This window comes from Paramisgurnus dabryanus, chromosome 16 (assembly GCF_030506205.2).
Source record: "Paramisgurnus dabryanus chromosome 16, PD_genome_1.1, whole genome shotgun sequence".
NCBI classification, from domain to species: Eukaryota; Metazoa; Chordata; class Actinopteri; order Cypriniformes; family Cobitidae; genus Paramisgurnus; species Paramisgurnus dabryanus.
The window spans coordinates 32,634,631-32,706,719 of NC_133352.1; the positions used below are offsets into that span (position 1 = coordinate 32,634,631).

Here is a 72,089-nt window from a genome sequence, read left to right on the forward strand (position 1 = left end):
ATGACTGTAAGATGTTGTGTGAACAGAACAGACCCTGCATTGTGTGTTTGTGTGTATTGAATAATATGAAATACACATTTCTGTAACACTTTACAATAAGGTTGTATTTGTTCACATTAGTAAATGCATTATATAACATGAACAAACAAAACAATATAGTTTTCAGCATTTAATAATTCTTGTTCATGTTAAAAAGAGACATTGTCTATTAGTAAAGGGTTTGCGATAAATGAAAGTAAAACTGAAAGTGGGAAAAGAGGAGTGACACAGACAATGGAGAGAGAGAGAGAGAGAGAGAGAGAGAGAGAGAGAGAGACACGAAGTGCGGAAGAACTAAAGACTGAGAGACAGATTCATATCGTACTCATTCATCATCTGAATCAAGGTAAGTTTATAGGCACCATCTCTAACCCTTCTTATTATCTGATTGTGTAGTTTATAGGTTTGAAAATATTTAGGAAAGTAAATATAGCTATGATAAGTTTTTTCTGAACTCTATTCATCTAAACCATAATCGTAATAAAAGGTCTTAAAATAACTTCAGTTTACAAAACACACATCCTCTATTACACAATACAGTGGTGAAAGATAGTTTTGATTTATTGATATGATTGTTGTGAATTATCTTTGTGTGATGTCTTACAGTATATATATTTATGATCAATCCAGACATACTCTGTGGCCACCTTTATATAGTCTTCAACAGCTATTGGTTTAAATTAATCTGAAAAATTATAATGAACCACCCATATGTGGTGATACAACATTTGGGGTTGGAAATAACCCAGGTTATTTTAAACCCAGCTGTTGGGTTTGTCCCTATTTTACGCAATCAAGGGCTGAAAACGACCAAAATTATTTTTAAAGTGCAAATTCAGTAAAGTAACAAGTGACGTAAAGCTAACACGCACATACACACCTGCAGAAGTTTTTCTTATCCGTTTGTGGTTGTATTGTTTAACTCAGCTGTCATTCCAGTGAACAAATATTTATCCCAATGCAAAAAAATATTTAAATGCTTACTGAACATACAGTGATAATAATATATCAGTGAGTGACGTTAATTATTGTCAAACTTGCATTTCTTGTAAACCCAGTGATGTGACGTAATTTGCAGACACTGAAAACATTCTCTGGCACGAAACAAGGGAACTACTTCAAAACTGAAACCATGTGGTTTCATTAGCTTTATGAATGCATGGTAAAAACTTATATTTACATTTATGCATTCGGCAGATGCATTCAGTCTAGAATGTTTTTTCTCAATATATGCATGTTCCCTGTTAGATTTGTGACCTTTGCATTGCTAATTGCATTCAGCTATACAATATATATCTACGGTCATTGTTTGGGGTAATGCATTACAAGTAACATGCAATGCATTGCGTAATAATATTACTTTTCTGAAGTAACGAGTAAAGTAACGCATTACTTTATAAATGCACACATTAATATTTGAGTTACTTTTTAGTTTTAAATATATATATATAAAATGTACTGAATTAAACTGAACAAAGTCAAATACAATTACACACGCTATGCGTGCCCACCCAAGCGGGAATAGTTTGAGTCAGAAACAGAGATGGCAGGCCAGAGCTTGACATTTTTGCGATGGAAAATGCAATTTCTGAATGCAAAACTTCTCAGTCATAAAAACACCGCAATTCCTGAAAGAGATCAAGCCTGAGCCAAGTAAGAAAAAGTAACTTAAAAGTATAACGCAAGCATTACTTTCCATGAAAAGTAACCAAGTAACACAATTAGTTACTTTTTGGGGGAGCAACTTAGTATTGTAATGCATTACTTTAAAAAGTAACTTTCCCCAATACTGTATACGGTGTGATGTTTGGTTGTATGCAATGGCATATAGACTCCAGTACATATATAGGCCAACAATGATCAGACAATGTTATGGTAAAATTTGATAAAAAGTCATGAGCCATCCACAATACTAGAGAAATAACTTCTCTCTGTTATAAGTGTATAACTGAATGTTTAGACTCAACGCTCTAAGTGAATTTAAAGTTATAAAAAAATGTGCATCCTTCCTGTCTTAACTATGAATGTAATGTGTTTAGATGTTGACAGTGGTGGGTGAAGATGCTTTGGTCCCCAGACCGAGGAGTAGACTGCCTGTGCTGTGTGCCTTCGCTCTCGCGGCTCTAGCGTTGGTTTTTGCTCTTTTGCTTGACACTGAGCAATTCAATGAGAGAGCAAGATTGATAGTTTTATGCGTTGGCTTTGAAACAACTCTTTATGGCATGTGCTTGTTTGCAGAAGAGTGGATCAACCATTCAAAGCAACGGTTAGAAACCAACCTTACGTTTTCTTTTTATATATAAAATAATGCATTTCTTTTTTAATATATAATGTACCATATATTGGTATTTAAATGTTAAACTTTCCTGCTCTTTTACAGGTATCATGGTAAAATAAGTCGGATCTTTCAGGCATGCTTAAATACGCATGTCATTCTGGGAGTGGCTCTTATCATCCTGCAGCTAAAGTTGGGTGGAGGTTCATTGTCTTATGAACAGCTGAGCACCGTATGCCTTACATGTGCCGTTTACCTGCTCTCTAAAAGCATGGGGATTCTGGTAAGATTTATCTGGGCTTTGTGCCAGCAGATCACCGTCATTGTCAAACAACAGGTGTTCATTTCACTGTAAAAATATTTGGCTTTTTTAAGGTACTTTCAAATGAGCTTTACAAGTCATTTTAAGTTACCTTTTTTTATTAATTTCAACCTATCAAAATGAGTTCAATTTCAGCTTAGTGACTTGTAAAACCAGTTTAATTGTACTTATTACTTCAAAGATTTAATGAAGGATAATATGCTTACAGTGTATGACAAAGGAATGTAATAGAGCTCTATCTTACAAAAATATCAAATATGTGACCCTGGAGCACAAAACCATAACTTTTTCTCAAACAAATAAATAAGCTTTCCATTGGTTTGTTTAAAAACTATACATTTCAAAATGTAAGGTGAAAATGTAAGTTATAATAAAAAGGAGGCCATGGCATGAAAATCTGACCTTTTCCATGTTTAAGTGCTATGATTGGGTCCCCAGTGCTTCTATCAACTTAGAAAATGTGAAAAAGAATAACCCAGTAACTTAGTTTTTATAAACCATTCTCTACAAGCACATGAAAAAAATTGGTCGTTAAAATTTGGCTCTCCTTATGATGTCATAAGGAGCCCTTATTATAATAATACCGCCCCTTAATCTGCCCTATCCAATCACAGCACTGCCAATTAGTGCAGAGAAAAAGAGAGAGAGAAAATAATTCACAGCACAATTGAGTTTCGATTTCAACAAACCACCATCATTGTGATCAATGTTTGCTCTTCATCCGCTCATTTGCATTTTAAAGGACACACCCAAAATGGCACATTTTTGCTCACACCTACAAAGTGGCAATTTTAACATGTTATAATAAATTATTTATATGGTATTTTGAGCTAAAACTTCACATATGTGCTCTGGGGACACCAAAGCACCAAAAATGTATTTGACATCTTTAAAAAGTGTTGTGACGTGGCCCCTTGAATTTTGTTTAGGCGTTACCAAGTTAAATCAACTTTTTACTTTTTACAGTGTAGTACAATATTCAGACTTATACAACTCCAAATGAAGTCCTTCAGGCAACACATATGTACACATTTTTACAGTCGTATGCAAAAGTTTGCGCACCCCCGACATGATTTTTTTTAATAAATATTTGTGTGTTTGGATCAGCATTTTCATTTTGGTCTATCAAATAACTGAAGGACACAGTAATAATACAGTAGTGAAATGAGGTTTATTGGATAATAAATGCCATCCCAGTCCCCAGACCTGAATATAATTGAACATCTGTGGAGGCTCTACTAAATATTGATATAATTTTTCTGTTGGGGTGCCCAAATTTATGCACCTGTCTAATTTTGTTTTGATGCATATTGCACATTTTCTGTGAATCCAATACAGGGCCGGCGCCACGAGGGGGCGTGAGGGGGCGTCGCCCCCTCACTGGCACTATCCCGCCCCCTCAGATCACCATTAATGTTGAATGGGATTTTAATGATAAAATGCGCTATTTAAAAATCACGTTTGCCTTGTGTATTGTCTTCCTAAAGGGAATTTTAAAGTCTAATTATTTAACAAAACAAAAAAACAAGTGTGCATGTATTCTACCGTGACACACGCCCACTCATGTATAGCCTATAGGCTTGTTCGAATTCATCAGGCGAAGACGTCAAAATACCGCGAGAGCGAGACGAAACGACACTTAGTATGATTTCTCGAATCGTTCTCGCGGTACTTTGACGTCATGTGGTTGTTGGTTCTTGCAGCCGCGCCTGAAGTTGAACAAGTTTGTGTTGACGGCTTGAGGCACGCCGACAATGAACCCGCGTTCAGAGTCTTAGAGGGAAATCAAGATGTCGAAGTGGGAAATTATATAAAAATTTACAGACAGGAGTGTGAGAGTGACCTGGGCCTGCCCTGTAGCAATGGATATATGGAAAATAGCATTGGAAGTTCTACAAACCGGACTCCGGATTGTCACACATCAATTAATGCCGTGGCGTGGATGAATTATCGGAGCATTTCAGGTGCAAAGATCCAAATATTCGGCTGTCATTAAGTCAATTCGGGCACCATGAACTTCAGCCAGACTGTAACGTTACATAGTTTTGAAAAGTTCAGATGTTCATGTTCTTCAGCATCCTTGCAAGTCAACGTACAACCAACAGCCTATTATTGTTCTGCATTTAACGTTAAAGGTAAGCCTGTACGATCTCTCTCTCTCACACACCTGTTTATCAGGAGTAAATAGATAAAAAACAGACATTGTTAAATTTATAATTAACGAATTTGAATAAGCCTATCCTACAGCATAGCTGTATATGTAAACGAGTTATTGCCATTTTGCTATTGTGGTTCTCTAGCTGCTTAATCGCTAGCTTGGTGCATTACTTGTGGCAGTTAAAATAACTACGTTATATGATCAAATTGAACCAAAATGTTGATAAAATGTTGCGTTTGGACCGTTTTTGGGCTGAAAACCATCAACTCTATTTGCCAACACTGCCCCCCACCATTACGTAAAATTTATTTCTACCTCTGGGTCTGAACTTCTAATGAGTAGTGTTGTGCTAATATGTGACGTTAGGTATGCGTTTTTTTGTTGTTGTTGTATCGTTCAGAGCTCTTTACGTTGCTCACAGCTGTAGTTTTTGTGGTTGTATTACAGAGATGTTTGTTTATAACACTTTAAAACTTAATGTACCAAACCTATGTATTTTCTAGCTGGGGGAATTATATGCATTCATGTGATCGCCCCCTCTGGTATTTTAGACGCCCCCTCATCAGCGCTCGGCTGGCGCCGGCACTGATCCAATAAACCTCATTTCACTACTAAAATATTACCAGTCCTTCAGTTATTTGAAAGATCAAAATGAAGTTGCTGATCCAAACACCCAAATATTTATAAACAAAAACATGGAAATTGTGAGGGGTGCCCGAACATTTGCATACGATTGTACATTTTCATTTTTTATGGGACATTTACAAAATATCTTCATGGAACATAATCTTTCATATAATAAAAATGCAGCTTGGTTAAAACAACTTGGTTTGGCAAGTCAAAGTTGACATAAATTAATTGAAACAATTTCAATTTGTTTTATAAGCTCAGTTAAAGTAACATAAAATATATATATATATATATATATGTTGATTAGACAAAAATGCTTAACTTTTTAAAGTGTAGGGTATTTAATAATTTTTAGCATTTAAAAAAAATCGATAATTTTGACCCATACAATGTATTTTTTGCTATTGCTACACCGTAAAAAAAATGCAGATTTTTTTGTCAAAACAACATAATTTATGCTACTTTAACTTAAAAACTTAGTTATTTATAAGTTATGTCAACTCGTGCACAAGTCAAAACTTAAAATATTAGATTTAATTGATAAAACCAAGTTGTTTTAACTTCATTCTGCATTTTTTTCACAATGCACAAATATACCCATGCTACTTAAGACTTGTTTTTTGGTCCAGGGTCACATATTAGGAATAGGAAAAGTCATATCTGGTAGCACACACCAAGTACTTGCTTCATAGGTCACAAAGTTACTGTGCAAAATGGTCAGCAATAACAGGTTTTTTTAGTTGATATCAATTTGGTAATTGTATTTACATCAAACACAAGCTGTCCCGATGCTTTAACCCCTTTTATTTTTAAACCACTTTCCAAAAGTCCATTGTACAAGGCAGCAAACCACTTAACTTAACCAACTTCCGTGGCTCTCTGGAATACTGAATTCTGAGAATCTGTATTAACAGAACAATTTTAGGGAAATACGTAATGGGTAATCCCCATGTCTTTATATATTATATTTATCTGTTCTGCCAGGGCCCTACTCCTGTGGAGATTTCAGAAATCTGTGAAGTAAGGAAAATGAATGTGGCACATGGCTTGGCCTGGTCTTTCTATACAGGCTACCTGAAATTTGTGCTTCCAGGTACATTTGCATTCATAAGCCATTACTCATCATGACCACACTCCTTTACACTTTACATTACGTACTGTGAACCGATGCAATATTTACTCTCGAACCTCTCAAATAAATGCAGCCACACATTTAAAGGCCTCAGGATCTGTAGATAAAAAGGTTGGAAAATACCCTGAAAACCCACCCAGCTAAAGTCATTTTTTGTGATTTACAATTTTACAATCATCATACATAATGTAAAGAGCATTCTGTCCAAATATAACCTTAATCTCTTTAATACTGACTAAGTAAAATCAAGTCAAAGATTAAAAATAAAAAAATGAAATCAATGATCGAGTCAAACTTGGATGCTCCTGGATTTCTGAGGAGCCAGAAAAGCAAGAGCTATTACTCATGACCACCAGAGGGCAGCACAGGCACATTATTTACCCTCAATCACCTAAATGCAAATTAAAATGTGAAACAGGCCTTCTGGGATGCTGGATGCATGAATCAAGCTGCTGGATTTGTTATTGTTATTATTGCTAAAAGTCTATTTTTGAAAGTCTATAAGAATTCAGAAAAGTATCTGTGTCAGAAAACCTGTTAGGTTACCATAATTGAGTTAATTACTAAAAACATCTTGTTGTCACGCGTAACCTGTAGATTAGCAAGTTTCTGTGTCACTGTGTCTGAGTTTATTGTGAGCGATTAACATCTCTTTCCTTATCTTTTCTAACTTGCAGATCTAGAAAACAAGGTCACGGAGTACACCACAAGGAAGGAACTGAGTTCTCCTCGCCTCCATATTCTTCTACCCCTCAACGCTGCAGCCCCAAACAAACCAGAAGACGACGACAATCATGTGGTCTTCCACGAGAACCTTCCAGAACTGGAGCTAAATAGAGCAGGAGTGCGACAACGAAGCTACAAGAACAGCATCTATAAAATCACCGGCGAGAACAATGAGGTGAGTCGTTTTACCAAATAAGTGATTTTAGTTGTTTTTTTTTTGTCAAAGCAATTGATAATAAAGGGATAGTTCACCCAAGAATGAAAATTCTGTCATCATTTGCTCATCCTAAAGTTAATTAAACATTTATACATTTCTTTGGTTACAAACATTGCACAAAACTTTGTTCTTTGTAATTAGCAGAAGCTTTATAAGCACCACTAACTTGTTTTTCCTACTATGGAAGTCAGTGGTGATCCTTTATTCTGCTTGCTTACAAATATTTTCCTTTATGTTCAGCAGAACAAAGAAATTTCTACAGCTCCGTAACAGCTTGAGGGTGAGCAAATGCTGACAGAATTTTCATTTTTAGGTGAACTATCCCTTTAAGGGGAGTGACATTTTTATTTTGACATGGATTAAAATGGACAAAAACATTCAAAAGGCCATTCTTAAGTTTAAAAACCTATCCGCTGGTCCATCCTTCCACAAAAAAACAGTTTACTATCCAGTCACCACTTGCTTACTGTTTTCTATCCTCTGTGTGAGACTTTAAAGGGGACATATCACAAGACTTTTTAAGATGTCAAATAAATCTTCAAAATATGTGAACTTTTAGCTCAAAATACCAAATAGATCATTTATTATAGCATGTTAAAATTGCCACTTTGTAGGTTTGAGCAAAAATGTGCTGTTTTTGGGTGTGTCCCTTGTCAATTTAATTTAATGACAACACAGCCAGGCTTTCAAATAAATTAGTTGATTTGATTTCTACACTAAATGACAGTGCCGTGGTTGGATATTGCAAATTAAGGAGCGATAATGTTATAATAAGATCCCCTTCTGACATCACAAGGGGGGCCAGATTTTAATAAGCTATTTTTTCACATGCTTGCAGAGAATGGTTTACCAAAACTAAGTTACTGGGTTGATCTTTATCACATTTTATATGTTCATACAAGCACTTGGGACCCAATTATAGCACTTAAACATTGAAAAAGTCAGATTTTCATGATATGTCCCCTTTAATTTCTCATAGGGGTGGTTTCCCGTACAGGGATTAGGTTTAGCCAGGACTAGGCCTTAGTTTAATTATGAAATATAACTAGTTTTAACAAACATGCCTTACTAAAAACATTACTTGTGTGCATTTTGAGGCAAAACAAAAGGCACTGATGTATTTTAAGATATGTCAGTGCAAATAATTTTCTGTTTGGACAGCCCTTACATTTATTTCAGTCTAGGACTAGTCTAATCCCTGTCTGGGAAACCACCCCATAGAGTATAGTGCAAAAGTCAGGAGTTGCTAAAGACAAGGGTTGCTACCAGATTTATATTAGTTACAAAAATAACCAAACACTAAAACAACTCAAAATCTAAATATTTTTAGCTTGAATATACTTAAAAAAAATGTTGCCCTAAAACATTAAGTAACTAAAACATGTGTACATTTAACTTAATCTAGTATTTCCAACTTAATTCAGCAAGTTCAGCAAGTTCATTTATATTATTTTTGGTGTTATACATTTTTTAACACAAAATGTATGACTTAAATAAACTTGATTCTCCACAGAAACACACATAAACCTAAATTTTCCTAAATTACCATTGTTTTTAAGGGGGGACAGTGTGCACAGCTTACATAAATTTGTGCATACACAGACATCAAACAAAATATTATAGAGCTTTCAGTCTTTCCATGGCACTTACATTTCTAGCAATCTGAACACCCCTGCTTTCATGCAAAAACCTCCAAAATAAAAGTGTTGACTAACTTTCATATCAAATACTATTCAATCGGAATAATGATTATTGTCATCATATTTACATCTGAAACGGCATGTTTTGTTTAATGACTTGTTTAATTGTGTCATTAATGCATTTTGAACAACAACTGCATTATCCTATAACATTAATGTCATTAAACCCATAAAGTATATAAACAACGAACATTACATAAGCTATAGCCACGTGATTGAGTTTAATGTTTAATAATGATTTTTTAAAAAATCGGATTTTGCATTAAATTTTACCTCATATGTGAGCGTGTGTGATTTCGCGCCCCCTTGAACTCTGGCGAACTTTGGCGTTGTACCAAGAAGATTAATCTAGAAATCTACTAATATAACGATGAGACTGTCACATTTTAAACCATACATTTTTTACACAGGGATGTTAACTGCACATTACGGTACTGGGGTTTGGAAAGTGAGCGTTTCTTACACGTTTTAATTCGTCGGATAGCGAAATGTAACAGCCAGCAACAGCAAAGAGCTCGTGACGTCGCTCTGCGACTGCGCTGAATGCAGCGCCTGCCGCCAGAATAAAGTAATGTTACACGATCAAAATGGCAAAAAAATCTCTGAGAAGTAACAAAAATGCAGCACAGAATAAATAATATTTTGCATATTAAACAGATTAATGGACACTTTTGATTTTGCCTCAGATGTTCAGTATAGTGTACTATCTATTCAACTTTAAATGTGCACTGCAGTTGAAATGAAATCAGTGTCTTACCTTCTTTTTTGTGTTTTCATACCAAGACATATTACTGTGTTTTGGAATACGCCACACCACTGCAGACACTGTATCAGATGTCCCAGGACAGAAACGCAGGGTTCGGAGAAAGAGAACGAAAAGAACAAGTCTTGCTTTTCTACAGAACCCTCAGCCAAATTCTGGAAAATTCTCTTGAGTGCCGGAATCGATTCCGTCTCGTACTGATCGACGGTGAGATTTACTCTTATCATTAAATTCATTACTGAAGAAGAAAGTCATTTAAAATCTCCATAAACTGACTCAACAAGCAGGTTGCTAAAAGCAGGTGATATTAGGTGGAGGGGTATTCAATTTCTAGAGGGCATTTGATTGGACAATCAAGTGAGTGCAGTATGCGTCATCAGTCCCATTAAAGTCTGTAAAGCATGAATCTGTGTTAGTTGGGATCATTTATTTTTTACAGTCACCCATGGAAGAAGCAGGAAAATTAAGTAATTTTAAATACTGATGGATATTTTTATAAGTCATGGATATTTAAAGCGAATACATTTCAACAGTGAATGGTCATATCAGTGACCAGAAATTATGTTCTTGATTTTTTAAAATGTCTTCATTACTATAATGTTTATTGAGTGTAGGGCTACATAACGATTAATCACAAACTAATCAATTGCAGAATAAAAGTTTTTGTTTACATCATATACTGTATGTGTACATATTCATTATACACAGTACACACATATATATGATGTAAACAAAAAATTTTATTCTGCAAACGAATCTGGTTAATATTCCGTATTTATATACACTGTAAAAATTCCTTGTTGCACGTACATTTTTTAAGTTGAATTAACTTGAATTTACAATTCATTTAAACTTTCTTGACTAAGGGGTTGCTATAAATAAAAAAATTGAAGTTGAATTATTTCAACTTAATTTTTATAATTTATAGCAGCAACTCACTTATGAAGAAAGTTTAAATGAGTTGTAATTTCAAGTTGATTTAACTTAAAAATTTACATGCACCAAGGAATTTTTACAGTGTAAAAGTTCCTCTTAAAAATTCAAGCCATCCTATTCAGTGTGCCCATTACTCTTTTTTACATCTGTTTCACAGATGAGCATACAGGTGAGCCACATTACCTCTCCAGAGAGATCATTAAGCACCTGAATCAACAGAAAGGAGAGATACACATGAATCCAGTCCAAGAGCATGAGCATCTGGGCCATCCACTTCCAGAAGAGGGTGCCGTGGCTGATTTTAATCGTAATTTGGATGGTGCCTTTTCAGAAGATCAGATGAACAGCTTACCAACCCTCATGTTCAGCCTCCCTGGTCCATTGAGATCAGGTCCAGTAGAAACTACTGATGATTACGGACAACATGGCACAAGAAGATAGACTCTTGGCAACTTAGGAATTATGGGAAATAAAAGCAAAATATGCACTTATTTTATATGATTTCTTCTTTTCATGGGCTCAGTCCTGAGTTTATGCAATGTTAGTATTAAAGGTGTCAAAGAATGCATACAATATGTTATAGAGGGATCTGATTTATTAAGTGCAAAATGATCCAGAGATGGTTTTACATGTCCATTTTTCCTTAAAATTGGCTGTTCTTGCCTTATTTGGAAGGGTCATGAATAATAATGCTGATTTTTACAGCAAGGCTCCTGAGTCTCATGTGTCTAAAGAATCAGTGAATGTTTCCTGATAGGTTTTCCTGTGAAAGATCTTTCCTTATTCTTTATACAGTATTTATCAATAAGACAATTTGTTGTTTCCAAGGAACAAACTTTTCTTGTTTTAACTGCATTATTTTCCATCCCTGTGGCAAAACATTTACACGGAGAAGGAGAAAGACGAGTTAAAACAAGTTTTGGTGACCAACACACGAATCATTTGTAAAAATGAGATACAAGATTCTACTTGAATCACACAAAATATTTGTCCTACAAGTACTATAGTTTATCAACTTTAAAGTTTTCTAATTTGGTTAATTTGTAGTAATTGTATATAGTTGTAGATAGACAGTTTACCCCTAAAAGTTATTCATAGGTTGAGTAACAATCTAGTAAGTTTCCTGATCTGATGCAATTTAATAAGCGGGTTGACAAATTGTTTTTACACTTAGTAGTTATTTTCCTTAAGCCTGCTTATTACTTAAAATTTGTACATGAAAGAATAATTGTGTGAAAATGTATTTAGGGTTAAAACAAGTTTCCAAACTAAAGAACAAACAAACATTTAATTTTAATATCTCTAAATATGTTACGTGTCACAGTTTCAGATTGTTAAGATCAGTTACTCATTCATCCAAACAGCTGACCGAGAAAAGATGTCTGTCAGGTTTCACTTTGACATTGATGGATGACCATCACGAGTTTAAATCTCTTCACTTATCACAAAGTGCAACATACGCAGAACTAAAATATTTCCTGTATTTCTAAAAATAAAATGACTTTAGGTCACATGAATATATTTTTGAAAGCTAATAGAAAGAAAGTTTAAGCAAAGATGCAAAATCACATTTAAAAAAACAAAGACGGAGCACTGATCAAATCTAATCACATTCTTACTAATGCTAAAGATATCAAGATTATATTTTCATTAAATGTTATTTACCATATACATGATGATTTTATGTAAAAAAAAACACAGTAATTCACCAAAAAATAACTTTAGCTGGTCTCATTTATTGCAAGAAACATTCTGAGGTATTTGCTTTTAAGTTACTCAAACATTGACCCACAATGTTAACTCTGCTTCCTTTTTTGGTCACTCATGAATATTGCGGTTAATTTATTTCCTACTTATTTACATAGTTTGTAACTTCTCAAAAGTTCTTCTAGAAAACTCTTTACCAGTTCCTCAGTCTCACGAGATAATTCTTCTGAAAGTGGTGCACTGTGACATCACAGCTCTGCCCAGAGGTGGTGTGGTTTGTATTATAGAGAACAAAGGTGAGATCACAGCAAAAAGTCCCACAACGTGACTCAGAGCCACAAAAACACCAAGAAGTTGATGATTTATGTTGTAAGCGTCAGTAAGGGCAAACGTGTGTTCAATCACGTCCTGTTATAGCAACCTCCCCACCAAAAAACACACTAAAATAACTCATATAAATGAAGGTTTTACATTTAAAAATTATACCAAGCAGGTAAAAAGGTGTGAAATTTTTTTTTTATTATAAATTGTAATTAATTTACTAAACCAATGACATTTAAAATCCTCACAATATGACACTAATAGTGAACTAGAAAAGCCTGAATTTGTTATGGTTTATTCTGCTTTTACAGTAAGAGGATGTTTCATTGTCAGAGTTGTTAAACCGGGTTTTACTTACAGTACACATTGTTAGTCTTTGTGGTCATGTGAGTCTCACCTGCGTATAATCGTTACTCATCTGAATCACTTTTACAAGCCCCTTTTCAAACAATATATCCTTGTTCTGTCTGTGTATGATGCCATAAAATGTCTTTGAATTGACAACATTTTCAGCCCTTTGTATATAAGATATTTACATTGATAATTGATATATTGTCACATGGTAACGCCAGTGGTTTGTGACATCTAAATCAGAGTTGATTATATAAAAAAATTAAGGCAGCAAAGATCTTTTATAAAGTGCATACATTAATCATTTTTTTATTATTATTATTATAAATATTTTAGGTTTTATGAGCTCATATTGACTGAGAAATGCAATAGGCAAATTATTTTTTTTGTCACACTGCAGAACAATTTAGATAAAAAAACTGCAGTATACTTCAGTATTTACTACATCTTTTTGCACTTACATTTTTAAGTTATTTCAACTATCTTGAAAAGTGATGAGTTGCTGTAACTTATTAAATCAAGTTAAATTTGCAATAGGTATGTCAACTTTATTTTATAAGTTACATTAACTCATCACTAGTCAATACAGTTAAGTGCAAAATATATTTTTACAGTAGTATATTTTTTATGAAGCCCACTTGCTGAATACTATAGTAATCTGAACTAACTAAATTGATTAACTGTAGTTAGTAAATACTGTACTTTAATAATACTTTTAGTATTGGTAAGTACAAAACTATACGGCATAAGAGTTTTACTATGGTAATATTTTTTATGTGGGATTTTAACAGCAAACTACTACAAGGTTTAGGTGAAAATTTTAAAATATAACAAATGACCAATTTTATTTTAATATATATTGTATGGTATTATACTCAGTGTTTAGTCAACGCAATAGCTATGTTAGGTTGCACGCACTACTGAACCGGTTTGATCTAACCAGACTGATCTAACCTCAGTAGGGTTTGCGTAATATGACAAAGAAGCCCAACCCACAAACTGATGCAACCCATCGTTCATATGAAGTAGCCTACTGTATAAATACAGAGAGAAGTGAAAGAGAAGATACTCATTTCATTCTCTGACATTCATGGAAGGATCAATGAAAGTGTTTGTGTTTGTGAAAGAGGAGCTCGAGTTCGCGGGGAATCACTCGATCAAATGGTTTATACACAAGCTTTGCTCTTCGCTAACGGGATGTCCCGAAAAACCGAGCAGCAAAACCTAGCAAAGAGTTTAAGGTTTCGGAACTTTGGATCACATAACGATCCCTGCGGAAGGCTCATGAAAGCAGAAAGCTTGTCAAGTGAGTACCTGTATTCATCTTAAATGATCTAGACATAGAGGAGCAGGGGCAAGTTGTCACACGGGTAAAGTGCTGTACTATACTATTTTAACATTAAGGTAGACAGATTCTTCAGAAGGTGTTTAAAAATTTTTTTTGTCATTATATAGTGTTGTATATTTTATAGTTTTGTTAAACCTAAAATGCGCTCATTAGTATTTTATTTATTAATGCGTTCAATTAGTATACAGAAATGTTCCACATAAAGCTATAGTAACGTTAGGCCTATACATTAGCATATTTTATAAGTAAAATTCCTAGATATTAGTGTTTTTAACCTTACCATTCAACTGAATACTAAAGTATAAATTAACAAAGTATTTAGTATACTATAGTAAGTATACTATAGTGTACTATATAGTGTATACTACAACAATTGTATGTGGGTTCCCAAGTGCAGTGCCTAAGACAAAATAAAAAATATATATAAATTAAAGTATTTACTAGTAATTTCTATAATATACTATACAGTGTAATAGTCTACTAAAGTATACTAAAGCATTTGTATGTGGGTTCCAAAGTATACTACAGTGCCTAATATAAAAGAATACAAAAATATAAATTAACAAAGTATTTATTAGTAATTTCTATAATATACTATAGTGTACTATATAGTGTATACTACAACATTTGTATCTGGGTTCCCAAGTATACTACATTGCCTATTACAAAAGAATACAAAAATATAAATTAACAAAGTATTTATTAGTAATTTCTATAATAAACTAGTGTACTATATAGTGTATACTACAACATTTGTATGTGGGTTCCCAAGTATACTACATTGCCTATTACAAAAGAACACTAAAATATAAATTAAAGTATTTACTAGTAATTTCTATAATATACTATACAGTGTAATAGTCTACTAAAGTATACTAAAGCATTTGTATGTGGGTTCCAAAGTATACTACAGTGCCTAATATAAAAGAATACAAAAATATAAATTAACAAAGTATTTATTAGTAATTTCTATAATATACTATAGTGTACTATATAGTGTATACTACAACATTTGTATCTGGGTTCCCAAGTATACTACAGTGCCTATTACAAAAGAATACTAAAATATAAATTAAAGTATTTACTAGTAATTTCTATAATAAACTAGTGTACTATATAGTGTATACTACAGCATTTGCATGTGGGTTCCCAAGCACACTACATTGCCTAATACAAAAGAATACTAAAATATAAATTAAAGTTTTTACTAGTAATTTCTATAATATACTACAGTGTAATAGTCTACTAAAGTATACTAAAGCATTTGTATGTGGGTTCCAAAGTATACTACAGTGCCTAATATAAAAGAACACAAAAATATAAATTAACAAAGTATTTATTAGTAATTTCTATAATATACTATAGTGTACTATATAGTGTATACTACAACATTTGTATGTGGGTTCCCAAGTATACTACAGTGCCTAAGACAAAATAATACTAAAATATAAATTAAAGTATTTATTAGTATTTCTATAATATACTATAGTTTACTATAAAGTGTAGACTACAACATTTGTATGTGGGTTCCCAAGTATACTACAGTGCTTTTTGCTTCTTGGGTTTTGACAATACACCAAAAAAACATGGTTACTATACTTTTACCACAATGAACCCATGGTTAATTTTTTTCAGTATGTCAGTTCAGATCAGGTGATAACACGTGAGGCACATGACAATCATGTAAGGCATAAGTCACAGCAAAACAGCTGATGCTCTTGTGAACTTCCCTTAAAGTCATCTGACTTTGCGTTTATTTGCTCACAGGTCTTGGATCTCAGTGCAGTTTGGTGGAGGAAGAAAGCGACGAGGCTTGTCTTCAGCTCGATCTGTCCAAACGTATTGAAAAGTGCCTTTCTGATGCCAAAAAGTCAAGTCTGCGCTGCCAGGAGCTGCGTCTGCCCAGGTGCATGACCGAGCGTGTGGCTGGAGACATCCTGCGCGCATCTGAGGATGAGCCGTGCGGGATACGGGGGGCTTTAATCCATGTGTTCCTGGATAACAAGGGCGAACTACAAAAACTGGGCACCGTGACGGCTGATGAGTGTCTCACCCCCACCTTTGAGCTGTCACTCATCTTACAGGCCGATAAGGACGGATGGCCGCCGCTGAAAATCCTATTCGGTTCTGGGAAAAACGTGCTCAGTCTGAGACGGGAATATCGGCTGATTAAAAGGAAACTCTACTCATCTGCCACTCCTATTGTACTTGAATTTTATTAAGACTGATAGGATGTAATTATAGGGATAAAGGAAACGATAAGGTCCAAACTTTCCTTAAACTATAGGAAAACTTTTGCACTTTCATTTATATTGTTACATTATGCACTGAATGTCTTAAGAGTGTATAACTGTCATATTATTGGAATATTATTCATTAAGTATTGTATTGGTTAATATAATTTAAATGCCTACATTCACTGATCTGTTAAGCTATAAAATGTTAATGACTTAAGTTATTCTACTGTAGTTTTGCAGACAAGTCTTAAATCAAGTACTACACTAAAATGCATGTTTCAGCGATCTTATCTGAAAACACTTATAAAATATATTAGTGCCATTGTCCAAATCCTGACTTAATCTAAGCCTTGTCTGTGAAATTGGGCCATAAAGTGTTAAACTCTGTATAAGACACTACATTGTCACCTGCTGATATTGATGTTACTGTGACATAAGATTTCAAACATTACTTTAAATGGTGTGCGTTTTGTATGTCTATGGTATTGTTTGCACATTTTGTTCAGGGATATAGAAAGGTTTATATATGAATCATTCTGGTTGTTTACATTGATGGTATTGATCATTGTTAGTGTTTTCTTGGAAATTAAAAATGATAGACAAGCTGGTATTGTCTTCCAGAAAACCAAAACTACTAAATCATTTTTGAAAGTGGAATTTGAAAGTAACACAATAAACAGTTAAAAAAAGGAATACATTGGCACTATGTTTTGTTTTCTTTGCAGACTGTCATGTTTTATTAAAACATTTCACAACACATTATACAAAAACACTGTACACAAAGCCCCTGTACAAAACTATATGTTCTTCCTAAACACACAGTTGCCTAATTTTCACTTGTAGCTTTGGAAACAAAAACTAAATATAATACAGAGGCCCTTTAAAGTCTAATCCAAAATTCAGTATTAATATTTTCCAGACAGAAAACGAAAGAGGTGCATTTTAACATCACCTCTATAGATAACAGTTTTCATTTCTATTGCTTTTACCTGTGTTTATTAGCTACTAACACATCACAAAGTGTTTTAATAAGGCGACAAAAAACTTTGTCTTAAACAATGGCTTGTGAAAGATTGACATTCTGATTTCTAACCATCCTGTGGTCATGATGGTAATACATTCCACATAAACATTAAATTGAACAATGCGATAATATCTCCTCCAAGCTGAAATGAATGTCTCGGACCGGTCCTGTTTTTCAGGTCTATGCATGGACTAGAAATAACGTTTTTTGTGAACGTCAAGGTTTGACCCGGGGGTCAAGCCCTTAAATTGCCTTTCGTGTAGAAGGAAATCCCTTACATCTGATGTCTGGTTATATAGACTGGATGTTTAAATACAGCTGCATTTGCTGAATCGAGCTTAACTTAGCCAGAACGTCTTAAAGAAACAGGACACCCGTTTTACTTTCTGTGATAGCTGAAGTGAAATTCTAGATCACTTTTTCATCTTCATATCTGCCTCAATGGCACTGCGACGCCCTCTGGTGCCTCCGTCCTGAAAGAGCAGAAGAGCAGGAAAGAGAAAACATCAAAGCGCAGTTTCATCTACTGCCCTAACACACCAGACCGTCAGTACTGAAAACTAACTGGCTATTACCTGAAACAGGAGCTTAGTTATGTGCTTGATATTACGAGCTAAACGATTCATTATAGGAAGATAGTAACATTACAAGTGTTACAAAAAAATGCTCAAACAGTTCTCGTAAAAGAACTCGTAAAACATATTTTACGAGTTGGCTTATTCATATGAATTCATATGAAGTTAATCGCGCAAAATTGTACGATTCTCATGAAAAAACAACAACGAAACCCAACCCCAAACCCCGCACCATCCCCAACGTCACAGGGGTAAGGGCATATCATACAAAAACTAACGAATGTGGTTGTATGAATTAATATAAATTAGCCAACTTATAAAATATGTACTATTATTAGTATTAGCATTGTCCATGTCTATGTCTATGACTCAAACTACTGATCCACTCGTTCAAGTGTGCTGTTGTGGTTGCATGTTTGTAAAGTAGGAAACGGAGCGATATTAAACCAGTTTTTAGTCTGTCTTTGGAAAACTCCAATTTTATGGAGAAAATACTTAAGGCTATGGTGTTCGATGATGAATTTGAACACGGTTTGTATTGAAGCATATTAAAAACACCACATATAAACAACAATAAATACATGATTTTTACATCAGGGGGACTTTAACGTTAAGTGTCATTGGTTCAAATCAATTCACAAATTCTGCCATACGAACCTGAATGTGTTTATAATCAAACCAATGCTGGAGTCATGGAGCAATCAGTTCTGACCAATCAGAGTGTTTGAGTGTAATTGTGTGTGTGTGTATTAGATAAGAGAGGAGGGGGAAACATCTTCAGCCTGGATACTTACAAAAAGAGAGAGAAGAAAAGCAGGAGATGCCATGGAGAGGCTGTCCTGTAGGACAAACAGCAAAGTGAGAAAAAGAGAGACCTACACATAAGTTTGCTAAATAAAAACCTATCCTATGAAAACTGACAGGCAGAGAGAGCAAGAAAGAGAGAGAGAGAGACGTGTACAGCTGAACACACTGTATAGGTGTTATTAACAAAACAACACAGCAGAGCAGACAGATACAATAATTGAACCAAATTATTTCTGATCATGAGATGAAAACATTAGATTAGGTTTGGGTGATATGAGAAAAAAAGTTAATACTGGAATTTTTCAAGGTGTAATGAAAGTCTCAGGATGTACCGGTGAAGTTTCAAAATCCAAATACCTTATATATAATTTCTTATATCACATTGAAAATTCCCCTGTTTGGTTGTGCAGGAACATGTTTTTGTGTTTGTCTCTTTAACTCTTTCCCCACCAGCTTACTTTACTAAATGTGTTTGTTAGCATGTGGTTGCACCAATTTGGCTAAATATACTATTGTCTCAGACTGTATTCGCACGAATCAGATCTATTTTTAAACACAAGCGCTCACTCTCTGTTGGTAAGGGACTAAGGAGCTGTAGCTTATTTGCATTTAAAAGGTACACACATAAAAACACAGCTTTTTGGGACCCAAATAGGGGCATTTTGGACATGCTATAGGAAATTATCTGTTGGGTATTTGAGCTGAAACTTAGACACATTCTAGGCACACCTGAGACTTAAGATTTTATATATATATATATATTGTGAAAAAGGCATATTTTTAAATAACCATGAAAAATGCCCAACCCAACATCAGATCATTGCTATACTACAAAAAAAACATTAGCTTTTCTAAATACAGATACACACAGATGAGAGAGAGGTGTTAGAACAAAGAGAAGCAACAAAGAGTAAAGATGGGATTGTGGGATGGACCGAGTTATAGGCGGATGAGGGAATGAAGTGTTTATGTTTGTGTCTTTTAAGCGACTGCCGTACTCCAGCATGAATTCAAATGGTAAGTATGGTGATGAAAATACCATCCAGTCATTTGAATGATCAGAGTCAAGATGGTATGAAAAAAATCACTTCTCACCACTGAACAAAAGCATGCAAACACAAAGCAAAACAATGGGACGACATGACTATGGCTTAACTTTGGTCTGGTGTGCGTTTCAAAAATCACACAGATACAAGAACCCATTACTTTCTTACACCGGTTAATATGCACACGATAATAACACTTCTGACCAGTTTCCCAGTAAGATTTATAACCACTGCACCATTCCAAAAAACATCACAATATTCTGTGCATGTAAAGACATTTGTGGCCCTGTCTGTGAATCTAGATCATCAAAGTTTAACTGAAATCATTGCTTTCAATCCTTGACAGTCAATATTAAAGATATAGACATTATTTTCACATAAATGTATTATCACAAAATATTATTTATTTTCTGGGTTTCACAGGCAGGGTCACATTTATAGCTACACAGTTTTACAGAAAATGTAACGAGTGCAAACCCGTGTTAAAATCATTGAGTGTTTGTGCGTCTCACCTGCGACACCCTGGATGTTCACCTCTCAGTGTGTGGTTTTTGTGTGTGTACATCACTGACCTTCTCATTTGTGTCTTGTTTGGAGTTGTTCCTTTTTCTTCTTGCTGGTGACTCTTGCTCTAAATGAGGGTCTTTGTGTGCAGGACTCAGGGTCTATATACGAGACTGTGTGTTAGTACGCTAACCCTACTGTCAGGGACTTTAGAGGTCACTTTGAATATGTGTGTGTTATCTGGTTTTGAGTTTTCTTTCTGTAGTGTTGGTATGTGTTTTGAAGGGCCGGTATGTACCCGTCTGTGCCACATTTCACCCAAAAACCAAAATAATAATAAAAAAATTATGAAGAAAATTTAACATGACACCCCTCATTTTCATTGCTATAATGGGAAAAATTCTTAAAGGGATAGTTCACCCAAAATTTAAAATTCTGTCATCATTTACTGTATACATTTCTTTGTTCTGATAAACACAAAGGCAGATATTTGTAATGTTTGTAACCGAACAGAACAGATCATCATTGGCCCTGTCCCAAATGGCTCACTTCATGGACTTTTGGTCTCGTGGCCTTAAATTGCGTGTGCTCACTTAGTCTACGAGTTTGTAGTGTGTCCCATCTGTCATTTTTACGCTTTGAAGTGTGCTCATCAGCGCCTCCTTTGCCCCCTTGATGTGGTCTTCAGCGAAACCCGCACTGCACTACTTTACCAACCCAGAAGTCCTTGCGAAAGAGCAATCAGACCAATCAGACGACGGAAGGGAGGAGTTCACACTGACGGGCAACTTCTCTACCTATTTCCTGTGTGACGCTAGAGTCTGTCCCAAAATACGATTCCGGTGCACCCACGTGGACTCGCATCAAGGGTCCCTAAAGTCTAGACTACATGATGTCATCAAAGTGTGGACTCTGAGGAGGACAACAAGTCCGGAGTGTGCCATTTGGGACAGGGCCATAGTGTTCTTTCTTCCTACTATAGAAGTCAATGGGGCTTTTGTTAAAAATGTTACATTCCTCAAACACAGATACATTCCTTATCTTCCTTTGTGTTTATCAGAACAAAGAAATGTATACAAGTTTGTAACAACATGATTTATATTTATGTGTTATAGTCATAAACTATCGTGTTCACAGAGGATAATATTATTAGCTGTATTAAAGATAATTTTCCCATTGCGGTAGTGAGAATTTGGGGAAATCTGTTTTTTGATCCCAGGGTGAAATAAGACACAGACTTTTCTCTGACAGCAGCAGATACTAAAATCAGTTCTGGATTAGCATTTCTGAGTTTATAACCGCACACGGCAACGTTTTTTTTTACGGACAGTGAAACTTTTTCCTGCGTCGCAGCAGTTTTGGATTTTAAATAAAACTTAATTCTGGGCCCTAGTGCTGAAACAACAATTTCAGTGCTACCCCGAAGCAGAAAAATCAATTTGTGAAGATTACCTTTGTGTATTACAACAATATGCAGTTCTTGGTGGCAAATCCACTTTGTGTGTATTGACGGCCATTAAGTCTGTAGCCAAAATTCATGATGACACCCTGGTTATGTTTGCTGATGCACAACCAGGCCACGTTCAGTGACTGCTTATTTTCTTCTGGTGTCAATCATTTTTACTTTGACTGTCCTATTACCAGAATTTTTTTTGATGGTTTTCTTACTTTCCAGTTCCCAAATGGATCCGACTCTGGGTTCTCGTTTCCTAAGCTGTTTCTCTTTCCTCTACACATCACTCTAGATGACTTTGTGGCTGCGTTTTGGTCAATCAGATCACAAGTTGGTCGATGCTAAATACAGGTGTAAACTCAGTGTGAAACGTTTTAAGCTCGTCCACTTTCGACCACATTCAATGGTAGTCAAAAACGCATTCGATCGGATTGCTTTTGTGGTGTAGACGCTCGTGGTCGAATATGTCGCGTACTCTGTGTCTACTGATCTAATGTGATGTACTGAGCACAATGTTTTTACGTCGGTCCTGACTTCTAGCCCAAACCCACAGTGTTCAGCATGGTCTTTAGGCAATCATTAATCGATAAAACTCTTTCACTTTTGTTTCATTTGCGTGTGAAAGTTGTGAGACTTATTTTAACAATTGCTCTGAAATATCCAAGAAAGCCCTTAAATATACAAAATATAAGCAGCATGTTTACTAACAACATAAGCAACGGTACTCTGACTAGGGGCGTAATGATAAATCGTGCAATTTGCTTGCTTTGCTTCTCAATGATTTATGGTGAATTAGCCGCTACATCCAAAAACCAGAGGGCGCTCTCGTGCATGAAACTCTACACACGCATCTCCAGGAAATTATATTGCAGTTCTTCAAAACTTTTCAGGTAATTTTATGATAATAAATAAAAAAAATAATAATAATATGTTTGACGAGTGTCGCTTTTTCAAATACATGTTATAAACGACTCAAACTCATAGTGATTTTAGATTGATAAGGACTTCCTCCTGATCAAAGAGCCGTAGCACATAAGGTACATAATATCACCTTTGCAATTGAAAGTTGATATCGGATGGGTATATTAGTATGTGTCGCGGTTTATCGTTACACCACTAATATTAGTGCGCGTCAACTTAAACCCGTAATTTCTCCCACTTGTGTTTTAATAACTCGTCCATAGACTATCCAGTATCCCAAGTATTCAGAAGACTGATTAAAACACCTGGTCTCTCTCGTCTACTTGTGATTCGATCGACCAAAACCTTAAAGGATTACTTCATTTCATAAAAAACAATCCTGATCATACACACTCCCTTGTCATCAAAGATGTTTGTCTTTCTTTGTTCATTCAATAAGAAATTAAATTTTTTGAGGAAAACATTAAAGGATTTTTCTCCATAGTGAACTTTAGTGGACGTCAACAATTTCAATGCAGTATAAAATTGCAGCTTTAACCGAGGCATAAGGGTCTTATCTAGCTAAACAATCATCCACAATCTCTCGCTCTGCACTAGCCATGTGACTTGCTAGCACGACCTTATGTATTACGCAATCACATCGAAAGGTCATGCATTACATATGTGAAACGCACACTTGCGGACCATTTTAAACAATAAACGACACAAATCAAAATCACAAAGACATTAAATAGTATCAATCCACATTCAACAACATCTGAACGCTCCTCTTTCTCCTCACTTGTAAACACTGGAGTGGTAGTTTTGCATACGTCATGCGTGACCTTTTGATGTGATTACATAATACGCAAGGTCATGCTGGTGGATCACCAAAAAAAAGAGGTGGTGGTTTAAAAGTGTATTTTTGTTTATTTTTTGGCAATGATGATCATTTCGTTAGATAAGACCCTTATGCCTCGGCTGGGATTAGGGACACAAAACGATTAATCGTGATTAATCTTTTGCAGAATAAAAGCTTTTGTTTACATCACATATGTGTTTGTAGATTTATATATAATTTAAATTATATATAAATATTTAATATATAAATACATATTTTGTCTTACAATTACAATTATACATGCATGTGTGCATATTTATATATACATAATTATTATACACAGTTCATACACATATATAACTTTAACTTATATACTTTTAACTTACATATAAATGTTTTTCTGCTACAGATTAATCGCAATTAATCGTTATGCATCCCTATTTGGGATCGTTTATAGCCCTTTGAAGATGCATTGAAACTGTAAACTGTTGAGGTCCACTAAAGTCCACTTAATGGTGAAAAATCCTGAAATGAACGTAATTTCATCTCAACTGAAAGAAGATAGAAATAAACATTTTGGATGACATGGGGGTGAATAAATGATCACAATATTTTTATGAAAGTGAATATTCCTTTAATCCAATCAAAACCCAAATCTTAATTCCAGGAGCCTTTCATGTCTTTGTATGAAAGCTGTTGAGGCTCTTGATTCCTGATAGAAATCTAAGCCCACATCCTAATGTTTCTAGATCCTATATCTTTCTTTAAACCTACATATTCCCTTCAATCAACTTACAAAGGGTCTTCTGAAGCCTTCCATTTTTTAACTTGTTCGCAGACACGTCTGTGCTTTTGGCGGCGTGAATGTATTGTGTATTATGATATTCATGAACCCCCAAACCTGCTCACCAGGATCTCTGGTCCACTCGATAGCGCCGGGTATATGTGGGTGTGTGACTGTACGTGTAAATCTCTAACCTTCTCGTTCGGGTCTTGTTTGCGGTTAGCCTCTCTTCCACGCAGACTCTTGGTGCCGATGCCCGATTCAGACGTCTGCATGATCAACTGCGTGGCTAAGAACTGCTGGATCTGTTCCAGGACATCTCTCTGCATTTCCAGGGCCATGTGGTACACGTCGTGATCCGAGCTGTTGTACATCACGGCGTTCTGAAACATCAGCATGATGTCGCGCTGAAACTCCGCCGTCGTACGGATCTGTCCCGACTCGATGTTCTTTTTGATAGCTGACAGATCCATAGGTCTGTGGGAGATTTCAGGATGAGAAGAAACATTATGAAACAGAAACACAGAATTATTAAATCTCATCTCTGAGGCAGTCTCAGTCGGGTACCTATGTACGATGCTGTGGTAACCGGGCGCGATGTCATCCGAGACCGGCTGCAGAAATACACTCGCATACCTGCGTGCATACACATAAAGATTAAAACACAAACACATGCTAAGGTATATAACCCCAGTATGAATAGCACGCTCACCTGTGATTGGCCGCTGCACGCCACACCAGCATAATGGCCTTCTTCCAGATCTTCTGAGCTTGCAGGGCTTCTTGATCTTCACTGCACATGGAACTGAGATTGAAGAGAGAATGAAAGACTTTATGAACTGGCTTGATAAGACCAAAATATACACACAAAAACTGCATTCATAAAACATCTTTAATCCAATCATAAGTGGTCACATGAGGTGCACTCACAACTGCGATGATGCAGGGCTGCTGGCTGTAGAGTCTGCTGTAGTGTATCGCTGAGAGTGACTACCATATCCATCCTCACTTTCACTGGCTGGAGGGTCCACTTCGGAGAGATACGGCCCATCTCCATCCCCATCTCCACAATCCTTCATCTCCATCCCTTCATCCACATCCACTTCACTGCCTCCATCCTCTTCCTTCACCTCCTACAGCATGTCAGAAAACAGAGCAAGCCATCAATCATAGAGAATCTACAGATGATGATTCATTTACATAACGTGTTTCACAGTGTGGGGGTTGAGACCGTTTGCGTTTAATGAGTTCATGGCGAGACAACACAACAGTACCAGGTACAGATGCGTAATACAGTGATGATTCAAAAGGAGCTATGAAATGTTCAGAGCTCTGCAAATTGATCATGAGATATCTGTTAAGGATTGTTTTTGAGAATAGCGTATGCTCATGCAAAATTACCGTAAATACAACTTGTAAAGTGTTCATGCTCTCATTGAACTTGTAATTACAAACTGTAAACTCTGAATTTTCATGGAGCTACCACTTGTACCACCTGACCAATACAATGTCACGTGGGAACACTTGCTGCTTTCCACTGCAGATTTGAGCAAAACTTTTGCGGTATTTTCTAAAAAAAAATACTATTGCAAAATGATGGCGTTTCCATTAATGGATGATATGCAACTGAAACATATTTTTTTATTCCAAACATCACGTCGACTGATGTTGGTAGGTTTACTTACATCACATCCACTGCATTACTTTTAACTGAAGAATACGTAAGAGTAGAGATGCGCGATAATTCGCAATGCGAAATCATTCGCATCTCGTCAGTAAAGCCGGTTCCTTGATTAGTAGTAAATCACCATCACCTGCTATTCAGATAAAGCGGCATTTACTACACAGAGCCGTAGTTCACTGACAAGCTGGGCCATATCGCACACATATCGCAGGTGATAGGTCTCCAATAAAAAAATGCGTAATTGCACCGATTGTCAGTGATCTACGGCTTTGTGTAGTAAAGGCCACTCCATCTGAAAGCAGGTGATGGCGATTTAATACTAATCGCAGAACTGGCTTCACTGACGAGATGCGCAATGACAATCACATGCGAAATATTATCCCTACGAAAGAGTATTATCCAAACATTAATGCCAAGGAAAGCCCCTTATACTTAGGGAGCAGCAAAGTAGTTAGGTGTTTCTGGGAGGTTTAAGGTACATACCGCGTCATCTTCAAATAATAATTGTGACCTACTTGCATCAGGTGACCTAAAAATGTGAATAAACTGTTTCCATCGCAATTTTGAGAAATACTACTTTTCCAAATTGCCTAAAAAAAACACCTCACGCGAGCGTATAAACATTTCTGCAATATATGGGCGTTTTTAAGAAATTGGCGTGTTTTTATTGGCCATATTTTCAATTTGCAATGTCAATTTGCGCAATTTGGCGAGTAATGGAAATGCAGCTACTGAAAATAATGCAACACGAGTAAAATATAATTATTTAGTAATATTTTTATTTAATAATTCTTAAAATTAACTGTTGTAAATTTAGACTAACGTGTTACCTAATAGGGTTGTGCGATATTGAAAAATAATGCTATATGCAGTAGCATGGTGCATCAGGCACTATCCGATACAATGTTGCGATTTATTTCAGGGTGCTTTCAATTGTATTAAAATGTATTAAAATAATTATATAACCAACATATGTTTCCTATTTCAAGGGAAGAAAGCATCACAAACAACTGGTGAAAGTGAACCGCCATGATTTACTGTTGCATAAAACAAATTAGACATTTAAACAATGCAAACAAATAAAAATAAATAAAATATCAAGCACGCTTATCCCAACTAACATCCATGTGCCAGATACTATATTATCCGATGTATTGAAATTAAATCTCATTTATTGCAACTCATTATGGGATGCATATCGCGATATTCACAATTACCATATTTCCCGCCGCCTTTTGTATATTGCGCAGCCCTATTACCTAACATGTTATAAACGCTACACAGATACATTTTGCAGAGTGAAATAGATCACTCAAAGTCTCAAGACGTCAATAAAATGCGAAATGTCCATCATTTTTAGGTCGCTTTTAAAATAAGCGCCAATTAAACGTCAAAGGTTGTAGTATAGAAATTGTAGCAAGCAAAACATGGCGACGTCACAAATGCAGCATAGTTTATATAATAACGATAGCTCTACAGTTGCATTTGTGCTTTTGACTGATGCTTTCATGCAAACTTAGCGTCTTCAAGCTAGTCAAAAAATCAAATCAAACCCTTGATATTGGCATTGCTAATGTTGTGCTAATCCAACGGTGTTTCAAAACCAAATTGTTATGTTTTTTTAATGGAATAAAACAAAAGATATTAGCAGATGCGCTATATCTGGCCTCAATAAGTGCTAGTGATGAAACGGTTTGAGAATTTAACATCACGGTTATAGTGACCACAATCAACACGGCTATCAATATTATTTTGGTTTTGCGAACAATTTCTAGAAATGCAAACCAAATGTAAAATTTATTTAAAAAAATTTGGGATTTAAATTCAGTCAGCGGCACCAGAACCTCCACTGTCATCACAAACACATGTAAGAAAACATCAATAAATGTGTTTGTCTCACGTTATGGCTTAAATTGGTTTTCGAGCTGTGACACTGGCATAGTTAAACGGTAATAAAAAAGACTCTGTAATACGAACTAGAGCTGTGCAAAAATCGGCAACAATTCTTGTGCGTGTTTAATCAATAAAGCTGCTTCCTTGATTAGAAGTAAATTGCCATCACCTGCTTTCAAATGGAGCGGCATTTACCACACAGATCTGTATTTCACAGAGAAGCTAGGCAAAACACGTTCATACTCGAGGAAAATCGACTCCGATAATCTATGCAATTTTGCCTAGCTTCTTGGTGATATATAGCCTGGGTGCCAGCCGATCTTAGCCCCGCCCACAACATTTTGAGAAACGGGAAGATCGGTCTGGGGTTTCACCGTTGAGGAGCTACTATGCGAGTTCCTCTGGCCGACGAATTAAATTGTGAGGGCGGGCTTTATACGATGATGGACAGATGATCAACAGTAACTTATCAACCACGTCACCAAAGAGCGCGTGTGTTGAATCTGTTTACAACGAAATGGCTGCCGCGGTAGAAATCAGATGTGTGGATTCTGACATTGAGTCTGTTCTAAAAGATATCGACAGAGCATTGATTTTAAAAGAAGAACAGAGAAACGTGAGCAAGGCATTTGTTGATGTTTTTGCCGTCCTTCCTACGGGATTCGGCAAAAGTTGTCGCACTTATGAAAGATCAAGTTAAAGAAGCAACTGAAATGGGTATCACGGCGATGCAACTCAGTGTGCACGACAAGATGGATATAATTAGCGGTCGTTGCCAGCTTCTTTTCGGAAGACCGGAATCGTGGAGGGACATGCTAGGCTCGGATATTTTTCAAGCAAACGTAATGGATATCGTCGTGGATGAAGTTCAACTAATGTACAAATGGTAAGAGATAGTCTTACTGTATGACTTAATGTGATATAAATGAAATGTTGTAAACATAGTAGGTGTTGATGTACGTTCGCTAACTCAGACTTGTAGTGTGTGTCATTGTAACGAAATAACTAGCAGTTCGGTCAAGCTGCAAATACGTCATTTCAACATACGTCTCACACGCCGTTGCTCTGATTGGTCGTAGGTCTATCCAATTGAGTGCAGAGGCATTTTTCGGTTGAGACACGCCTCATAATTATAGCTCAATGGAGCGGTATCAGACTCAAATTCTGACTAGAATTGAGTATGACAACGTCAGGCTAGGTGATATACGGCTTTGTTAAGTAAATGCCGCTCCATTTGAAAGCAAGTGATGGCGATTTACTACTTATCAAGGAAACGGCATTACTGATGAAACACGTATAAGACTTTTTTGCACAGCCCTAATACGAACCCTTGGACATTTTTATCATGATAAAAAAAAAAAGTAATCGGTACATCTGTAAGAACTGCTAATTATGAGTTTGGGTTAATTATTTAAGCTTGCCGACTTACTGCTGCTGTTATCACCAATACCTTTGCATCTTTCGCTGATGCCGAGCTGTCTTCAGAGTCCAAACAGGGTGTCGCAGTCTCCGGCTGAACCCAATCTTCCCCCTCACACTTCACAGTTGGACTCGGGGTTCTGTTCTCCTCTTGTGCCTCCTCCATCCCATCGTCCCCTTCTCCTTCCCTCTCCGCCTCCATCTTAACCTCAGAGTCCTGGCTCTGCTCAACATCAGGGACAGCCGTCACCACGGAGTCCTCCATTACCCCGTTGGCCACCTCTGGTTTTTCTGTTCCCTCAACCAAAACCTCCATTTCTCCTTGCACACCCACAAGGTCCGAGCCACTCTGTGGGTCCACTGGGACGGCATTCTGCTGGACGTCTGGCTCTGGTTCACCTGCTTTAAAAGTCTGGGACTCCCAAGGGCTGGAGAGATGTCCCCCGACCGCTGGGTCTTCACAAAGAGATAGAGCAGCTTCCACAGCAGCGGCATCCAGAGCCTCCACAGGGTCATCCACCTAAAACAGACATTTTTTACACATTTTTTGGAGACATTTTTGTCATTGTCATACATCGAGGTGTTTGTGGGATATTTTTTTTTAATAATGTGCCTATACCTTCTCCTCAATTATAGCGATGATGTCTCCAACCGTCTCTAGGTCCAGTTCATGAGCCATGTACGACACAGACACCACTGTGTCCTCCTCCACCAGCTCCGCTTCTTTCTCCTCAACTTCCGCTGGCGTGGACGAGCCAGCCATTACAGCCTCCGTCCCAGACCCTTCAGCGACGGCTGCTGCCCCTACATACACACATACGCAGCTTTTAACCTTCACCATGCTCTTCATAAAGCTAATTTCCTTCTTGAAGCGCTCTAAAAAGAAGCCCTAATAGTGTGCACATCACATGACACAAACATGAAACGACAACAGACTAACCGAGGAGAGGAAATCAGAGATAAAGACCTGCATTGGGCACAGAGAGGTGGTCTGGAGCTGGTGGGACCACCGTAGGGGGCTTAGGGGGTTCAGCACTGACAGGCTGTTGCGCTGGGATGGAGCTCTCCAACAGACGAGATAACGTAGGAACATCTGACATAGAGACACACACATGTTGCAATACAAACAGACACTGAAGCACAAAGCTACTTACACATTACTAAAAAAATACAGTGCATGCAGGACACGTAGCAAAAAATGCAACAGAACATAGCTACGGAAAACCAAAGTGACAAAAAAATGCATAACTAAAATACAATTTGTCTACTTAGTAAAAAAAAGAACATCTAAAAGGCACATTTAAAACAAAGACAAATATCTGTTAGTGTATGTGTGTTTACCGGCTGCAATGTCCTGATTGGTTGGCAGCGCAGCAGCTGCATGAAGCTCAACTCCATGCGAACCGTTACTCAAACCCGCGACCACTTCTCCTTCAACAACCTGATCAAAAGATACACACACAGTAAAACAGCACTTTATTGTGTCCAAACAAACATATTTTATTAAGATGTCTTCTATATGTCAATCACCTCAGTCATGTTATTGATTGGCTATCCTCTCTGCCTATGAAATGAGGATGATGCATGTTTCAGACTCTGTAATAAAATGTGCTGCGGCTTTATTGCTTATTTGTTTTTCCAGTTTAGTTTCTTTGAATGTTTTTTTTTTTTTTTGCATACATAGTATGTTTGGTCAGTATGTGTCCCATAAGCGGGACACCTTAGTTTACACCAATATTGTGCATGTAAATTTTAATCTATTATGACCAACTATATAGTGTTGGAAAGGTCTAAGAATGTAGTTTTAACAGTAATAAATATGCAGTGACAGTAATTTGTTAATTTGTGACAAGAGTATGCAACAAACCGTTGACACCTAGTGGTCGTTGTTGGTAAAACCACTAAAACCTAATTTTATATATAAAATATTTACATTACACAATTCATTACAATAAATGTAAACTGCTATTTTTTTCACCTCCAGACACTTCCGTGAAAAACATCAGAGTGTCTTCTTTAAAGGCACGGGACACTCCAAAATAGGCTAATTTTCCAGCTCCCACTAGAGAATTTTCTTTTTACAGATTTGGAATGCATTCAGCCAATCTCCGGGTCTGGCCGTACCACTTTTAGCATAGCTTAGCACAATTCATTGAATCTGATTAGACCATTAGCATCGCACTCAAAAATGACCAAAAAGTTTTGATATTTTTCCCATTTAAAACTGGACTCTTCTGCAGTTACATCGTGTACTAAGACCGACGTAAAATTACAAGTTGTGATTTTTCAGGCCGATATGGTTAGGAACTATACTCTCATTCTGGAGTAATAATCAAGGAATTTGCTGCCGTAACATGGTTGCAGCAGGCGCAATGATATTACGCAGTGCCCGAAAATAGTCCCCGTGGTAACTTTCAATAGCTGAGGACTATTTTCAGGCTGCATAATATCATTGCGCCTCCTGCAGCTGTAACTACGATGTAACTACAGAAGCGTCAAGTTTTAAATAGGAAAAATATCAAATCTTTTTGGTTATTTTTTTAGTGTGATGCTAATGGTCTAATCAGATTCAATGGATTGTGCTAAGCTATGCTAAAAGTGGTACCGCCAGACCCGGAGATCAGCTGAATGGATTTCAAAACGGTAAAAATAAAATGTTTCACTCTAGGGGAGCTGGAAAATGAGCATATTATCAAAGTGTCCCTTTAAAACAAGATTAGGCATCTAGACCAAAAAAAGCGAGTTATATTAATTTGAAGGTGTACATCACCTTTTCACCCACCACTCAAAAAGGGCTTAAGTTTGTATAATAAAAAACAATTCTCTGTCTTACCAGTCTAGAGCTGGCTGCTATTAGGCTGCCCTTTTTCAGTAGTTCAGACAGCAGCGGGGAAGGAGGAGGTGTGGCTTTTGGGTTAAGGTGCTTCTTCTGTGGGGAGTCATCCACCAGAGCTCCCATGGTTGACTCTTTAGGTCCTGTGACCTCTGATACAGGCATAAAGGTAGGCACCCCCTGAGCCTGGACCCAACACAGTGAACAGAGAGATAATGAGACACGAGACTTGGATCTAACTTTAACAGTTTAAGAAGATATGACGGCTCTCTGACCATGGAACTGACACAGGGCTCGTCTGTCATTGGCTGCGATGTGTCCGCATGTGAGATGTCCAAGCCTGGTGAACCAGAACCGGGTGGAGAACGTACGGTTACGCTGGGAACTCTCTTTGGTGTGTTTTTAGCTGCCTGGCGAACTAAAAAATAATAAGAAAATAATATTATTTACAGTTTTTGACATCAGTAAGGCAAACTGCCCAATGTGGCCAATCTGGTGATGCAAGTCCCGCCTTACAGTTAAAAGAACCAATCATCAATGGATAAAGACTGATAAAGACTAGTACAGAGTAGCAAAGTAGCAAAAAAGACATTGATCAAGCTGGTTTTAGTGCAACTTAAGCTTAAGAAACAAAAGTTATAGTTCAGTTGATTTCAGGTTTAATTGTTGGTTAGAAATGTGTTGTTTAATTGTGATTTTCAATATATCTGTCTATCCCCATTCAAAAAGACAGAAGCGTAGTCTTGCATGCCTAAAATAATACCATGGAGGCATTGGAAACATAGCCACCGAGTTGTGTGACTTTCCTAAAAAGTTCTGAAAGGAAAGTAAATCCCGCACCCTGATAGGCTGCTTCAGTCGCCCTCTTCTTTTGCTCCGCCTCCTCCTCTTCTTGCTTCCTCTTTCTGACAAGCATGAGAACACACACAATCACATATTAACAAAACACACACATAATAGCAGATTAAAGGGGACAGAAAATGATAAAACATTTTTACCTTGTCTTTGTTGAATAAGGGTAGTCTACCCGCATTCACTAACATCCAAAAAGTGCTAGACATGCTAAACATCTCGGTCTCATAGAAATTCCTCTTTTAGAAATGTGAGCCAGAAAACGGCCCAATCTGAAAAACTGATGCTTATGACATCACAGGCATCTTACTGCCCCTCCACTTTAAAATAATTGGCTACATTTTTTGAGTGGCAGCAAAGTCAACCAATCAGTAATGAGATTGCAAGTTAAGCCAGTAGGGGGAGCCAAATAGTTGCAAAACCACTTGTTTAAAATCCCCCACCCTAATAGAGCTATCTGAGAGAGGTTTTTAGGAAGCTTCTAAGGCATTACAGACCCAAACAAAAACATTTTTGTCTACATGTCACAACACAGAACAAGGATAAATACCCCATTCAATCATTCTATGTCACCTTTAACAATCTAGAGGTTTATTAATCTTGGTAAACACAATTTGGAAACCGGTTTAATAATAAGCTTAAAACATTTTGGGTTGTATTTAAAGATATTTAAAATTAAGTGATATGTGTGTGGTGAAGTGAGAGAAAGATGGGTGAAAGATTTCTCACAGCTCTATTTCTCCCCACAGCTCCTCTAGTTTAGGGTCCATATGACCGGCTTGGATCAAATCCACTTCTTTCTTTAGTTTTCTAAAGAGATAGATTACATAAATGTACATGTTGACACATCAGTTAACACATGAACATCTAACTTTATCTTTCACAATCTTAATTTAAACATTTGAAATTAATTTAATATGTATATTTTTATTGATGTATGTTTGTATAATGAAAAGTTAAAGGGGTAGTTCACCCAAAAATAAAAGTTCTGTCATTATTTACTTAATCTCATGTTGTTTTTTACCTGTATGGGCTTTTTTTATTCTGTTGAACACAAAATAAATTATTTTGATAAATGATGGTAGGCAAAAGGTTAACGGTACCCACTGACTTCCATAGTATTTGTTTTTCCTACTATGGAAGTCAATGGGTACACTCAACTATATGGTAACCATTATTTTTAATAGTCCCCTATCTTCTTTTATATTCAACAACAACAAAAAGCTCAAACAGGTTTAAAACAACATGAAATTGAATAAATAATGACAGAATTTACATTTTTGCCGTAACTGTCCCTTTAAAATGTAACTAAAAGCTAGAATGGCCATTTCACAGCTTTAAAGCTTATCATTTCACATGTTACACAGAAATACAGATAAAGATATGAACCTGTATTTCTCCTGTGTGTCTTTGATCAATCTCTTGAGTTCCTCGATCCTCTCCGCTGTAAGCCGACGGACAATCACATCCTCAATGGTTTCGACCACCTCGCCCTTCTCACCACGTTTGCGCCTGGAAAAAGCACCAGTATCATAAACTTTACACCAATACACCTTTGACATGGTTAACACCGCCTTGTTAACACAAATAATAACCAGAGTATAATTCAATATAACATATTCATTTTACTGCCTTTCATAAACATATATGGGCGATTCCCCAGACAGGTCTTACACTACTTAGAGACTAAATTGCATGTTTGAGGTGCCTTAATTTGAAAATCTCTTTCACTTACATATCTTAACATACACTCACCTAAAGGATTTTTAGGAACACCATACTAATACTGTGTTTGACCCTCTTTCGCCTTCAGAACTGCCTTAATTCTATGTGGCATTGATTCAACAAGGTGCTGAAAGCATTCTTTAGAAATATTGGCCCATATTGATAGGATAGCATCTTGTAGTTGATGGAGATTTGTGGGATGCACATCCAAGGCATGAAGCTCCCATTCCATCACATCCCAAAGATGCTCTATTGGGTTTAGATCTGATGAGTGTGGGGGCCATTTTAGTACAGTGAACTCATTGTCATGTGTCAAATTCTGACTCTACCATCTGAATGTCACAACATAAAATCGAGACTCATCAGACCAAGCAACATTATTCCAGTCTTCAGCTGTCCAATTTTGGTGAGCTTGTGCAAATTGTAGCCTCTTTTTCCTATTTGTAGTGGAGATGAGTGGTACCCGGTGGGCTCTTCTGCTGTTGTAGTCCATCCACCTCAAGGTTGTGCGTGTTGTGGCTTCACAAATGCTTTGCTGCATACCTCTGTTGTAACGAGTGGTTATTTCAGTCAAAGTTGCTCTTCTATTAGCTTGAATCAGTCGGCCCATTCTCCTCTGACCTCTAGCATCAACAAGGCATTTTTGCCCACAGAACTGCAGCATACTGGATGTTTTTCCATTTTCACACCATTCTTTGTAAACCCTAGAAATGGTTGTGTGTGAAAATCCCAGTAACTGAGCAGATTGTGAAATACTCAGATCGGCCCGTCTGCCACCAACAACCATGCCACGCTCAAAATTGCTTAAATCACCTTTATTTTCCATTTTGGAGTTCAGGAGATTGCCTTGACCAGAACCACACCCCTAAATGCATTGAAGCAACTGCCATGTGATTGGTTGATTAGATTGCTTTAATGAGAAATTCAACAGGAGTTCCTAATAATCCTTTAGGTGAGTGTATATCTGTGCCATTATTTTATATCAAGATGCACACAGTATTGTTTTTTGTAAGGTTTGTTTGTAAAAACTACTAAAATATCCTAATGTTACTAAGGCCTAGTCCTGGATTAATCTAAACCCTGTCTGGGAAACTGCCCCAATGTATGCTGAATATTACAGATGATGATCTGAGAAAGAGAAGGACTGACTTTGGGGCTTCTGTGGCTTCCAGCAGCTCTGAATACTGGGAGGCACAATGCTGTAGAGGTCACAGATATAACAAATCAATCAGCAAATCATTGACATTAATATAAAACTTTTATCTCTTATATAGCATATCACTCAGACTACTGACTATTGAATTACCTTCTGAGAGAACCAGTCCGGCGGTCGTCCAGACTCTGAGAAAGGCTTGATGGCTCTGCTTACAGACACCCTGACAAACACATTTAATGGTAACTCATTATTAAAAATTGTTTTGATACAATTAGGGATGCACTGATACAAAACTTATACAATTATTTTACCATGTTTGTCTATTTACTATGTATTTTGCAATAATATGATTTTCCTTGTCTCCACATAAAAAAATATAAATATTATAATATTAAAGTGTAGTACTAATCACTATAATATGCGGGAAAACTGTAAACAAAAATAACATCAAATTATTAAAATAGGATATTAATAAATATAATTGCATTATTTACTATAACATGATTTTCGTTTAGGAATACTGCATATATTAATTAAATTGTAAACATGTAATGTCACCAAAACTGTGACGTTAATTTATTCGGATGACCTCTTGTCCCTAAAGGGGAGCGCACTCGTTCACTGGGGAGGGGGGTAAACTTCCTGTATAGGGGGATTAGCTCAAATGGTAGAGCGCTCGCTTAGCATGCGAGAGGTAGCGGGATCGATGCCCGCATCCTCCAATTATTACATTTTTATTCAGTTTTTTAACACCACGAAAATATCTTAAAATTAATTACGTCTCAATCCAATGAAATATAAAGCTGTGTAACAGCCACTCGCGTGGCTTAAGGTTCCGAATTATGTAACGTTAAGCATTTTCTAGGCTTAATTTACTGATGTGATTTTTTGTGGATATACATTTACCAGTTTTGATCTCCGCTTCTCATCACAGAAGAGGCGAGACAGAGTTTCTCCCGAATAGACCAGGGTTCGGTCGGGCCCAAAGCGAGCATCTTGTGTTCTGTAGAGACAGTTCAATAATATACATTACACATTATTTACGTTTAACGCATAAAAATACAAAACGGGGGAACGTTTGTAGGGGGAAATACTGTTGAAACAGAAACCATCCATACAGTACACATCTATGGATGCATTTAAATAAAACAACATGAAGCATTTATGCAATTACGTTTTATAGTTTGCTCCACAAAAACAGTACATTTGTACAAAACTAGAATGAAACGTGTATTTATAACGTAAGCACAGATCGTCATTGTTATCATGTAACGTTAGCAGATTAGCACAAGCAATCTGCTCAACACGGCGTAATCAAAAGCGACAGCCTCTTTATTCACGTAAAGTAAAACGTAAAAGAGTAAAATATAACATGTAATTTGATTCTGGACTTGCTGGTTCATATGTTAGAGAAATAAAACAACACTTACTTCCCACTCCAGTCGACATTTTCGCCGCTGTGATAACAGGACGCGCGGTTTGTTCCCCTAATTTCCGCCGGTACTGTTATGATGTAACACCTAGATGAGACATGACATGTGTTACACAAAATTCTTTCCGACACTTCAATTGCACATCGGGGGATTAGCTCAAATGGTAGAGCGCTCGCTTAGCATGCGAGAGGTAGCGGGATCGATGCCCGCATCCTCCAATTATTACATTTTTATTCAGTTTTTTAACACCACGCAAATATCTTAAAATTAATTACAATTATTTATTCACAATCATGAAGACAATTAAAAGAGATAAATTCCACAAAATATTATAAATTGACTTTTTTCATTAAAACGTATGAAATACTGTGGAACCGTTTGCTAATATCCTCCTGGGAACCATAAACAATTTCTAGATTTTTTTCTTTTAAAAATTAAGTGTTGAGATGGTAACAAACACATATCAATAAACACTATTTTTTAATTTATGACATGTCCACTATAGTACAAAACATATTTTGTTCTGAATGTTCTGAATTGTATCCATCTTGATTTAATTATCAAGTTTGTTTTTACATTCATTTTTGTTTTCAATTTCATTTTCACCACAAAGTGCTATTAAAGGTTAGTAGTTTTAAATTACATATTTAATCCAAGATGAAATTTGATGTATCCTTTTTACTCCTTGAGGACACATAGGAACATGTTGCTCTTATTCCTTATGTGGCACTTACAATTGGGATGAATTTGTTAATGCACAATGAACTAACATGAACAATTGTATTAACATTAACAAAGATTAATAAATGGTGATAAACTATATTCATTATTGTTGGCTTATGTTAGTTAATGCATTTAATAATGTAAACAAATACAATCTTATTGTAAAATGTTATAAATTATTTTATTAAAAAAATTGAAACTTTTGTCCCACTACAAAAGACATGAAATAAAAGTTTTGTTTTAAAATGGGAAAAATTATTGTACATTTCTGAAATACTGCTAAATTTTAAGTCTAGACTCTCATGTTGGAAAAAAACAATTGATGATTATCAAAAAAGTATTACTTTCCCCATGTTGCCATAAAATGTAAAAAAAAAAAAATGCAATGGTCATTTTTGGTCACAAGACAGTAGGTTGAACAAATTGTGCCTGACTAAGAAGTCTGAAACTCATGCCCACTACAGAGGACTCATGTCAATGGGCCAGGTCTCAGGAGGATATTCAATATAATATATGGATTCACTAGTGTTTGTTTCTAAATTTTATATGTAGTGCAATTTTTCATGCATTACGTTTCTAATTCTCAAAACCTTAAAACTTATTACCTACCTGAATACAAGAATTGTAAGAATTGACGTGTTCCCCTAATTTCCGCCGGAACTGTAATAATGAGCGCTAGCAGGTGTTACACTAAATTTATTCCGACAACATCGGGGGATTAGCTCAGATGGTAGAGCGCTCGCTTAGCATGCGAGAGGTAGCGGGATCGATGCCCGCATCCTCCAATTATTTATTGACACTCATTAAAACAACTTTGAAAGATTATGTGGTGGTTTCCCGGACAGGGATTATCTTAAACCAGGACTTGGCCTTAATTTAATTGGTTAATATAACAAGCTTTAACAAACATGCCTTACTAAAAACCTTACTTGTGTGAATTTTAAGGCAAAACAAAAGGCACTGATGTATTTTAGGATATGTCAGTGCAAGTTGTTTTCAGTTTGGGCAGCTCTTACATTTATTTTAGTCTAGGATTTGTCTAAACCCTGTCCGGGTAACCGCCCCAAATTCTATGAAAGCAAAGTTGAAACAAAACTTTATAAATTGACTATTTTAATTAAAACCTATTCAATTTGACCACAGTTATATGAATTGATTTGGACTGAAAACATGAAATGAGCAGAGAGTTTAACTTTAACGAGTATAAAGCCGAATGTCTAATGAATGCCAAACGTTGAACTAACCACCATGTTAAACTGCACAGAAGAAAACACGTGAAATACATGACAGACTTGGCACGTTTAATTTTCCAAACATATATAACGTTACGGTATATTAATCAATAATTACCGATATTCAATAACGAAGTAAACAAGACTTACCTATTGCAAAGGTCGGTGATAATAATAATAATAGCTTCCGGTGATTGGTTAAAAAGTTAGCCAGGAGTGAAACGCGATTGGTCAAAAGTAAGCCACAGGAGAGAAACGTGATTGGTCAAAAGTAAGCCACAGGAGAGAAACGTGATTGGTCAAAAGTAAGCCACAGGAGAGAAACGTGATTGGTCAAAAGTAAGCCACAGGGGACAAAAGTGATTGGCTCAAGCAGGCTTACTTTGGCTCACTCGGTCCATGGGGAAGGAGTAGGACCGCAAGCGAGAGGTAGCGGTATCGATTCCCGCATTCTCCCATTATTTCTTGACAATCATAGAGACATTTGAAAGATAAATTCAACAAAAGCAATTTCTCGAAGTAGAAAGTAAATATTGTAAATGGCCTATTTTAATTAAAACTTCTGAAATACTGTGGAACCGTTTGCTAACATACGCATATACATTTATTCAAGATAATGGATTGTCCTTCCTTACTAGTATTTTCATCAAAATTTTAGTATGCATTGCATTCTTTTATGCATTTCTGAGAACCTTAAAACTTATTACATACCTTAGTACAAGAATCGTATTGACATGTTACCTTAATTTCCGCCGGTACTCTTATAATGTAACACCTACTTGAGGGTTGGCAGGTGTTACACGAATTTCTTTCCGACGCCTCTATTACACATAGGGGGATTAGCTCAAATGGTAGAGCGCTCGCTTAGCATGCGAGAGGTAGCGGGATCGATGCCCGCATCCTCCAATTATTTATTGACAATCATGAAGACACACTTAAAAGATAAATCGTCGGAAAGCAATTTCTCGAAGTAGAAACAAAATATTGTAAATTGACTATTTTAACTAAATCTTATGAAATACTGTAGAACAGTTTGTTTATTATATAAAATTACTACTATTTATTTTCCAAATGTTTGTATGTAGTGCAATTTATATGCATTACGTTTCTAATTATTACAGTTTGTAATTACCTCGTAGGTACAATTAGACAACAGTTCAAAAAAGTAAAAAAAAATACTCATGCAAATATAGAGGTCAAATTGAGGGTGTTGTTTATCTTCAAACCAGCAGGAGGCGCCAGCACACTGAAAATAGCTATTAAAGAGTCTCTGAAATATTTTTATTGTTAACATAGTTTATTGAATTTTATACTTATTTCACCGTTATTTTCATGTCAGAAATCATACACATGTATCATTTTTTGGGGGGAACAAAATTATCAACATTCCAAGTGAGTAAAGATCATTATAATAAAGAATAATAGTCACGAGAACTGTTGCGCTTATCAAGGAATATGAACGCAGACCTGGCAGCAAGTTTTCCAATTTAATCTGCATAATGAATAAAAATCATTCTAGTATGAAATCTAACCTCAGGATACATTGATTTAAGCAGCCATCCTGATCTTCCTTTTTGTACTTTTTGTCAGTATGGGATAACTTTCAATAAAACAACATGAACATCTTGTCAGCAAAAATACTCTGAAATTTACCAACTTTGATAACATTTTCACAACAATTATTTATGAAACCGGAATCACACTTTTATTGATTTTGTATGTCTCACCATCATATTTGAATAAATATTTTAATACACATGGCACCCCAGGGTGGACGTGACTTCATAAAAGACATCGACTTCATTGCTTTACGAACGCTTTATGCCTATTGTCGAGACGTAGATAGCTCAAGGTTATGACTTCATAAATGACGTCGTCTTCAATAAATTAATAAAACCCCCATTGTGCCATACGCACGTGGTGCATATGAATTTGCACCTGACAAAAACCAATCCTCAATGTTAGATCTGGTCAAAATAGTTTAAGCTGTGTTATTCGTCAGCAGTATCAGGCCAGAATGTCTAAGAACCTGCACCCGTGTTCAACAGCAAATATTAATGAACGCATCGGCATAATACGGTGTCCTCGGGCGTCTCTACGCTTATAATACCATTCACTTGAATCAATATCTCTGTTGCATTTAATTTATGAGCTCATCTTATTCAGCGGATGGCTGAGAAACGCCCGAGGCGCGCGGAGAATGTGAGGTGAATGTGAGAGGATAAGTGTTTGGTTTTTGTTGGGGTGAACCTCACTGATGTATGTGCTGTAATCACAGTGATGTCGGCCAGACGGGACCGAACCGGACCGCCCAGCCTTGTAGTGAGTGTGTTCGTGTTCACTTCTCCTGCCCGTGGGGGGTTTGGGAATCAGACACACATAACAGCAGCTGTTGAGAGAGAGAGAGAGAGAGAGAGAGAGAGAGAGAGAGAGAGAGAGAGAGAGAGAGAGAGAGAGAGAGAGAGAGAGAGAGAGAGAGAGAGAGAGAGAGAGAGAGAGAGAGAGAGAGACGAGTGACAGATAAAGAAATGGGATGTTGGAGACCAACAGCTCACAGGGATATAAACAGAGGACCTGTTTTCAAGCTAATAAAACCACGGTTTAATATTGACATGTTTTCCCCATTTCGTGGAGTAAAAGCAATGAATTGTACTTTAAAGCTGTCTCTCTCATAGATATACCGACTCTTAAGATAAAGTGGACAGTTCTTAAAATGAAAACATTTATAGTGGACGGTTCGAGTTCAGCAGTCAATATCGAAATGTCTAAAGTTATTATCTGTAAAATAAAAATGTGGGGCCTAAAGAAAGAACTGCTCCGTTAATATCATTGTTCAGCATACGCACGCGCACGCGCGCATGGACGCATAAACTTTCAGAAAGGAAATGTGTTCTTATTGGCAGGATTGAAAACTCCCATATGATTGGCTAATTTGCAATGGACAGATATGATGATGACTTGCTTATCTATATTTAACAATGGATTATTTGGATAGATTATAAAGTCAGTGAGTTAGTTAAATAATAATATAAACTAGGGCTGTCAAAAGATTAATCACGATTAATCACATGGAAAATAAAAGTTTGTGTTTGCATAATATATCTGTGTATTGTGTGTAATAATTATTTATATAAAAATACACACATAAATATATACATTTAAGAATATATATATTTATATATATACACACACATGTAAAACCTTCCTGAATACATAAATGCATGTGTGTGTGTGTGTGTGGTGTGTGTATATATTTATACAGTCTTTCCAGAAAAACTTTATTTTGTTGCGAGCAAAAATCCTTGATCTTGCGGCACGTTTTTTTTTTTTTTTGAATGTGATGGAATATCATGCGATGAAATGGCGGGAACTTGCAAAAATTGCGGGAACTTGTTTGCAGCTTTTCAATGATGTTCACGTTACACAATCACGTCACTTCATAAAGTTCCCATGGCAACAGGGGACATGGCTGCGCTTGTCTGAAGTAAATGCAACATTTTTCAACTTTGTGCTAAAATATAATTGACTTTTTGCTACGAAAATGCGGGGATTGTGAAATCATGCAAGCCCAGAAATCTGTCATTTATGCAACGTATTTGAAAAATGCGGCCCCCGCATGAATATGCAGACTTTGGGTGATTATGCATTGAATCATGCGATCGCATAATCACGTTTTTCTAGAGGGACTGTTTATATACACAAAAATATACACAGTGCACACATATATATATATATATATATATATATATATATATATATATATATATATATATATATATATATATATATATATATATATATATATATATATATATATATATATATTATGCAAAAACAAACCTTTATTTTGAATGCGATTAATCGCGATTAATCTTTTAACAGCACTAATATAAAACAATAAAGGTACAAGTTAGATTTAGTCATCAACAATGTGTAAAGATTGACAGTTTATATGCTTCACTTGCTAGGCAATGCCGTGAAATTAAATATGCAGTACAATCAATTTAAATAATTATTTAATGCAATGGATTTAATGCAATATACTGAAGAGAATTGGGTAAGTAATCATTTTAATAGTGGACCTAATAATATTGTGTATTATAAACTACATACCTACACTGTAAAAAATTTCTGTAGAAAGTACAATATAACTGGCAGCAGTTTGCCAGCCACTTACTGTAGATTTAAAGGGGACATATCATGAAAATCTGACCTTTTCCATGTTTAAGTGCTATAATTGGGTCCCCAGTGCTTCCATCTACCTAGAAAATGTAAAAAAAAAATCAAACCCAGTAATTTAGTTTTGGTAAACCATTCACTGCAAGCATGTGAAAAAATAGGTCATTGAAATTTGGCTCCCCTTGTGATGTCAGAAGGGGATAAAACCACCCCTTAACCTTCACTATCCAACCACGTGTCATTTAGTGCAGAGATCAACTCATTTGCATTTTAAAGGACACACCCACAAACGGCACATTTTCGCTCACACCTACAAAGTGGCAATTTTAACATGCTATAATAAATTATCTATATGGTATTTTGAGCTAAAACATCACTCTGTGGACACCAAAGATTTTATTTGACATCTAAAAGAAAAGTCTTGTGAAATGTCCCCTTTAAATAAATTTTATTTACTGGCAACAGTTTGTTCAAAGATAAATGAACATTATAGATTAACAAGACTTTATCTTTACAGGAGAAAGCTATGAAAACTACAGTATCATACAAAGCTTTGCTGTAAACCATAATAAAAGGTTGATGAGGATTTCTGTTTCCCAGAATGCTTTGCATGAGCCTTTAAAAATTGTATTCTGAAAAGACAAAGACTTAATATTTAATATTCACTTTTCTTTGAACAAACGTTTGCCAATAAATTAGATAAATAGAAATCTACAGTAAGTTACTGGCAAACTACCGCTAAATTGTTTACAGTGTACAGTATGTGTGTTATCATCTTAAGAGTTTCTTATTCTCTCCAAAAACTGTATTATACACAGCAAACACAGATGCAATGTATAAACAGGCATATGCGATATCTAGCATGTTAGGTATAATTTTATTTTCCAGGCTGTTGTGAACACAATAAAACAGTGACATTTCTAAGAACGGACTTGAATCGAGGGGTCAGCGGTTGAGAGCGGTTAGTTAGAGATGAGTCAAAATGATTTTGTGTAGTCCTGCTGTGTTATTAATACAAGCATCATCAGGCCATTAATGCGTTATGCTTTATAACTTTCTGTCTCTCTCTCTCTCTCTTTCTCTCTTGGATCATCTAGGCCGTCTTTTTGCTCAGCGAGTCCATTAAGCACAGAAAGCTGAAACGCTGTATGGTTTGATGATAGCTTCTCTCTCAGCCTCTGGCCCTCTTCACTCCATCAACCTCCTTTTCTTTCTCCTTCCCTCGATTTTACATTTTCTGTCTTTGCTGTCAAAACCCGACCCCCTTTTTGTGAAGAGAGAGTGCATGTGTTCATCGTGTGTCCTCTGGGCCAAATTCTGTTGGTGTTCCTGGCTGAAATCAGGGCAAGCATTATGACGGCCTCGATTGGCTCATTAGGGCAGAATCCACCTGAGCCCCGGTATTACTCCTATAAAAACAAACATTGTTAAAACAGGATTTGGTCTTCATTAGTAGTAATTGGTAAGGTAGGCGTCACTATTAGTATAGTTAGGGATTTAAACAAGTTCAAAGATTACCGCTGACTTTTTCATCAGGAATCTACTCTTATACCCTCTTTAACTTCCTAAGATCTGAATGTCCAGATATTTGGATATCACATTTTTGGTTGTTAAGCACCATAATACTTAATTCTGTGTAACTGGAACCTGTTGTACACAAACATGCACATTTACACTGCCTCATGTTCAAAGAAAAATATTTGGTTATTATATTTATCAGTTCTTCCTAACCCCCAAATAGCTGGAGTAAATCTGAAAAAAGACAAACCAAATCTTTGGTCTTAGGAGGTTAGCCTCTTTCTAATTGTTGCTCTTCCTCAGTTCCACTCATCTTCCTCTTTCTCTGCACAGTAGCTTCTCAGATAGCAAAAGACTCCGGGGCGAATCCGCACCAAAACCACACTGGAGTTGCTGACTTCAGAGTGGATCCGGTGTGGATCTATTTGAGTTTCACCCAATTTTTCTCTTTTTATGTTTATATCTTAATATACTCTTAAATCTCAAAGTATTCAAATGGAGCATCATTAACATTAGCAATAATGTCAAAATTGTCCAACACTCTTAAAAATAAAGATGCTTAGAAGGTTCTTCAAAGCGATGGCAGAAGAACCGTTTTTGGCTTTTTAATAAACCATTCAGTCAAAAGTAAAAAAAATATTCTTTTTAAAGAGCACCAATTATCCGATTCACGATTTTACATTTGTTTGGTGTGTGTGTATCAGTACACGTTAACGATATGCAAAAGGTACAAATCCCAAAGTAAACGATGACACGAGATATCATCTCCAATGTAAATCTCTTTTCTTTGACTACAACAAACACACGGATTGTAGTCAACAGTTTGTAACCATTGTAATAATCAGATACAGGAATGCAGATCATGGAATTTTGATGATCATCTATTATATCTACTTAATTTGTTAATTGTACATTGTGTTATTCTGTATTTATTGGTACATCTACCTATCTACCTACTTACCTTTCAATCTATTTATCAAATATGTGATATGGAACATCTGCATTTGATAATGTGTCATATATCATAAGTATTGTCTAATTGGAATGCTTGATTCTGATTGGCCAGTTCCAACGATCCAAGCTTTGTTCTTTTCAGATAACTGCTGCTTAAAACTAATAACACACGGTTACCCGGATGCTGCAAATCAGTTTGATGGGTACAGTTTAACATTACACAAACTTAAATATAAATATGACTTTTAATAACATATCCGTCAGTGATTAAACCAAATAGTGTGTTTGTGACATTTGAACGTCTTATCTTAAAACCGAAAGTAAACAGGTTTCCCTGGCAGAAGGTCTGCATTAGTTAAAAATGAACAAATAAAATATTTCAAATCACTATTTACTGTTCCTTACTTTACTTATGAGGTAAATACCTGTGTAATAAGTGAGATAATGCACAGACAGTCCGCTTCGCGTCAGGTCTTGATCACAACGTCAGGGTTTATTTTTGTGATAACATCTGGCTGCCTATACTGTGTATTATTTTTTATTAAAGAGCAACTGTGGTCCGATTCACGATTTTACTTTTCCTTTGGTGTGTAAGTGTGTGTTAGTACATGTTAACGATATGCAAAAGGTACAAACCCCAAAGTAAATGATGACGCAGCATTGACCGAACCTTTCAAACATGGTAAGTAGTGTCAGATTTCCAGCAATTCAATTAAGTTTTTTTAATTCAATTTTATTTATATAGCGCTTTTCAAAGCAGCTTTACCTTAATAGATGCAGGAAAAAACACAGAAAAATCATAAAACATAAGCAGCAGAATACAGCTGTTAAGATTAACCCTACTTTCGAGCGTAGTAAAAATGTAACATATGTAAGAGGGTGCTAAGTTAAGCCAATGTCAGCAGACTCCCAAGGGGTTGAAAAAAAACCCTAGGAGGAAACACCCTGTGGCTGAAAAGTCCTAGGAGGGAAAAATACCCTTGGGAGAGAGCCAGACATGGCTGATTCTATATGGGATTTATTATATAATAGGTAAATTTTTTATTTTATTTTATGGAGATTAAAACATAATATACAGCGTTGGGGGTAACGCATTACAAGTAACGTGCATTACGTAATAATATTACTTTTCTGAAGTAACGAGTAAAGTAACGCATTACTTTACTTGTTACTTTTCAGTTTTTCAGTTTAATTAATTCAATTTAAAAATGAAATAATGTCATGAATTAAACTGAACATATTACGTAGAATTACGCACTCTGTGCGCCTGAGCGGGAACAGTTTGAGTCAGAAACTGAGATGGCAGGACAGAGCTTGACATTTTTGTGATCATAAAAAAACACCTGCAAGCCTCAGCCAAGTAAGAAAAAGTGACAAAAAAGTAACTTAAAAGTAACGTAAGCATTACTTTCCATGAAAAGTAACTAAGTAACGCAAGTAGTTACTTTTTTGGGGAGTAACTTAATATTGTAATGCATTACTTTTAAAAGTAACTTTCCCCAACACTGATAATATATATGTATATATTAAGGGTGTCACGATTTCGATTTTAAATCGAAATCGATCGAAATTAAGTCACAGCTTCGAACTTCGAATTAAAAAATGGGATCATCGATGCTGCCACGCCCCCATGTCACGTCCGGGCGGCTTGCCAAGAGAGGGAAAGAAACTCTCAGAGATGCCTTTAAAAACATCTGTCCAGCCGAACGCGATCATATTTTAAACACGAGGGATGCTACAACTCCTTGAAATGCATATCATAAACAGGATTACTACCTAGTGATCTGCCTTTGGACAGAGCGCAGCTCTCTGCACGTGCGCGAGAGTGAGAGAGGCGCAAAGATGCAGCGGATTATATTTGAAACAAAAGGGATAGTTTGCCTCAGCTCGCATGAAACGCATAAAACTGAACAAATACATAAGGATTACTACTTTAGTTTATGTTTAGACTTCGGACAGATGCGAGAGCGCGTGCACGTGCACATGAGACAGAGAGAAGCGCAGCTGCTTATGATGCTGGATTTATTTCAGATGCTATGAGTCCAAGACACGCGCATTAAAGTCCATGTGCATTAATGTGCGTGCAAGAAGGAATCCTCTCTCTACAAGCTCTCGCGTTAAGTGAAGCCCACAAACCCCCATGCGAGTTATGCAATGTGCATGTTAATGTTAAACTATAATAATAATAATAAATAATGGCATATCATTTTTGTCTTAAAAAAAAAATATGTAAAAATCGAGAATCGGATCGAATCGTGACCTTAGAATCGAAAATGTAATCGAATCGAGGATTTGAAGAATCGTGACACCCCTAGTATATATACACGGATAAACGGATAAAGGTAGACAGAGGTATTCAGGCCAATCACAATGTACAGATTAGTTGGCCAATCAGGGACACAGAGCTTTTCATATTGATGAGTTTTGTACAAAATCAATAGGTTTGTGAAAAGCAGTATATCTGGAGCTACAAAAATTTATGATATTTATTTTTATGAAAATTATGTGTTTTTTGAACCATAAACCACGCGAACGTATTATACTAATACACAAAATAACACTGTTTTAGCAATGAAATAGGTGCACTTTAACATTTTCCAAAGAACTAGTTAGAGCTACAGTAGTAAAAAAGGGTGTTAGGTTTGTAAGGAGGATACCATGATGTTGCTAGGTAGATATTAAGTTGTTGCTCATTGGTTAAAGTCACAAGAGCCCATGATATTTTGGACATGGCCCAGGTTCCTCCAAAAAACCATGTAATACCAAACCTTTCTTTATTAACATGCTGTAAGAAATTATTCATGCCTATAACACAAACAATAATGAGCTATTTGTTACAATTTGATATTCAGGGTTAAGGGTTTTGAAACAACAATGTTTGCCTTAGCCACGCTATAAACAGTTCCCAGTATAAAGAGCATGCTAACAGCCGCACAGAGATTCTTTCCAGCCAGGTGGCAAATCTCTGTCCACACCTTCTGCTCCTGCCTCCTCTCCAGGGATTCTATGATGTCATGTCTCTGTGTCACCCCTCTGCCCCACCCCCCTCCCTAGGGACATGAGCCAATTTGCCAAAGTGCCCGAATGCCCCCCAACACCCTCTCCCTCACACTCAACCTCTGACCTTGCCATTATCTATGCAGTGTAAGACCACATTGAGGCAATGGCACCACACGTGCTTGTAACTGCTACAAATCACTATCATTACACCCTTTCAATGCATGTGTGTGTGTGATGAGTAAAAAAGTCAAAAAGGTTTGTGGGTTAGGATGTGTGTGTCTGATATACTGCATGAAACACGGGTGCTCGAGCATTGTGTGTGAGCATTTGACTAATGTTAGCACATATGTGTGTGGGGTGTAAAATAGATTTAACCTTAGTCAGCAGGGAGTTCACCATCTGAGAATTGTTCTCCGCGATGATAAGCCAGTGTTTTCATGCAGACACACACACACACACTGTCCATAGTAACTCACTGTACAGATGGACCTAACAGAGTTTAGTGACACACACACACATTTAGAGTGACGCCATCCAGAGCCTTCAGCTGGTGATAAATCATACTACAGTTCTAGACTCCATCACACGAGAAAGAGAGAGAGAGAGACAAGATCGAGCGTGAAAAAAGAGTAGATGTCACCGTATAGTCCATCACCTTTTTGTGAAAACGACAAACGTAGAAGAACAGTGGAAAGAATACAGTAATGAAGAAAGAAAGGAGAGACACCTTTCCTCCATTCTTTCCGAGGACAGGTGTGCAATCTTGCGAATGTCATAATTGAAAGCTGTTTTTTGTTGAAAGCTGAGCCGGATCGAAACGCTCGTTCTTTCTTCGGCACCCGAGTGTTTCCTGAAAATACCCACATTGCACTACTCTGCAGGAGCGCTGTATTATTTGAAAAATCCCCAAGATAAATATAGGGTTATGTGCAGAGTAAACGGATAGGCAAAGCGCTCGGAAAAGCGAGTGTAAAAACATCAAAACAAGAGCAAACTACCACGGTGACGTTTCTGTCGATGGCCTTTTGAGAGTTATACCCGTGACCAGGTCACGCTAGACTTTGTATGCATCACGATTGCAATATAGTATCAAACCACTTCTGGCTGGATGCCAACTGTGTTTAATTAACTTTCATTTCATTTATACTAATTTTGGGGAAGATATGTAAAAATGCGCTTAATGCAAACTAAATGTGTTGCTTAGTTACTTTTCATGGAAAGTAATATTTACGTTACTTTTGCGTTACTTTTTCTTACTTGGCTGAGGCTTGACCTCTTTCAAGCCTTGCAGAAGTTCTGTATTTGGAAATTGCATATTTCCACCGCAAAAAATGTCAAGCTCTAACCTGCCATTTTTGTTTCTGACTCAAACTGTTCCCGCTTAAGGGCGATTTATAGTCGTGCGTAGGTCCTACGGCGTAGCTACGGTGTAGCCTACGCATGACTATAGCGTAGGCTATCCGTAGCCTGTGCGTAGCTCTGCGTAGCCTGACGCGCACCTCACAAAAATTTTAACAGCGCGTCAGATCTACGCGGACCGCAAGCGCTGTGATTGGTCCACCAGAACCCCTCCCGTCAGGTAAAAAAACTGCGTCATAGGTATTTCCGTTTGTGACGGTGAAAACAAAGAAGAGCCAAGTTGAGGAGTGATTTAACTCCAACTGCATCAAAAGTCGCTTTTTATTTACTTCCATCATCGCTGGTCTTCTCAAATTATACACAACAAGTTGCTGTTTCTTCTTCGTTTGTGGGTTAACTTGCCAAGCTTCTTCTTCTCTGACGATCGCGCTGCTACTGTGGTTACACACGTGGATACTGCCCACCAGCGGTCGCGCGTGTGTTTGCACGTCGACGCAGATGACGACGCAAAAGTATAAATGAAAACCGACGCGGAACCTACGCCGTAGGACCTATGCACGACTATAACGAGCCCTTTAGGCTCGCACGCTTAAAGTGCGTAATTCTACAAGACTACGTTCAATTTAGTTAGTTTTTTTAAAGCTCCCATTCTTTGTGTGTTTTTGAAGCTTTGATTGTGTTTACAGTGTGCAATATAACATGTGTTCATTTAACACGTGTAAAAACACAGTATTTTTCACACAATACTTATCTGTATACCGCTGTATTCTCTGTCCTCAAAACGAGCTGATGTCTTCCTTGTTCAATGAAGTCCCTCCTTCAGAAATACATATTGAGTTTTGATTGTTTAGTTTGTTTAGCGTGTTGTGATTCGATAGCAGCTTAGCTTGCCGTTAGCTTAGCTGGCGACTGACGTACTCCTGTGGGCGGACTTAAAAGTAAAAAATCTGTTCTAGTGACGTCATTAAAGCAGGAAATACTGTAGACTGTAGTCCAAACCGGACGTTCGCTGTAGGCTTTGAAAGGGGAATTCTGTTAAAGAAAATATTTCGCCTGGCAGTGAACTTTGAGATTTAACATTTTACAGGTATTATTTATGCTATTATAGCAACATAACACCAACTAGGGTTTAAAAATGGGATCATAAAGAATGTGACCTTTAAACAATAACCGGTCATAAGGACCAGCGGCTAGCTCCACACACATAAAGAAGATCCACACAACTATAAGCTAAGTCTTCTGAAACCGTATATGACAGCTTTGTGTGAATTATATTCACTAATAATTTTCACTTCTGGCAAAGCGGACGTGTTACACAGAATTAAAAACAGCATTTGGGTTTGATCCTGTGCTCCTGTATAGCTTGGTGGTAATTAAGCTTTGCATTATAAGCGCAAAAGGTCATTGGTTTAAAACCAGGGAAAATGCAAACTGATAAAAATTAATATTTTGTATTCACTGTCTCTTTGGATAAAAGCATCTGCCAAATGCATAAATGATAATGAAAGATAGTCCTGTTTGGACTACAGTCCTCTACTTCCCAATTTAATGACGTCAGTTAAACAGTTTTTTGAGTAAACTCCGCCCACAGGAACACGTCAGTCACCAGCTAAGCTAACGGCAAGCTAAGCTGCTATCGAATCACAACACACTAAACAAACTACACAATCAGAACTTTATACGTATTTCTGAAGGAGGGACTTCATAGAACAAGGAAGACATCAGCTCGTTTTGAGGACAGTGAAAACAGCGCTATACAGATAAGTCATTGTGTGAAAAATGCTGCGTTTTTTACACGTGAAACATGAACACATGTTATACTGTGCACTGTAAACACAATCAAAGCTTCAAAAACACAGAAAGAACGGGAGCTTTAACAAAACCCGTCGACACGAATAAAACAGGAGTTTTAACTACATAAACACTCTGGGTATGAATGACTGGCTTTCCAGAAATCTGAGGAGAGATTTGTAGTCACAGATACCAGAATTTTTAAGCCCGGTCTATAAAACTAGACCTTGGAATGACATCAAGTGGCAAGACCTTTGACCCTTTAGATCTCTTTGCTGATTGGATATTGCTGGGAAAAGAGTGTTTCGGGGTCACTGGGCTTTTGTGACTAAATGGCTGAGATAGAAAAAGAGAGAGAAAAGAAATCAGAGTCGAGCTAAGCACTGCAGTTGTTTTCCTTCAAAATTCCTCAGTGACATCATCACGCTCGTAATGATGTCATAATGAAAAAAGCCGGCCACTTTAAAATGTTCCAATTCTTTCTGGCTGTCAATCATTTTTCTCTCTCTATATATGTCACATTATTACACACATCTCCCCTGCTGTTCGATATCCTGAGTCAGGTACAGGGTCCAGTAGAAAAGACTGCGTGTGTATGTGTGGTTGTGGGTAGGCTGAGAGTTGATTGGATTAGAGAGGGATGCGTTTGTAATCGGGGGTATTATCTCCGTCCGTCTTGTGCATTAGGGAGCATTAGTTCTCCAGGGATGGGGAGGGCGAGGGAGGTACCACCACGGGGATTCTGTAAATCGTACCTGCCCTCCCGCTATCTGTCTCCCTCCATCCGCCCCCGGGGGACCGGCAGATAGCACCCATTACTGTCAGCCTCGCCTGCCTCTAATTGGTTCTGATAGGAGCCCGTTGCAGATGAGGGAGGGGTTTTAGATTCGATTAAGAGTTTTGATATGCTGTTTCTAAATTTTTAATGACCTGTAACTGAAAAACAATGCAGCGCATTAAACGCAGTGGGTAGACAGAGATGACTGGGCCGAAACGTTACCCAACAGATATATGAGGCGGGGACGACTGGACGTGCAGCACGATTATGGCCCCCTGGTGAAAATTAAAAGCATTTTAAGAGAAATTTTATTATTATACTGGGAGTTACAGTGAACTCATGAGCTCGGTTTAGAATCTAGTGAGCTGCCTGGATGTCTATAATGCAACCCTGCATGCTCCATAAATATCACATATGTGACGCTGCCTGTGAAGTCATTTTTTGTGATTTACTGTTTTCTACATAAATCAAATCATTCTGCAAAATTTAAAGTACATTATCAAAAAAGTAGTATCAAACTTTGATGCTCCTAATCTCATCAGTAAATTATAAGACTTTAGTCTGGATTTCACAGACAGGGTCACATAATAAAGTGAATTATATATTTATATTAAGTAGATGTGAGACATATGTTGATAAACTTATTAAATTATTTAATAAGAAGAAAAACAGCACTAATACTCTTAAATATGCTGAGGTACTTTTACCTCAGTGCTGGGTCAAAAAGGGATGAACAAAACCTGTTGAGTTGTAATTTAACCTATGCTTGTTCGAAAATAACCCAGCATTTTTAGTGTAACAAAATAGCACACAAATATGTGGTAAAATAGTTACTTTTAATAAAAAAGGACAACTTTTATTCATCAAGATTCAATGTTAGTATTTTTAATAGTAAATAAATTAATATATGTATACTTAAATTATACTAAATATGTATACCAGTCCCTCCAGAAAAACGTGATTATGTGATCTATACGATTTATGTGGGGGCCGCATTTTTTTTTTTCAAATATGGTGCACTTTCGCAGCATAAATTGCAGATTTCCGCGTGAAAAATATGCGGGGCGTGCATGATTTCATAATCCCCGCATTTTCGTAGCAAAAATCACATGCATCTTAGCAGAAAGTTGAAAAATTTTGCATTTACTTCACACAAGCGAAGCCATGTCCCCTGTTGCCATGGGAATGTTATGAAATAACTATGTGACGTGAACATCATTGCATAAAATTGCATAAATATCCTGCATATTCCATCGCATTTTTAAGGAAATGTGCCACAAAAAAAAAAAAATTCTGGAAGGACTGGTACACTATAAAATTATAGCTAAATTTAGTATCAAAAGTTCTTTCAATGCAAAACCTAAATCAGTTTTTGGCAATGGAATTGGCTGTGAAGAATACATGCAAGACAACTGTAAATTGCATTGATGTACACGGTAATGACATATTGTAAGCCTCAAACATGATTGTTTTCCTTCCTATGTAAACCTCGTGCATGCAAAAGACAGCTGGAAAACAGACCAATCTCAACATAACACCAACTGTGACGTTACAGTCGAGATGTTCCCCCAAAACATTACATTACACATTAATTACAATGTTGTTACAATACTAGAAAGAGTATTGTAAAAAGGTAGAAAGAAAGTTGTGAAGGTTGAGTTAGCGCCAGTGTTCGAATTGAAGGGGGTCTGGGGGGGTCCCGGACCTCCTATAAGCCTTAAGGGACCCCCATAAAGCACAAAAACATAAATTAGGGGGTCCCTTGGTTTTTATTAAAATCAAAATACTACATGAATTTAAAATCCTAATTTTGCGTGTCACAAAGCGATACTGTCCGTTATTTGTCCCAATTTCGCAATTAAATAATTTAAATGACTATTTTAATGTCTCTATCTGCGTGTGGAGTATTTTTTACCTCAGTTGCGGTAAGAATCTTTAGTAATCTTTAGGTTTAAGGGATTTAAAAAAAATCTTCTCAAACAAATATTTCATAACAGTGGCAAAGCTATCCACTCAGACTGACGGCTGGTCAACCCAGTCACACAAAATATTTTATTGGGAAAGCAGAAGAAATCACGCTTAAATGATATTCTCTTTAATACTTAGCCTATCGCTCAAATACGCATCTTTCAGAAATAAATAACTATAACTAAGTATCTTTTGGATGTGTTTTTTAAACCTTGGAAAAATGTAACATGCAGGGCCGAAGTGGGACTCATTTAAAGCCCTGGAGTTTCATGTCTTAGACCGGCCCACTTTAGTTCACCACTGACTATATTAAAATAATATAATTTAATCCTCAGTAGTTTATAAGTCTGCAATAGTGCACTATTCTCTGCAGCCTTGCAATTAATATATTTTCCAAAAATATAATTTCCAATTCAATGCAAATACAGTAGTCTAAAACAGTTATGATTTTGCCATAATCGTGCAGCCCTACCATAATGTATTTTAATATTATTCAATTAACTTATTCAAAAACTGCTGAAAAGGAACAAATGTTTTCCCCTATATTTTTTCCCCTAGAGTTTTGCATGAAATAGATGAAGAATAACTATTCATAGATTAATCATTGTTACAAATATAACTTAGATATAAAAAATACGACATTTACCTTTTAGAGGCCGTTCGTATCAAGTCGCGCTCAAGTTTATTTTAAATCCAAACGTGCGGCAAGTGCACTCAAATATAGACGCGTCTAAAACAAAAGTCGTGTTCACAGGCGACCGCTTTGAAAAGCAGAAGAAAGCGGCGCGTCATGCGTTGTCCATGCATTTAAAATGAATATGGACCCTATTTATGATTATGAACGCAAGAATTATTCCGTGGTCGGAAGTTGGGGCACAATCAACTTGGGCATAAAGCGGTGGGATCGTATACCACCCGCAAATTACGCGAATGGGGCTTCTGTGAGTGCTGTCAGCATAGGGACAGCAACCTTCAACCTGGTGGCATGCTAACACCGGCCCTAGTGCCCCCCCAAAAAAACAGACAATTTGAGCGCAAGATGTTAAAAAGTGAGCGTGCGTTTCCTAAAGCATGCAAACACAAAATTATTTCGAAAGTCTTGGCAACTAGTCTCATAAAAACAATCAGTTATGTCTTAAAGTTGCAAACAGTTCGGAAAGAAATCAGATCTTTGTGTTGGTCTGAAAGTAGCAGTTCCTATCTGCTTATGTTTGTGTCATTTATATTAATTAACAGAAAACAGGAAAATTACTTGTGTATCTTTAAAAAGATTAATTTTATTTAATTTATACAGTGAAGAAGACAGTGTTATTATTCATTTGATTCTATTTATGTACCTAAATACTACTGTTAGATCTTACTTTATTTGTAACTTTTCTATTTTTATATGCTCATAATTTCCAGTTTTGCTGATCCGAAAATTATTCGATCTGACTCAAAAAACGCAATGTAATCCATTTAACTACTACTATATAGTAAAATTATGCAATTTAAGAGTGAGTTCTATTCTGTTTAAAATGTTTGGCCTTGCCAGTGTTTCACACTAATTTGATGAGTTTTCAAGGTAATGAGGGGGTGGAGCTTGGCCGGGGGGGTGGGGCTTAGCTAGGGGACCCCCCATAAGCTTTGACATAATTCGAACACTGGTTAGCGCTATATGCTAGTTAATGCTATATGCTAGCGTTCAGGCTTTTTATGTTTTGTAGGTCCATACTGAAAATAAACACAAACTTACCCATCAGAAACGTCAATTGACAATCTCTAAACAATTGATTATTCCTCAAATATCGTATCTTCGTTTAATACAGCCTCAAACATAAGATGTTTACACACACACACAGAGCTACTGAAGGAGCGGCTCAGTGAAACAGCCAATCAGAGCAGAGCTCAACATTATTATTCATGACCCTTTCAAGTAAGGTAATAATAGACTTCTTTCATTCGTAAGGTAAATCTTAAGGTTGTACATTGAGAGTATGTTAAAATATGGACAAACCCAAGGGCTGATTTTAAATGAACTTTTTGCTGCTGGGTTGTTTCAACCCAAAACCTGGTTAGTCTAAAGATATTGGATATAACAACATAAAACACTGTTATTATTATGTCTGCTAAGTTAATAGAACCAATCATCAATCGATAAACATTAATGATTCTCTGTGGGCGGGGCTTAAATTTATACAGAGTCACATGAGGCGCTTGCCAACCTGTGTGCATACGCAGTAGCTAAAACGACTTTGAAAAAGGTACTTTTTTGCCAATTTGAACTTAGTAAACAAAAGTTATGTTACAGGTTTAATTGTTGTTGGGAAATATTTTGTGTAAAATTGTAATTTTAGCATGTCTTTCCCTATTCAAGTAGATAGGACTTTAATCTTGCAAAACTGAAATAACTGCCTGGAGGCATTTTTAAACATGGTCACCTATAGAGGGCGACTTCCCTAAACCAACTTTTGTTTGTCTCAACCCATGACTAGATGAAATATGGACAAACCTGTACGTAATGTTGTATTAAAACAACTTATTTAAAATAAATGTCCATATTTGACTGAAACAACCCAGCAAAGGTTCATTTAAAACCAGCGGTTATGTTTGTCTGTATTTTTCCCCAGCATTTTTAGTGTGTATGATGCCTTCAAAGCTGCAGACTTGAAGTCTATGACTCACACACTGGAACATGCTGCACCTTTAAACCTAAGACCTCTCTGTACTTCATCGCTCTATGACTAATACTTCTGTTTACTCTAAGCTTATAGTGTCAACTACAACCAGTCAGCAGTATGAACCTAGTACTGAAAAGAGAGAAAGCGAGATGAGTTAACAAGGGTCTTTTAAATGCTTTATTTGTTCCAGCTTGAAATAATGTTCAATCAATGTTGTGTGATGTATCTGGGGACTGAACTTCTCTTTTCCCAATAGACTCGGATGTTATTTATTTAACAAAGCGCTGTCTGCGGATCACAAAGCCAATGCAAAACATCTTTCAAATAATGCAATTGTTTTAAAGCATCTAATCTTTCACTTTTGGCCCAAGCACATTCACTTGGGTGATTCTCGCGAAATTAGACTTAGGAGGTGTCATGAATCATTTTGATAAAAAAAGTAAATGCAAAGTAAGAGTATCAAAATAAAAAGCATACAAACATCTCTTCATGTACTATTTTGCACATGATTTCAAATGACATCATACATACCAATTTTGTTTTTTTCCACATTTAAGGGGAAAATTCTCATTACCGCAACGTGCCCATGACTGGATTTGGGTTCTTTGACATGGAAAATTTATAATTAAAAAGTCTAAAAAATAAAAAACTTCAGTGCATGTTATACTATAAACATTTACAGTAAAGAAACATGTGGTATTTGGTGATCATTGGTAAATGTAGAGACAATAATAAGGAATATAAATGTGTCCAAGACCAATTTTCTCATCTCCGCAACAATTTTCAATCATTGTTTAAGCCCTCAAGGAACTAACTTTTTTTTTTTTTAAATTGTTGAAGGGACATAATTGACTGTGACACTCAAGATGGCTACCAGGTAAGCAGTTCTTATTTTTTCTCTCCAGATAAAAGTTGAAATTTTGTTTGTAGTACTGTGACAACTAGGGCTGTGACGGTCATTATATAACCGTGAGACCGACGGTTATAGTTGAACACCGTCATTAGAACTGTATAACCGGCAAAACCGTGTTATTAAATTATTTTTAAAAAATGTATCATAAAGAATTTTTAAATACTAATTAAAAACAATTGTTAACAGTACGCCCCACCGTGTTCTCACGCAGTGAAAAATACAGAGCGGAGCAAACACTGACAACGCGCTGACATACAGGACAGACCAGGTTACTTTTCGGTTACTCTTGAGATTAAACATATTAAACAAATTCTCACCTTTCAAATCATCTCTTCCTTCTAGTTAATTTATAGCATCAAATAAACATGAATGACCATAAGAAGGAATGTTGTTTTAACCGCGGAAAGGCGTCAGTACACTCCGCTTTTCAAGTACAAATCCTCCCATGCTAATCTACTAACTCTCCTGAAAGCACATTCACTGCTTGTCTTGCTGTTAATTTTAAATAAACGTAGAGTAAGTAGCTAATCAGTGTCTTGTTTATTCAAACGGCGTTTACTTCGCAAGCGTGAGCCCTGAACACTGCGTACTGTATGTGGAGAGCGTTTGTCGCGCGAGGCCATTGTCGGCTGCGTTTGCAGCGCATACTGTGCAGTTTAATAACAGTATAAAAATCTCAAGTTCATATTACTTTACTTTAAATGCATTTATGAGCAAAACCTCTTCAAGACGCTTTTTAATCCACATTCTGGTCCATGTAATGACAGATATAGACACAATTAAATCTGTTTCTCTGAAGATTATCAAAATAACGTTAGATGAGAGAGGATTCATTTATTCTGAGCAGAGAGTGACAGCGCAGTCTTCTGTCAACAGTGTTTTTTTTTAAATATTTCATTGCTTTCTGTTAAATTGCTTAAAGTCATTACTGTTTAAAACACCTGGCATCACATTCATGATTTTATGGTAAAATTACACTTTCGCGTCAATCCACAAGCATTTAAACGAGCAAAACGCCCCCCACAGACGGTTATGTTATGAACCGTCACATTTGACTCACGTCATAACCGTCATCACCAATTCTGAAACCGGCACACCCCTAGTGACAACTTTTTAGTTCTCATTACCGAAACATGAGTTTGTAAATGCATATATTTAATGTAATATCCTGTTGCGGTAATGATAATTTTTTATAATGATAATCTAAAAAATATAAATAATTCTATAGGAAATATTTTTTAAATCCTCTAAAAATAATGGTTATAGTTCAAACCTTAATCTTATATGTGCAAAAAAATTGGCTTTAGGGGCTTTTTAAAAATTCTGATGCTGGACACCTTCTAAATCTGGATTTCGTGAGAATCACCCACTTGTGTTACGCCAGTGCATCTTAGTCAGCGTATCGGGGGTTTGTGTGTTTGGTCTGCATCTTGGTGTCAGTGTGTGTTTGTGTAAATGATAAGTGTGTCTGTGTCTATGTAGGGTGACATGTCATAATACAGTTGATACTCAGGCTATTAACTTGTTGACACTTTGGGGTCAGTTTGACAGAGGCCTAATGCTCAGTGTGACAAAGTGGAACCTCTTCATTATCCCCAATGTAATGGTCTCATCGCTGAAGGCTTTCTTCTGCTCTCTCTCTCTCTCTCTCTCTCTCTCTCTCTCTCTCTCTTTTTCTTCTTTCCTAATTTGCAGCCTGTATCAATTCAGTGACATTCAACTTATTTCCCACACCTATATCCCACCTTACTCTCTCTCTTTTTCTCTCTCTCATCCCTCATTCATGTCTCGTTGTCTCGTTCAGCATCATGTGTTATTCCTCTGGCCTTCATTATTCACTCTTTCTCCTGCTCATCACGCCATCTCTCTCTCCTTCTCCCTCATTTTCTCTGTCTTTCTCATTCGCTCATTCAGTCTATTCCAAATCAGATATCTGAATGCATCTCATGTGAAGACCATGTTCAGCTCATATTTCTCCCCAAATTCACAAGAAGGCATTAAACATGTTTAATGAAGACAACGAGGGCCTATTTTATGGACAATTAAGAGCTTTTTGCATTCTGACATCATTTCATGACAGTTATGTATACAGATACAGCTTTTCTAAATACGCAACCGAATGTAAGTCTCATTACTGTGATGCAAAAATCATTTATTTATAGTTGGGTCTTAATTTATGCAAATTAAAAAGTATAGAAGTCAACAATTATCCATGTAGGAGTTTGTTTGTTTGTTTGCAATGGGAATTTCTAAAAACTCTGTTGCGGGTTTTATTTTACAGCAGACTGCATCAACAACCAGTGTTTTTATGATGTAAGCTTTACCACGTTTGGATTTGTAAACTTACACTAACATTTAGACCTTTTGATGCAAAGTGACTTGCAGCATTCAGGGGCGGTTCCTCGGACAGGACCTATCCTAGTCCCAGACTAAATTTAAACATGTTTGAGCTGCCTTAATTTGTACTGACATATCTCAATGTCAGTGCCATTGTTTTGTCTCAAGATGCACACCAGTATTGTTTTGTAAGGTTTTTTAGTAAAGACTACTTAAATGTCTTAATATAACTAAGGCCTATTCCTGGATTAAAGGGATGGTTCACCCAAAAATGAAAATACATGTCATCATTTACTCACTTTCATGTTGATCTCTGATCGTTTAATTACAAATATTCCTCATAATATCTTCCTTTCCTTCCTTTTGTTCATCAGAACAAAGACATTTACACAGGTCTGTAACAACACAAGTAAATGATGACAGATATTTCGTTTTTTTTGGTAAACTAACCCGGTTTGGGAAACTGCCTCTTATTGTATACATTTTATCAGCATGTGTGTTCCCTAGGGATCGAACCCACAACCTAATTTCCACTGCTAATGAAATGCACAACCAGCTGAGGAACCACAACACTAACAAGTTACAGGAATTATCATCAATTTTTGCCATGCAGAAACTAGCATTAAAGGAGACATTTCACAAAACTTTTTTAAGATTTAAAATAAATCTTTGGTGTCCCCAGAGTATGTATGTGAAGTTCTAGCTCAAAATACAAGATCATTTATTTATATTTAACATGTTAAAATGGCCAATTTGTAGGTCTGAGCAAAAGTTTGCCATTTTGGGGTGTGTTCTTTAACATGCAAATGAGTTGATCTCTGGACTAAATATTATCCCCTTATGACATCACAAGGGGAGCAAAATTTCAATGACCTATTTTTTCACATTTGCAGAGAATGGTTTACCAAAACTAAGTTACTGGGTTGATCTTTTTCACATTTTCTAGGTTGATAGAAGCACTGGAGACCCAATTATAGCACTTAAACATGAAAAAAGGTCAGATTTTCATGATATGTCCCCTTTAAATATCTTTATGCAAAATGTAATTTTTATTAATATGATTCTCTCTCTCTCTCTCTTTCTCTCTCTCTCTCTCTCTCTCTCTCTCTCTCTCTCTCTCAGATTTTGACACACCCCTCTTTCCACCTTCTTTTCCTTTTCAATTTGTATTCCTCCTCTTCCACCTCCCTTCTCTCCCCTAATTCACTTTCTCCCCTCCCTCTCTTTTTACACTTTATTACTTTCTTCGATTATCCTCTCTTCTCTTCCCCACTCAATACTTTCATTTCATGCTCCTCTCCTCTAATCTTTCACCCAATTTCTCCCTCGTTTGCTCTTGTCTTCCTGTTTTCTCTGTTTCATGAGTTTTTTTAGGTTTTCTCACCTCATTCTCATGTTTTTTCTCTCTGAAAACAGCTCCAGTCTGAGGAATCGTTTCGCCCCCTGTTCACCCTAACAAACTTTTCCGGTAAATTCACAAAGAGAAGAAAGGTAACACTTTACAATAAGGTGGTTGTATTGTTTTTAACATTAGTTAATGCATTAGTTACGTTAGTTTCAGCATTTAATTAAGGAGTACCACCTATCCGATTCACAATTTTACATTTCCTTTAATTTGTGTGTATAAGTACATGTTAACAATATGCAAAAGGTACAAACCCCAAAGTAAACGATCTTCTCCAGCGTTAATCTCTTTTCTTGGACTACAACAAACACATAGATTGCAGGCAACAGTTTACTTCCTGGGATTGGTGATGTAGTAAAGATTGTCATTATCATAATTCCTCCCGCTTGGACTCACAGCCTGTAAGTTAGCACTGCATTGTGAGCGAATCTTTTAAACATGGTAAGGAGCGCCATGCTGCGTTCAGACCAGCCATGGTAGAGGTTCAATGTTAAGTCAATGTAAAGACGCGTTGACGGTCTTGGAGGTCTAGTTTGTGCAAATGGCGCGAATTGAGAAAATGGTGCGAATTGAGACAAATTGAAAAATGTGAACTTTGCCGGAAAAAAGTGCCGCGTTAACCAATCAGGAGCTTGCTCTAGTAGTGACATGATTACATGAAGTGAGTGGAGTCACAGAAGCCCCTCCCATGACGCAAATTTCCTCGTGAATGTCTCGATGACTATTTTCACGCGCGGCTTTCATGCACGAATGAAGCGAGTAAACTCAAAATGTTCAAGCGGCAAACTAGATGCAGTAGACGTGAATTTGACGCCTCAAACGCGGCTGGTGTGAACCCACGGTCACATTTCCGGCTGACGTCAGAAGTATCCAGACCAATCACAACGTACAGATTTGCTGGCCAATCAGGGACACAGAGCTTTACAAAAATGAGTGTGTTTCAGGAAGAGAGGGAAATCTAGAGCTACCAAAATGTAAGATATAAGGAAAATGCAACCTGATCTCACAAAGTTCCGTGGATAGACACAGAATTTTTTGCAAATTTTTTTGTGGCATTCTCACGGATCTCCGCATTTTTCTGTGGCCCTGCTACGGACTGTCTTTTTCCGTGGCATTCTCACGGATTGGTTACTCAACTGCTTTTTCTTATTTTCAAACCATTTTTGCTTCGGTTGGTAAGAAAATAGGACAAAACAGTAACCAATCCGTGAGAATGCCACGGAAAAAGACAGTCCGTAGCAGGGCCACGGAAAAATGTGGAGATCCGTGAGAATGCCACGGAAAATGAGCAAAAAGTTCCGTGACTATCCCACGGAAATTCGTGAGATCAGGCTGGGAAAAGAATGTGCTTTTTGAACAATAAACCATGCGAACAACCATGCGAAGATTAATAAATGCTGTAGACGTATTGTTACTTTATATTAGCTAATGCAAAAACTATTGTTGAGTTTTTGCATTACAGTAAGCAGTGTGTGTGTGTGTGTGTGTGTGTGTGTGCGTGCGTGCATGCGTGCGCATGTGTGTTACAATGCAAAAAAACCTTAATTTTCTTCACAGAAAATATATATTTATTTTGTTTTGAAATATAATATGACCCAGACTGAGCCTCAAATGTTTCTGTTCCCTCACAATTCACTCCGTTTCCCAGTGGAATAACTGAGCTTATTCTGCTGAACTGACCGGGAAAAGCTTTTAACTTATGAAACCTTTTCGCATGTCACCACATGCACTGTGATGGAGGAAAAAAGCGATAGGAGAAACAATTGAAAACATGCTGTCTTAGCAGAGCTAATACACTCTCTCGTGCACACACACACTTATTTGATCTCTTTTCATCTGCGCTCCATCATTCTGTCATAGCATCCCTCCGTCTCTGCAGGAGTGTATTTGCTGATGCCTGCAGACGTAATTTACTACGCCTCGTTTCCACACGCCGACTGACTCGCAACTTACTCACTGCAAAACTTACGTTCATAAACGCGTGTGGGTAAAAGGGGAATCACTTGTATTGTGCTTGTATTTGTGCACTACATTCTTGTAGACAAAATGCTATTGCTCAGTGGTTGCTCTTTCATAATTCAGGAGATGTAATGGAGAGCTCATTTATGTTTCATTTCAAGAACCCATGCAATCCAAATTTGTTTTCTTGCTTGTGTGTGTTAACTTTGAGGCTATATATACTCATGAACACCGACAAAATTGACTTTATTAGATGAAAAAATATTCAAATAAAATAACTAAAAATATTTATGAGTCATCTTGTACTAGATAAAATTCTTTGAATGACAATGTGCCTCCCACTGATACCACCTACAACTGACTAACTAAAACATAGCTAATTGTCATTCAACTTGTGTTAACCATTTATTTAATGGTGTTTTTGCTCTTTTACCAGATTTACCTTGACATTAATTTTAATGTAAACAAACCTCATCATGTTTCATACTGATTCTGATTACACAATATCAGGCTTTGGCACGATTTATTTCACGTAGGATGTTGTGGTGATTCATAAACTACATTGGAAGTTGGGATTCACGAGTTGATATAATGTGTCAACTAACAATGTGTCTATGCTTCACACTGTCCCAACAGAAAGACTAACTTTATTCAGTCATCCACAACGGGTTCAGGCACATGTGTGACGTTAACCCAAAGTGGTGCCCTTTGTATACAGCGAAATTTCAGACAGTGCTAGGTGCCGTTAGTTGGGATGCAATGGAGGAAATTTTTTGAAACTGTTGTAAAATACTCCTGCCTTTATGATGTTTATTTACGCTCTTGTTTTCAAATGTCAGCCATTAGTTTCGCCTTCTAGATAAAAATCATGCGCATCGTCGATCGATAAAGATGGCAAGTGATAATTGGTCAGTAAGCAATGTGAGGTCTGTCATGCAAATTACATTTTTGCATTTAGCAGATGCTTCTATCCAAAGCGATGTACCGCTCAGCAAGCTATACCAATTCACGGGTCCACTTAGATCTGAAACCCCGAGGTCCGACCCAAGAGCCGAGTTTCAAGTGTGCTTCGGACACGAGTTGGGTATATAATAGCGACATCGGGTCTCTGGAAATGTAAAATGAATGTGTTTTTGATAAAATGGACCCAAGGCGACCCAAATTATCTCGCTTTGTGCATCGAGTTCTTTTCCAACCCCCCTTTTTTGTCAAGAGCGCTTGTAACATTGGGTTAAGACAGGCCTGTCAATCAATTTTAAATGTATATTTTAGTAGTTACCTTATATCGTTGCCAGATATCGAAGGAAAATAATTGGATCAGCAATAGGCTTGCCGCGATAGTCGGTGAAACGGTGATAACCAGTGCTTAAGCCTCTCACCGGTATTATCACTTGCCCACCGCGACACCGTCTTTCACCATCGTTTTGATATTTTCGTGTAATTAAATCATTTAGTTTCGTTAGAGAGAGCAAACACTTACAACTGAATGTGTCTGTTGTCTGAATTCAGCGGGGCTGAACGCGCCTCACGTCACAGAGCAGCCGCAGGTGTCAGATTTCATTTATTTCTGTCAGAGTTTGCATGGCGAACTGACTGACCAGATGATGACAGAAACCGCGTGCTTTGCTCCTTTTTTTTATAATATACATATATGATGTTTAATATAAGCGAGATCGTTTTGTTGTTGTGTTTTTCATCAAGAAAAATATTAAACCCATCATTCAAGCAACGCTTATGGAGAAGTAGCCGGTTGCTCTGCTTGGGACTGGCGGTTTCTTTGAGAATTACCTGCGCACATTGACTCAAGCACTTAAGTAAACCAGCTGTTGCACTCGCATTGCACGCAAATTCATAGGCGATTTAACGCAGCTTACGCAAGCGCTGCATTTAAACAGTTGCGTAATTCCAAAGTGAAAGTAAAATGTGCACGTCTGCATGCGCATTTATAAGCCCCTCACACTCGGTGATACCGGGATCACCGAGTTTGTGATGCGCCGATTAACCGGTGGGAAAATTACGTCACCGCGGCAACCCTAATCAGCAAGCCAAATTGGATGCGAGGCATGCGATTTCTTTCTGTCTGACTGGTGCGTTTGGAAATGCAGACTTTACACAAGTCTGTGCCGTTTACATTCGGGTTCAGTCTGGTTAAAAAAAATTGCAACTTGTTCAGGTCGGACTTGGGTCTAATTTTCTCGGGTTTGTCTTTCTTAAATGCATTTTGTTGTATATTTGTAGTGTTTATAAGTACATAAAAGTTGAAATTAGCCTCTTCAAGTGCTTTGTTGATATCTTTATATTCTGTTTTGGTCATATTTTCTAACCTGTTCTGATTTTTCTATTATCTATTACGTTTTTTTAACAATTACGTCACAGTATTTGCAGCGGAACTGCCAAATAAGGACATCGACTCCCAGGCCAACACTACGAGCAATCCGCCATTTTCAATTTCTCGCTGCGATATTGTAGTCCAACCTCAAGGATGCAGAAGTTACGAGAGAGTAAATCAAAATGTTCGGTTGTTGAACCTGTGCCTGGTTGAGTTTTATTTTTCACGGAAATGTCATTTTTTTGTGCGCAAAGCACTTCAAGGATAACTATTTCACCAACCTCCACCAGTATAAAGTAGGATTTGCCTAGAGACTTCGTCTGATTGAGGGGTCAATTACTTCTATCTGTGGAGACGACGAGCAGAGCACTTCGGTAAGCTGTAAATAACTTTAAAAAAAGCAAAGTACACGGTGGTCATGGTTTAGCAGTGCTGTTTCTCAATCCGAAGGCTGCAGCCTGCGGATGTCGCATGTGGTCATCAACCCGGGATTAAGTTATAGCATATTACAACAACTTACGATTAACTAAGAATAATAGTCAACTTTATAATTGTTAATATTCTGAAATAAGACCGTCTTGATGACGTATGCAGCCTAGAAATGCAACCTCCGGAGGCTGCAGCCTCACACCATTGCGATACCTCCATATGAAGACGTTGTTCTGCAGGTTCGTCGTCTTCATTTTCATCTCGCTCCATTTCCGACTCTGGCGCGAACATATAAGGCTGGATGGACAAGTCTTCCGTTGTTGACATTTTGTGAATAACGAGTGAATAAAAAGTTTCTGTGCCGCTAGATAATCGTATCTCTGCTATAAAACTACAAAAATGGCCGAACGGGGTGGAGTTTAACCGAGTGTCACCTCTGCAACCTGGAGAGGGGTCAGGGTATGACGTGCATTTAAAAAGACAGCACCAACACGAGTTGCTCTCAGATGCACATCAGAAAAGGGGTAGAAAGGGGGCCTGTGGGGCTATAATAATGAGGAATTCAGACCAAACCATTGCAGTTTCGCTTTATATAGACCACAAATAGATGATTTATATGTAAAAAGGACAGATTTAAAAGCATGATATGTCTGCTTTAAAAAAAAGATTTATGCACATCGTGTTTGGGTGATTCGGGTCATTTCAGGGTTGGGTACATTTCTTTGTCTGGAGAAGACTTCTATGTCTAAAATGTAATGTAATAAAATAAATAAATAAATGACACCAAACCCTTGTAGGCTAATCACTGTTGACTTTGCTTACACAATTGAATATCAGACATTTAGCAAGTTATTTAGGAAAAAGTTACATGTAACCAAAGTAAGTTTACCTTGGCTAGTAGTGAGCTACTCATAGTCAAATCCATAGTTAACCTAGATGGTGCAATGACAGCTATAGCTTGCTAAAAGTGCATATATATTTTTATTGTTACACATGGTCCCTTGGATCAAACCCACAACCTTTTGCAACTGCTAATGCATTGCTTTACCACTTCAACACAAACAACATGTTTTTTGCCCACGACAAGAATTTAGGAGTCAAAATCGCATAATCTGACACAGAGAATATGCTAACAGATGGCATTACAGTAACATTACAACATGACAGTGTCTCTGACACGACAGACGCTACAGAGTTGTTTTTTCTTTTAATAAGTCCCTCATTAGCTAATCGACAATTAAAACACTCCGCGACTGACAGCGTTTCTGTCTGAACACACAAACAGCTCTATCTGTGTTCAGATAATTAATGCTATTGTTTCTGTCATGTTTACAGCAGCGGACAACAGCAGTAATTGGTGATGCGAGCGTGCATGTGCGTGCACGCGGGTTTCAGAACAAGCGCACGCTAGCTGAAAATTCCATCCCAGAATGCTGCATTGGCAAGACGGGCTGAAGCAGTGCCAAAGTCATAATGAGATCTGTCACAGCCATACAAATGAACAGGTGACAGAAAAAGACATGAGTATGAGATATGGCAGCAGTATAGGGTTCGGAAATCTCTCTCTCTTTCTCTCTCGCACACATTTACACACTTCCAATCTGTGAGTGCCCCTTTTAACAGATGTGACCACAGAATGGTGACATATGGTTGGCGCTATACAGCGGGCATAACGAATCTCCATCTCTTTCTGTTTTATCTTGTTTTTATTTGCATACAGAATGATCGGATCTGTATTTGATCCCGTTTGCATTGTGATGTAACGTTTCTTCTCAATTAGCAGTTGGTGGCTAAAAGCATAATGGTTGTTTGGTTCATATTTAGTTAACCCTGTCTTTCACAGTGTTCATGTTACTTAACCTCAACTTTAGTCTTACTTGTAAATGTGACTAAGTAGACAACACCTATTGTTAGCCCATTGACAAAATGTTAAATGCTCTCTCATTTTTAAGGAGCATTTGGATAAAAGCATCTGCTAAATGTCAATGTTAAAATGACAGGGTAAATTAAATACCTCACTGTTATGTTTTTCACCGAACTAAATGTGTTTAGTGTGATGAATTATTGTCTAAGTGCATTAAACTATTTCAATTCACTTGACATTTATGCATTTGGTGAATGTTTTTATCTAAAGCAACTTACGGTGTATTCAAGGTACATTTTTATCAGCGTCTGTGTCCCATGGGATTCAAACCCACAGCTTTTGTAATGCTAATGCAATGAGTTACCAATTGAACTATTTACGAACCAAATCACCACTGATAAATGACCTAACTTTTCTTGTTTACTTTGTGCCATAAACAATTTTGACCATTAGATGTGTAAAATTTGGGTCCAAGCTAAGGGGGCTGTTTTGATGTGACCCTCACAGCGTAAAACCTGCCATCACTCGGTTAAAACCAAAGCTGCTGTTTCCTGTTGTGCTTTTGATTGATGTCATCTGGCTGATGTTCTCTCCGGGTTTCACATCCATCACTGCCGTGAGGTTTTTACCGCTGGGCCATGAGGCTGTCACCCGTCCTGATCTATACATTTACGACTCGTGCGGGCAGGACAACCAGACGGACCGTCGCATGATGTATTAGCATCGCTGAGTCCCGGGAGGTGACGTGACTTGGGCTACACGGCCATCAGAGCTACTGGGGAGTAGGAGGGGTTCAGGATGAGAGCGCTGACAAGTAATTGGTTAATGATGGTGTCACTCAAGCCACCGGTGTGGTCTGTCAAAGTCACGTGAACATGTTCTTTTGATGGATGAGGCCATCTGTGCTGTTGTACCTGTTGTTTGAGCATAAGTGAAATACAGTGGGACTGGCCAAAGAGCACAAATAAATCATCCCGTACGGAAAATAATATTTTTAAAGATCGTAATTTTATCTTTCGCAGATATGCAATCAAATGGAGCACAGAGGGGAAGTTTTAGAAAAGGTCTGAAACTGTGAAATTACAGCCTGATTTAATGGGAATTTGTAACTATTTACCAGGTAGCAAATTTGTACTGTACGAATTTTTACAATATGAATCTCTCAAATGTACGATTACAGAAAAAATTATGAAGCCCCACTCCTAACTAAGCAGATCGTACTAAACCCAGCTGGCACACGACCAACCTTCAATGTTGAAATTTGGTTGTAATAATATCAGTTTTTTGTTTAACGTTGAAACAACAGTTAATGCTAAACAGTTGCAAAAGGTAATAAAATGCTTAAAAATCAATGTTGAAATTTGGTTGTAATATCAGATGTTTGTTCAACGTGGAAACAACAGTTAATGCTAAACAGTTGCAAAAGGTTTATAAAATGCTTAAAATCAATGTTGAAATTTGGTTGAAATAATGTCAGTTGTTTGTTCAACGTTGAAACAAAAGTTAATGCTAAACAGTTGCAAAAGGTTAATAAATGCTTAAAAATCAACGTTGAAATTTGATTGTAATAATATCAGTTGTTTGTTTAACGTTGAAACAACAGTTAATGCTAAACAGTTGCAAAAGGTTAATAAAATGCTTAAAAAAATCAACGTTGAAATTTGGTTGTAATATCAGTTGTTTGTTCAACGTTGAAACAACAGTTAATGCTAAACAGTTGCAAAACATTAATAAAATGCTAAAAAAAATCAACTTTGAAATTTGGTTGTAATATCAGATGTTTGTTCAACATTAAAACAACAGTTAATGCTAAACAGTTGCAAGAGATTAATAAAATACTTAAAAACTAACGTTGAAATTTGGTTGTAATATCAGTTGTTTGTTCAATGCTGAACAACAGTTAATGTTAAACAGTTGCAAAAGGTTAATAAAATGCTTTAAAAAAATCAACGTTGAAATTTGGTTGTAATTTTAAGATGTTTGTTCAACGTTGAAACAACAGTTAATGCTAAACAGTTGCAAAACAGTTAATTCTTAACAGTTGCAAAAGGTTTATAAAATGCTTTAAAAAATCAACGTTGAAATTTGGTTGTAATATCAGATGTTTGTTGAAAGTTGAAACAACAGTTAATGCTAAACAGTTGCAAAGGTTAATAAAATGCTTTAAAAAAATCAAAGTGGAAATTTGGTTTTAATATCAGTTGTTTATTCAAGGTTGAAACAACAGTTAATGTTAAACAGTTGCAAAAGGTTAATAAAATGCTTTAAAATCAACATTGAAGTTTGGTTGAAATAATGTCAGTTGTTTGTTCAACGTTGAAATTACGTTGAAACAATGGTTAATGCTAAACTCGATATCAATGTTCATTCCAATTTGCAAAATCAATGCATATTTCAACGTTAATTTGCTGTGAAAGTGAGACATTGAAACAACATTGTGATTTCAACGTTGATTCAATTTGCAAAATCAAAAGGTATTTCAGCGCTGATTCAACCTTCAACCTGGTTCAAAGTTGATTCAAAGGTGAATCCATGTTGAAATGCCGGCTGGAAAGCATACAAAGATATTTTTAAATTCATTTGAATTAGGCACCTTGTAAAATAGTTTTTAATGAGATTATGTTGATAATCCCAAACGTGCTTTTTTGTAGACGTACTACTACTGTTAAATTACGACAATATCTTAAAATGAATACCAAATAAGCAAGTTTGTGCCCGAACACAGACCAGATGTCTAGGCTAAAACAAGGCATAATTGAAATAAAAAAATTCATAGATGTCTAGCCATAGTATAAAAATAAATGAAATATATAAATGGATAAATGAAAAGAAGCATCTTGTAATCATTGTTAACTTTGCTTACATGATGAAATATCTCGCAAGGTATTTAAACAAAAACG

General features: G+C 36.8%; 3 protein-coding genes and 4 non-coding genes across 14 annotated transcripts; 6 read left to right on the forward strand and 1 right to left on the reverse strand.

Moving 5' to 3' along the window:
* Window positions 1-286: 286 nt before the first annotated feature.
* Window positions 287-11,394, forward strand: sting1 (stimulator of interferon response cGAMP interactor 1). Its single transcript, XM_065263874.2, has 7 exons — window positions 287-385; window positions 2,079-2,305; window positions 2,420-2,597; window positions 6,409-6,517; window positions 7,234-7,457; window positions 9,983-10,169; window positions 11,056-11,394. Exons 2-7 carry the CDS (start codon window positions 2,079-2,081, stop codon window positions 11,337-11,339), a joined length of 1,209 nt encoding a protein of 402 aa, XP_065119946.2. The 5' UTR covers window positions 287-385; the 3' UTR covers window positions 11,340-11,394.
* Window positions 11,395-14,311: 2,917 nt separating this feature from the next.
* Window positions 14,312-17,551, forward strand: LOC135762317 (DNA damage-inducible transcript 4-like protein). Its single transcript, XM_065275263.2, has 2 exons — window positions 14,312-14,583; window positions 16,393-17,551. The coding sequence occupies exons 1-2, from the start codon at window positions 14,439-14,441 to the stop codon at window positions 16,845-16,847; spliced, it is 600 nt and encodes a 199-aa protein (XP_065131335.1). The 5' UTR covers window positions 14,312-14,438; the 3' UTR covers window positions 16,848-17,551.
* A 19-nt stretch (window positions 17,552-17,570) lies between these two features.
* On the reverse strand, window positions 17,571-37,880 carry brd8b (bromodomain containing 8b). Of its 8 annotated transcripts, none has more exons than XM_065275265.1 (20): window positions 37,789-37,880; window positions 37,265-37,361; window positions 36,509-36,578; window positions 36,352-36,401; window positions 34,867-34,989; window positions 34,207-34,287; window positions 33,466-33,530; window positions 32,901-33,043; window positions 32,626-32,811; window positions 31,134-31,233; window positions 30,760-30,885; window positions 30,412-30,596; window positions 29,824-30,312; window positions 25,727-25,929; window positions 25,509-25,601; window positions 25,364-25,432; window positions 24,991-25,273; window positions 20,887-20,979; window positions 19,256-19,300; window positions 17,571-18,359 (listed from the first exon to the last, which is right to left on the reverse strand). In XM_065275265.1, exons 1-20 carry the CDS (start codon window positions 37,805-37,807, stop codon window positions 18,300-18,302), a joined length of 2,580 nt encoding a protein of 859 aa, XP_065131337.1. In that variant the 5' UTR covers window positions 37,808-37,880; the 3' UTR covers window positions 17,571-18,299. The 8 variants fall into 8 exon arrangements, with proteins under 8 accessions (XP_065131337.1, XP_065131336.1, XP_065131341.1 ...); XM_065275264.1 differs by having other exon boundaries at window positions 29,803-30,312; XM_065275269.1 differs by lacking the exon at window positions 30,760-30,885 and having other exon boundaries at window positions 29,803-30,312.
* Window positions 37,008-37,080, forward strand: trnaa-agc (transfer RNA alanine (anticodon AGC)). The gene has a single exon. It is a non-coding gene; the product is annotated as a tRNA-Ala (tRNA).
* Window positions 37,881-37,936: 56 nt separating the features above from the next.
* On the forward strand, window positions 37,937-38,009 carry trnaa-agc (transfer RNA alanine (anticodon AGC)). Its single transcript has one exon. It is a non-coding gene; the product is annotated as a tRNA-Ala (tRNA).
* A 1,217-nt stretch (window positions 38,010-39,226) lies between these two features.
* trnaa-agc (transfer RNA alanine (anticodon AGC)) lies at window positions 39,227-39,299 on the forward strand. The gene has a single exon. It is a non-coding gene; the product is annotated as a tRNA-Ala (tRNA).
* A 1,280-nt stretch (window positions 39,300-40,579) lies between these two features.
* Window positions 40,580-40,652, forward strand: trnaa-agc (transfer RNA alanine (anticodon AGC)). Its single transcript has one exon. It is a non-coding gene; the product is annotated as a tRNA-Ala (tRNA).
* The last annotated feature ends 31,437 nt before the right edge of the window (window positions 40,653-72,089 follow it).

Bases quoted from the DNA above. Each gene is read 5' to 3' on its own strand.
- sting1 (XM_065263874.2), top strand. From the start codon at position 2,079: ATGTTGACAGTGGTGGGTGAAGATGCTTTGGTCCCCAGACCGAGGAGT. The intron at 6,518-7,233 runs GTACATTTGCAT...TCTAACTTGCAG, and splicing joins CCTGAAATTTGTGCTTCCAG to ATCTAGAAAACAAGGTCACG. The intron at 10,170-11,055 runs GTGAGATTTACT...TCTGTTTCACAG, and splicing joins CCGTCTCGTACTGATCGACG to ATGAGCATACAGGTGAGCCA.
- LOC135762317 (XM_065275263.2), top strand. From the start codon at position 14,439: ATGGTTTATACACAAGCTTTGCTCTTCGCTAACGGGATGTCCCGAAAA. The intron at 14,584-16,392 runs GTGAGTACCTGT...ATTTGCTCACAG, and splicing joins GAAAGCAGAAAGCTTGTCAA to GTCTTGGATCTCAGTGCAGT.
- brd8b (XM_065275264.1), bottom strand. The intron at 25,602-25,726 runs GTGAGTGCACCT...CTTCAATCTCAG, and splicing joins AGCCCTGCATCATCGCAGTT to TTCCATGTGCAGTGAAGATC. The intron at 25,274-25,363 runs GTACCCGACTGA...AATCTCCCACAG, and splicing joins TACCACAGCATCGTACATAG to ACCTATGGATCTGTCAGCTA.